Here is a 72,089-nt window from a genome sequence, read left to right on the forward strand (position 1 = left end):
CCAGATGCAGCTCCTCAATCTTGGACTTCCCACCTCCAGAACTGTGAGCTAAATGAACATATATCCTTTTTATTTTTTATTTTTTTTTGGGATAGAATCTTGCTCTGTCATCCAGGCTGGAGTGCAGTGGCACAATCTCAGCTCACTGCAACCTCCACCTTTCGAGTTCAAGCAATTCTCCTGCCTCAGCCTCCTGAGTAGCTGGGATTACAGGCATGTGCCACCACACCAAGCTAATGTTTTTGTATTTTTAGTAGAGGAGGGATTTTGCCACTTTGGCCAGGCTAGTCTCGAACTCCTGACCTCAGGTAATCTGCCCCCCTCGGCCTCCCACAGTGCTTTATAAATTACCACTTTGTAGTATTTTTTATAGCCACATGAAAGGGACCAAGACAGAAAATTGGTACCAAAAAATAGGACTGTTGCTGAAATAAACACCTGAAAATGTGGAAGCAGCTTTGGAACTGGGCAATGGGCAAAGGTTGAAATAATTTAGAGGAGCATGCTAGAAAAGGCCTATCTTGCTATGAATAAAGAATGAAGGACAATTCTGATGAGGACTCAGAGGAAGAAGAGAGCAGTAGAGAGAACCTAAATCTTCTTGTAGGTTACTTAAATGGTAGTCATCAGAATATTGCTAGAAATATGGACATTCTCATGAGGTCTCAGATAGAAATGAGAAACAGATATTAGAAACTGGAGTAAAGGCCATCCTTTTTTTTTTTTTTTTTTTTTTTTTCTTGAGACAGAATCTCACTCTGTCACCCAGGCTGGAGTGCAGTGGCGTGATCTCGGCTCACTGCAACCTCCATCTCCTGGGGTGAAGTAATTCTCAGCCTCAGTCTTCTGAGTATCTGGGATCACAGACACCCACTACCACACCCAGCTAATTTTTTTGTATTTTTGGTAGAGATGGGGTTTCACTATCTTGGACAGGCTTGTCTTGAACTCCTGATTTCGTGATCCACCCTCCTTGGCCTCCCAAAGTGCTGGTATTACAGGTGTGAGCCACCACACCCGGCCAAGGCCGTCCTTTTTATACAGTTGCAAAGAACTTTGCACTAGGACTTCGTAAAAGGCAAAACTTAAGATGATGAACTAGGATATCTGGCAGAAGAAATATCTAAGTGGCAAAGAATTCAAGATGATGCATGACTTATTTTAGCCACTTGCAGTAAAATGAGAGAAAATAAAATTGGTTTAAAGGCAAAATTTATAATTAAAAGGGAATCAGACAGAAAAATTTGGAAAACTCTGTCTGGTCATATAATGAATAAAAAAGCATGTTTGGGAGAGAATATTAAGGGTGTAGCCCAGCATTTGTTTGCAAGAGAGATCAATAAGGATATGAGAAAATCAGGTTCTACTCATCAGAACAAAGGGAGAATGACTCCAAAGACATTTTGGAAATCTTTGAAGCTGCTCCTGCCATCAGAGGCCCAGAGCTCTAGGGGGGCAGAATGGTTTCGGTAGATGGAACCAGAGCACAGTCTAGAAGCTCACTACTCAGGGCCCCCTCAAGCCTCTGTTCCCCACATTCCTGTGCAGTGTTCCTTGGTCACCTCAGTTGTGGCTCAAGTGGGCCCAGGTGTGGTTGGGCCATCATTCCAGAAGAAGCAAGCTGTAAGCCTTGGCAATATCCACGTGGTGCTGACTCCACAGATGCACAGAATTTGAGAGCTATAGGGCCATGGTGGCCTCCACCTAAATTTCAAAGAATGTCCCAGATAGACTGGGGGACCAAGTGGAGATTTGTCACAAAGGAAGAGCCATTGCAGAGAGACATCAACAGGGCAATGCCTGGTGGAGCCAGGAGAGCAAGGCAAATCCTAAGAACTCAGAACTGTAGAGCTACCAGCATGCAACTCCAGCCTGGGAGGGCCATAACCACTAGACTCTAATCTGTAAGAGTTGCTGGGTAGACAGCCCAGTAAAGCCATAGGGGCAGGGCTGCCCAAGGCCTTGGGAGCCCAACGCCTTGGGAGCCCAAACCTGCCCCAGTGTATCCAGGATGTGGAATACAGAGTCAAAAAACTTTATCTTCCAGCTTTAAGACCTAATGTTGTTTTCCCTGTTGAGTGTTGGACTTATGTGGCAACTGCTACCCCTTTCTTCTTGCTAATTTCTTCCTTGTGGAATGAAATTTCTATTCTATGTCTGTTCCACCATTGTATTTTGGAAGTAGATAATTTGTTTAATTTCACAGCCTCACAGCTGGAGGATAATATGCCTCAGGAAGAATCCTGCTTTGACTCTCACCCATATCTGATTTAGATGATGTATTTGTCTGTTCTCATGCTGCTATAAAGAACTACCTGAGACTGGATAATTTATAAAGGAAAGAGGTTTAAGTGACTCACAGTTCTGAATGGCTGGGAAGGCCTCAGGAAACTTATAATCATGATGGAAGAGGAAGCAAACACATCCATCTTCACATGGCAGCAGGACAGAGAAGTGCCGAGCAAAGTGGGGAAAGCTCCTTACAAAATCATCAGATCTTGTGAGAACTTACTCACTATCATGATGACAGGATGGGGGCAACCACCCCCATGATTCAATTACCTCCCACGAGGTCCCTCCCAGGACATGTAGAGATTATGGAAACTACAATTCAAGATGAAATTTGGGTGGAGACATAGCCAAACCATATTGATGAGAATCTGGACATTGAACTTTTAGTTGGTGCTGGAATGAGTTAATACTTTGGGGGCTATCAGATTGAATGAATTTATTTTGCATGTGAGAAGGACATGAGTTTTGAGGGCCAGAGATGAAATGCTATGGTTTGACTGTGTCCCCTCAAAAGCATATATTGGAAATTTAATTCCCAATGCAACAGTACTGGAAGGTGGCACTTAATGGGAGGTGTTTCAATCATGAGGATTTCACCTTCATGAATATATTAATGCAGATTATAAAAGGATTTGAGGCTGCAAATTTGATCTTTTGCTCTCTCTCACCCTTTTTTTGCCTTTCTACCATAGGATGGGTGAGATGGCCCTCGCCAGATGTGGCCTCTTGGTTGTGAACTTCCCAGCCTCCAGAAATGTGAGACAGATAAATTTCTGTTCTTCAAAAATTTCTCAACTTGTGGTATTCTGTTGTAGCAACACAAAACAAACTAAGACAGGTACCATCTGCAAACTCCCCTACAAATACTTTTAAATTGCCCATGCATTACTAAACTCTGGTAAGCATTGCCAAGGAGAACTCCTGTTTATAATACCTCCTTTTCCTACTCTTTTTTTCCTCAAAACAGCATTCACATTGCTGCTGGGATGATCTTTTTGTAAACAAAAATATGGCCATATCACTCTGTTAATTAAGATTCCTGATTTATTTCCCGTTATCTACTTGATGGACTCCAACTCCTGAGCATGGTTCTCTGGAAACCACTGCTATCTCCTCCCATATTCTCACTTCCAAGTATTTTGCCATTGCATGTTTCTATGAGCCTAGAATTCACAACAATTAGTAGTTCCTGAAGCAACTCATATTTTTATTCTCCCTACTACCAAGACTTGGCCCATCTGTATTAGTTTGGTAGGGCTGCTGTAATAAAATATCACAAAATGGGTGGCTTAGGCAAAAGGAATATATTGTCTCACAGCTCTGGAAGCAAGAATTCTGAAATCAAGGTGTCAACAGGGTTGGTTCCTTCTAAAGGCTGTGAGGAAGAATTTATTTCAGGTTCTCTCCTAGTTCTGGTGGTTTGCCAGCTATCTTTGGTATTCATTGGTTTGTAAATGCATCACTCTGATCTCTGTGTTGATGTTCACATGACATTCTCCCTGTATGCCACTCTGTCTCCAAATGTGCCTTTTTTTATAAGGACACAAGTCATATTGGATTATGGCCTACCCTAATGATTTCATTTTAACATGGTAAAGCACCTATCCCCAAATAAGTTTATAAAGTACTGGGGGTCAGGTTTTAACCCAATAATTTGGTAAGGAACTATTGAACCTATAACACCAGCCCTCTTCTTGGATTTTTCAGATCCCACTCCCACCCCTTTACCTCCTCCTTATTTGGTGAGTTATTATTTACTGTCAAAACCTGTTGAGTAAGGTCCTCCTTTGGAAGCCTGCCCCAACTCTGTCACCCTTCACCTATCTCTTGTGATATGTACTTGCATTTATTCCATGGATTGATAATTTCCAATTTTATACCTATGCATATGATTATTATGCATACATATTATTATTATATTACACAAATATTATTATAAAATCCATCTTTTGCATTAGAAAGGTCTGTGGGTCCAGAGTTTTCTTATTATTCATATTCTTAGCACCTCACATTGTGCCTAGCACATCGTAAGAGTTCAATATATGTTTGGAATGTTTTAAAGTTTGTTAAATAAAATGGAAAGAAGGCAAGAATCAAACACTGCTTTGAATTTCTTGAATAAATATTATAAAGAGAAATATTTTGCCTATGTTAGGTTGAAAGTGCGTTGAAAGGAGTTAATGTAATGAAGATCTTATCAGAAAACAATACCTTTTGACTTATTCTTAGATACTTTAAAAGTGAACTTTAAATATTTTGAACATAATATAGTTTCTTTAAAAAGAACAGTATATGTTCTAACCTATGTATGTGTTGCTCCTACCAAGAATTATACATGATCAGCTTATTTTCTTATAAAATAATCTATAGTCCCTAAAGGACATTCTCAGGTTTTGAAAAAATAATTGATTGCAGGTTTCTAAACAATTTGGTAACATTTTGCGACAATCGAACATGCATTTAACTACGTGAAGGGAAAGCAAAATCCAGCAGTTAGAGGGAGCTTCCTCATTTAGGTAAGCAGGCTCTCTGACACATGGCTTACCTCCACCCCATTCCACCATCAGAATCAGGTGTACAATCAGGAAGGGAAAAACAGCATCCTTGCCCTTCCTCTGAAGCACACACAAGGCAGGGGAGACCTTCAGAATATTTCTGTCTAAAGGAAACAATAACTACTTGAGACCTTGAGGAAACTTGAGGAAGCAGGAATTGAGCAAGGAACTTCCCACCACCATTCTAAATAACAAATAAAACCACAAACAATTCCTAATCTGCAAAACCATCCTTCTCTATGGAGAGGGATCATATCTTTGACTATCTTTTAAAAATAAATAAATAATGATAGCAAAACCAACAAACCAACAAGCAACAACAACAAAAAAAACCGTTGGAAGGCAAAAGTCTGGTTATTTTAAAGTTTAGTATACATGATGGATACTTGGTGATTGTGGGTGTTCTGAATCACTGTGGGTGATTGTGGGTACAATTCATTGATTATCACATTGTACTTAGTCTACTAATTTATAGACATGTTTAAAATACTTTCTATATCATTTAAAGAAAATGATTGATTTGAAGCCCATGACACTTTTGTTAGTATTATCTATGCACCACTTCTAGCATTTTTACAATTTAACATTCTCAAAAGAAAAAATGCTTTGAAAAGAAGTTGTTGCTATGATAATAGATATGAGGATAAAGATGCACAATATCACTTAAATATATATTTACTATATATTTATTTAAATTGGAAAAAATATTATGGTATTTCAGACAATATGACATATTCTCAGGTAAGAGTAAAAAGAGTGCTAAGTAGAATGAGTTATTTAAGTAGACGTCTCCTGAGGGAAGAAAAAATAATCAAGAATGAACTTTTTAAAATTTTATTATTGTTATACTTTAAGATTTCTATAATTCATACATCTGTAATATTCTTTATCTTGCTGTAAATAAATTATTCATTTACATAACAAAAAAATGAACATTTTTATATTTTCAAAGCAGTGATTCCTATAGTTCACATAAATGACATTTTTCATTCTTTGTTCAAAACTACCTTATGAGTTATTTCAATTGTTTGTTTGCAGAATAAAACACATAATTCAAATATTTTCATCAAAGGTGACATTGGGCCATCTCTTTTATGTAAATATTGTATTTTGTTTATTTTCAGCACAATTTCCTTGGTATATACTTTCCCTGCCTTGCAGCTTGTTCAAATTTATTGTTGACAGAACATGAACTCATTATGACCTTCATGGCTTAAAATAACTTTCATTTGTCAGGTATGATCCTGCATTTGTACCTTAAATATCCTGGTCAAATTCTATACTTTTCCCGATTTAACCACTTGCTTTGATCTTGCACCAACGGGTGTACTTTTAGAGACACAGAGAATCACAAAGTATATTTACATGTATCCGGGACATAAATGTGCCTTCACATAGTGAAGACAGCATAATGTTCAGGGTTCTGGACTGGGAGTCAGAAAGCCTAGGTTGATTCTTGGGACTTGCCACATGTTTAAGAGTCCTTGAGCAAGTCACCGAACACAGGTCTCTGGCCTCCTCTGCTTTCCTAATTTTGAAATAAACACTTTGAGCTAGATGAGCTCTAGGATCTCTTACATTATAAAATACAGAGACCTAGAGTGACCTGTTTCTACTTGGACAAAATGTAATTTGTTTAGAGAACATGCTATGGCACTCTAAGGACTAATTTTAAGATGTTAGTAAATATTAGAAACAAAGCCTGTTGACTCTGACTGTGGCTCTTGATAAAATAAAGCAAAGAACAGATACAATTACAGCATCACAATCATTTAAATTACTATAACTCTTCTGTTAGAGATAGCCTCAGACTGACGGAGAAACAACTCGTTTATTATAACAACAACAAAAAACACTCACGAGTAATATCATTTTTAAGCTGTTTGCTTTGTTTTGGCTTTATTTCATGAGGAGATTGAGAAGAAAATAAAATTGGAGATGGATTGGGAATACAATGAAGTAAAGATATTTAAGAATAACACCCATGGCAATGTGAATTCCAGAGCAAAGATGAACTGAATAAATTTGGAAGAAATTATATAAAGTCCTCATGTGAGCTACATTACACAATGAGTTATCACGTGAGACTACAATAGCAATAAAATGCTTGAGATGATTATATCTTGTCTCTCCAGTTTAGTTAGAAGAGATATAAGCTTTATAATAAACTCACTTATTCACAAATATTCTAATAACACTGACATAGTAAAAAGATCATGCATGAATGTCATCAGTTTTTGCTATAAGCAACAATAAAAAAAGCCAAGAACATTACTTTTCATCTCTCACTGCCACAAAAACACAGCGATTGCAAAAAACAATCCTGTGGGGTGCTTGTTAATAGACAATTTGTTTCATGCTTCAGAAGGGAATTCCTTTCCTTTATCAGAAACTCAGTTAAAATTATGCAATCATGCCACTTAAAAACAAAATCCTGTACTAATTTCAAAATCCTTTTTGACCATATTCTGCTAGTAGTTAAACTTGCCACCACAATTTTAGCAATTTACTGTTAATTGTAAAATGGATTCCTGAAAGCAGTAAGGAAACATTTTTCTGGGTTGGAATATGATTTTTTCCCATCAGCCTTACCTAACTGGGGACCAGTTATTCCCCTGAACACACACAAAAAAACAGCTTACATCTGTTTAGAAAGGAGTTAGGATAGCAGCCTTGGCTACATAAGTGAAACTCTTTTGTCTAAAAATCCCAGGAAATAGTAGGCATTTGAACATGAAATTAACACAAGAAAAGAAGGTTACGTTTCTAAGGTTTGTGTAGTATTTAAAAATAAAGCTATGTTTGCATTAAGAGCACCCTTGCACTTAAAAACAACCAGTTTTAATTATTTGTATCACCTGCACATTTGTCCTGTAACTATGTTTAAAATTTGCCTCAGCAGTTAAATCTGGATGTTGAGGTAAAGGTATAGTTCCAAGAGTAGAAATCATTATTGTTCATTCCTATGGGATCGTTGCTTCTTTGGGTGTCAACAAAATTAACCAGAAAATGTTTAAAGTTAGCACACTTTTTATATGGGAAGGAATTTGGAGACCAAGAAAAGCTTGTTGCCATTTGTTCCCAGTGTTGTCTCCTAGAATCAATAGACTTTGGAATCTCCTATTCCAAATTCAAGACCATCTCAAACATCAGAAACCTCTAAGTGGCAATCAAAGAGCTATAATTATCTTTCACATGAAATATATCACAGTTCATCAGGTCATTTGTCTAAGTAATAGAGATTGATAATATTTATTAATTATTGTGTATTTTTAAAATAGTACATTAAAAGTGAGCATTTTAATCAGATTTATTGGATTCAAATCTCAGTACTACTCAATTGACCTTGGGTCAATGCTTAACCTCTGTAGTTCTTCGCTTACTTATCCACTAAAGGAGTCCAAATAATTATTTATAGGTTATTTGTTAACATTAAATGAAACTCTGCATGTAAGCAGCTTGGTACACTATGTAGCACATATCAAATACCTGATCACTACTAAATTATAAACACTGTCCTAGATTACAAGTCTGGATGACCAGTTATTTTCTTAAGGATGCTTTACCAATACTATACAAAGCTATATCCTCATTGTTGCTCACAAACTATGACTGCCCAACCATTACTACTGCTTTAGAGAGAATATTCACTTACTACAAATATTAATAACACTGCTTTTTTTAAACATACTTCCTATGCTCTAAAAGAGCGGTATTTTAAATTAGGCATAGACTATTGCACATGTTCAAAAAATGAGGTTAAAAGAAAGATTATCAAAGCAGAAGTGTAGGGGAAAAAATTGTTTTATAAATATATGAAAATTTTTAAATCCTTTGAAATTTTAATTTTGTAATCCAATCTATGCTCTATTTGACAATGGTAAATTTTGAATTCAGAGTAAGTGATTTACATTTACAAAAGTTATTTCATATTTTTATGAGGTTGATTCTTAATATATAAATTCCTTAAATTACATATGGAAGATTATAGTAGTCTCTTCTTTTTTGCATTTTCTGAAAGTAAAACTAATAATATGTGAGATCTTTTCCACTTTATTTTGAAATTTGAAATACATCAATAATTGTAACTTATTTGAAATTTACGTTTCACATTTTGATTTTGGTTATAATTAATATATTTCCATTTTGTACATCATCTTATTAAGAATTTAAAAATCCCTATTTCGCTTAACATAATGGTCACTTGAATGATAATGTAAGTTGACGGCCATTATGTTAAGTGAAATAAGCCAAGCACAGAAACACAAATATCACATGTTCTCACTCATATATGAGAGGTAAAAAGTGGATCTTCTGAAGATAAAGAGTAGAATGGTGGGAAGGCTGGGAAAGGTAGAGAGGATGGGGAGATGAAAGGGAAAAAAATAATATAACTGTATTTATTACTACTGATCTGTACACTTAAAAATGGTAAAGATGGTAATTTTTATATGCATATTTTACCCAATAAAAATGAATTCACAGAACTGTAAAAAAAATACATATATATGCAATTGAAAGAAAAAAATGCCTATATTTTGTTCTTCCTTATATTAATAATTTAACAAATTTTGCAACATTTAGTAGCTTTTTTCTATGACATCTATTAATTTAATTTCCATCTTTTAATTCTTTATAGATCTTTTGAACCACATAATCTTATCAGATTTTAAAATTCTCACAAAACTGCTTGCAATTTTCTCCCAGAAAGTATTAATTTAATACAATTTTAAAATTAGGACTTCTCAATAAATTATGAAATTATTCATGCCATATGCCCCGTTGATTGACTTAGGAAAGGTACATGTTTTTAAAATTGTCCAGTATCAATGATTTTCATTCATCCAAGGGCAGAGGGAGGCAACCTTAGACCTTGAGTCTTATTTGCTCCTAGGAGGAGAAATAAAGAGTTCTTTAAACATAAAAGAATAAAACTAAGACTATTTCAAGGGAAGAATGCTACAGATTTTCCATCCTAGTGCTAAAGCTAGAAATAGAGCACAATAATAGTCCGTGTCCTGCTTTGTATTTTATAAGATATTTTCATTTTTATTGGTAAATCTCTTGAACTGTGACTTAGTTCCTCTAAATTAACATAATGATTTTACCTATATATTTTAAAAATTAGTAAAAGAATTATAGGTCTAAATGGCATATAGATGCTTTCAGTAACTTTTATTTATTACAATAAATCTTATACCTGGTGCTTGACATCACTCTAACACAGCCTGAAAAATAAAACACGGTCATTGCAATATATATTTTTAAGGTAGTAATAAAAATATAATAAAATGTTGAATCTGCAAAAGTTTTATTTAAATAATAATGTCAGTTCATGAAACATTTTCTTAAAATTATTTTTCCTTGATCCCTGGCATCACTCTTTTATTAATTTAGTCTCAGAGGAATTCGGGCTGCAGTTCTTAGCCTTAGTATGTATCTAGCTTGAGGTTTGTTTCTAAGGGGACACCTTCTGACTTCAGAGCATTTCACTAGCTAGCTGAAAATGGAGAGCAGGAAAATTAGGCTAAAAATAAAAAACAAAAAGGATGAATAAAAATGCCCACAAATGCTTGGAAATGAAAATATATACGCCTAAATAACTGAGGGATTGAAGAAATTACAATGGAAGTTAGAATTTATTTTGACCTAAATGCTTATGAAATTATGACATCAAATTTATAGAAGGCAGCTTAAGCCCTGCTTAAAGAAAATCTTATAGAATTAAGTATAAACATACATTAAAATATTAAAATATATGTTTATACTTAATATATGCTTATACTTAAACATATTAAGTATAAGAATATATTAAAAGAATTAATACTAAAGATCAAAGTCTCTACCTCAAGAAATTATATAAGTAGGCCAGGAGCTGTGGCTCATGCCTGTAATTCCAGCACTTTGGGAAGCCAAAGCAGTGGATCACTTGAGTTCAGGAGTTCGAGACCAGCCTGGGAAACATGGCAAAACCCCGTCTCTATGAAAAATACAAAAATTAGCAGGGTGTTGTGGCATGCTCCTGTAGTCCCAACTACTTGGAAGGCTCAGCCTGGGAGGCAGAGGTTGCAGTGAGCCAAGGTCACGCCACTGCACTCCAGCCTCGGTGACATAGTGAGACTAAATTCAAAGAAACTATATGGAAGGAAATAATAATGCCAGCAGAAATTAATAAAACAAAATAAAACACAGAATATATTTGAAATAACTAAAAGAAATTGATAAACACTAGATTAGGATGGGAATAGTAAAGACAAAAAAGAAAAAGAGAGGAAAATACAGATCATCAATACCAGGAATACAAAGGGGGATATCACTGCGGATTATAGCATTGTTTAATAGTAAATAAGAGTACATTATAAACAACTTTAGCCCAATACATTAAAAAAAAGATGAAATGGACAAATTTCTAGAAAAACACAAATAACCAACATTAGTATAAGAAATAATAAAAAGCATGAATAATGCTATGTCAGTTCTTAAAATCTGTAATTAATAACTTCCCCCCAAAAATTCACGGATCCAGATGGTATTACAATTCATTTCTACCAAACATTTAAGAAAAATATAAAATAAATCTCACACAAATTTTTCGAGAGATCAGAAAAAGGAAATACTTACTGACATATTTTTTAAAACCAGAAAAACTTGATACCAAAAACTGACAAAGACAATATAAGAAAGGAAAATATCAGAGCAATCACCCTCATGAACATATATGTGAACATCATAAAGAAAATATTAGAAAAGTATAGCAATATATAGGAATGATAATCTATCATGACCTAATGGATTTACTTCAAGAATGCAGCTTCAAGTTGATTTGAAATTTGAAAATCAATCCTTTTAATTTGCTACATAAAAGGATAAAGTATAAAAGTCACATGATATTTTGAGATGCAGAAAAGCCATTGATAAAATGAGATATCCAATAATTATTAAAAAGCACACAGTAGGCTGGGTGCGGTGGCTCACGCCTGTAATTCCAGCACTTTGGGAGGCTGAGGCAGGTGGATCACCTGAGGTCAGGAGTTCTAGACCAGCCTGACCAACATGGTGAAACCCCGTCTCTACTAAAAATACAAAAATCAGCCACATGTGGTGGCATGCGCCTGTAATCCCACCTACTCGGGAGGCTGAGAGAGGAGAGTCATTTGAACCTAGGAGGCAGAGGTTGCGGTGAGCTGAGATCACACCACTGCACTCCAGCCTGGGCGACAGAGCGAGACTTCATCTCAAAAAAATAGTAATAATAATAATAAAAGAAAAATTATATATTAGAAAGAAGAGAAGGCATTTCCACCATGAAACATGATGCCATAAATAAAGGAATATGTATGAAAAAGAGGGTAGAAAGGAGGGTAGGTGCTCTTGGATATTAAAAGTGTGGTATATATATATATATATATATATATATATATATACAAATGAAGGTTTAGGTGATAATGATGAAAAAATCTTTCAGAATGTAGACCAAAAGGCAACAAGATGAAAAATTAGATGGTTAGTCTACTAAGGGTACACCCAAATAAAAGAAGTTCCAGAAAGAGAGAACAAAAGAAACAGAGGGGGAAAAATTACCAAGCTACTTCTTTGGTAATTAAAAAAAAAAAATCCCAGAATTGGATGACATATTTCAAGACAGTAACAGGCCAGCAGAGTGCCCAGCACCAATTAACTACAGAACTCAAGTGACAAATACTCAGATGTCCCCTATATTTATTTGTGTATTCAAATCAATAAATCCTAATCACTTCACTATCTTTTGATCCAAAACTACCAACAAGGAAATTTGAATGAATGTTAAAATTTTTTGTCCACTTCCATGAAGGAAAAGCATGCTTCAGTGTGTAGACAGTCTAGCCCTGTTTTGAACTAGCACTAAATCAATTGGATATTTAATTAGAACAGTGTTTGGCAAGGTAACCCACAATAGAAAAGCATTGTACAACATAACCAATAAGCAAATAAATATATATTTATCTAAATGAAACCAAATTTCACAATATAATATTTACCCTTACTCCATGCAAAGCACTCTGGTCTACCCTATCCAATTTAAATGAAATAAACACTGCTCTTGAGGCTCTTAAATGGATTTCACAATGTTCTTAGATCATTAGTTTAAGAAATACTGCCTTTTTAGACTAAATATATAATGAAACTTACTTGTAAGTTCCTTTATACTGAGTTTTTTTTATTGTAGTGAAATTATGGCAATATTATAATTTATTACAGCTCAAGGAGTTTTGAGAATGTTGAAAAAGTTTGAAAAGTATTCTTAGAAATAAGATAATTTTTTCCCATTTTTAACTATGTGCTATAAGTAGCTGAGGTTGTGTGCAAGATTTCCAATTTACTACCTTCTTGACCTTAGAAGTGATCTTCAGGAACATTATCAGTTTTTACAGTAATGTTGTGATTCTGATTTACTGTTAAAGTGGTCATTAGGCCTACCACCTGCTTTTGCAGATGTAGCTGAATCAATAGTGTTCACAGTCTGAAGATTACTAAAGAGCAAATTCTATTTACTTTTTTATGGAACTTAATGACCTTTACTAAACACATTGTATTTCCCAGTTACCAACATCTTAAACTTTACAGCTTCATAGATCGCTTACCAAAAGGATGAGATCAAGTAAGATTAGAAGATTCTCTAATATACATCAAAATTTATCCATAAAACTTAAAACAGTATTTTTTTCTCTTTCTCAACTAATAAGAATACTATTGTTCTGATACTTTCTTTGTTCATGTTTCTGATACATCTGTACTTGTTGTTGGCTTTCTTTCATGCACCCCTAGGAATAATATTTTTTTAGGACATTATTGCAGCAACACAGTGAATAATTTTATCTTAGTGAAATTCTAGTAGTAGTTTAAGAAGCACTGGTCCTCTTTAAATCTGATTAAATAAAAACTATAATAACTACAAGCAGTAAATAGCCAGAATAGAAAAGAGCAATATTAGAAATGCTAATAATCTGAAGACACAATCTAAATGAAACACAGGATAAGATAAACGTTTATCCAATTAACTCCTCAGAACCCCAAGAGTTTTGTTTCCTGTCTACCTTTTCCTTTCCTTCAGTTCTTAGTTTTATGTGGTCATTGTGTATATCTGCTTTTGTGTTTCCATTTTCCCTATTGTTTATCTTTCACCATAAATTTGTCCTTGTTCCTTTAGTTTAAAAATAAAAGAAATTTTATCTTTTATGTTTCTTAAAGGAAAAAGAGCAATTTTAGTTACCTTTAGATTATGGCCCTCAATTCACCATTTCATGAGTCACTTGTCCCAAATAGGCAAAATCTTCTTGACTCACACTCTATACCTGCACTGTCAAATACAGTGGCCACTAGCCACGTGTGGTTATTTAAATTTAAGCTTAAATTAATTAAGCTAAAAAATTAAGTTCCTCAGTTGCACTAGCCACATTAAATGTGCTCAAACACCACTTTTGTCTACTGGCTATTGTACTGGACAGAACAGAATGTTGCTTAGCATGGAATGTTGCTAAGACTGCTGAAGAATCCTGCTAGTCAGCCTGGTTCCACATTTGCAGCTTATCAAAAGGGACAAGGAATTAATGTGGGTATTCTATTAGTCTGTTTTCATGCTGCTGATGAGACATACCCAAGACTGGGCAATTTACAAATGAAAGAAGTTTATTGGACTCACAGTTCCACATGGCTGGGGAGGCCTCAAAATCATAGCAGAAGGCAAGGAGGAGCAAGTCACGTCTTACATGGATGGCAGCAGGCAAAGAGAGCTTGTGCAGTAAAACTTGCCCTTATAACAACCATTAGATCTCATGAGACTTATTATCATGAGAACAGCCTGGGAAAGACCTGCCCCCATGACTCAATTACCTTTCATTAGGTCTCTCCCACAATATGTGGGAATTCAAGATGAGATTTTGTTGGGGACACAGCCAAACCATATTAGCTATCTCCTCTAGCTGACAGCTTTAAGCACAAGTTAAAGGTAAGGGATCCCTCTCAAAAAATAATTTCATAATTTCTGCAGACAGGAGCAAATTCCTGAAAAGTGAAAAACAGAAAGCAAAAGCAAAATAAGCCTTCTTAAATGGACTGCAAACAGTTTAAATAATTTTTTAATTAAATATATTGAATCAACTCATGGCATTGCCCATGGAAACACAGGTTTGGAACAAAGCTCTGCACGACATTTGTATCACCAGTGACAGGGAGTTATGAGGGAGATAAGAGAAAAGGGCAATAATGACCTATTGCAACAGGAACATCACAGATGTATGGTTATCTTTTGACGTTCCCCCTATAATACATGTTAAAAGAATTGGTTTTTGCCTTCTAAAGAATTTGAGCCTCATATGCCACCTTGTCCCATATTTAAAAAAGTAATCTCACCACATAAAAAAGATCTGGGGGCTGGGGATGGTAGCTCATGCTTGTAATCCCAGCACTTTGGGAGGCCGAGGAAGGCAGATTGCCTGAGATCAGGAGTTCGAGACTAGTCTGGCCAACACGGTGAAACTCCTTCTCTACTAAAATACAAAAACTTAGCCAGGCGTGGCAGTGTGTGCCTGTATTCCCAGCTACTCGGGAGGCTGAGGCAGGAGAATTGCTTGAACGGGAGGCAGAGGTTGCAGTGAGCCGAGATCATGCCACTGCACTCCAGCCTGGATGACAGAGCAAGACTCTGTCTCGAAAATAAATTAATTAATTAAATAAATAAAAAAGATTTGGGGATATTCATTAGTTATATTCTATTCAATGCAAACATATTAAATACCTCCTACGAGTAATACTGTCTGCAAAGAATACAAAGGTGCATACAAAATCCCTTTGCTGAGGAAGCTTATGGTCCAAGAGGAGTGGCCTGAGCTTAAATAAGTATAAAGGCAAGTGTACCAGTAGAAACACATGTAAACACGCAAAATTAGTATGCAGAGTCAGAAAACAGAAAATCATTTCCAAATTTGGGAGCAGAAGGGAGTGGCTGGAATTGCTTTATGAGGGTCTGAAGTAAGCCTTGAAGATGGTGTAGCATCTTCAAGTGTGACATCATGCAGCACTTTACAGTTTATAAAGGGCTTTCATATGCATGGTCTCATTAAATAAATCTTTACAAAAACCATGTGCAGTAGACTTTACTATCTCTATCTTATAAGTGGTATAACTATGACTCAGAGTTATGTCACTTGCCCCAAATCACAGGATAACTAGCAAAAGTTACATTAAAAAGCCAAAGGTTTCCAGTTGCCAAATGCTCTCATCTTCCCTCTATAGCGGTGGTTCTCCTATCCTTTACACTGTTAAAAACTATTGAGGATCCAAAACAACTTGTGTTTATGTGGGCTATCTCTCTCAAGGTTTATTATAAAACAAAAATTTTAAATGATATTATTTATTAATTCATTTAAAATAATAAACACATGCTAACAGATACTTTTTTTTTACAATTACATTTGTCTGAAAAACTAATTACTGGAAAGAGTGACATTGGTTTACATATTTGCCAACTTTAATGTCTGGCTTAACAGAAGACAGCTGGATTCTCAGATCAGCTTCTCCTAAATCTGTTGAAATACATTATTTAGGGTAAAGTATATAAAGAAAATCCAGCCTCACATAAACATGTAGATGGATAGGAGAGAAGAAATTCAATAGCCTTTTCGGGTAACTGTAGATATTAATATTTGATATCTACAAAAGCTCAACCAAGGGTAGTTAGCTCCAATGGAAGGTAAATAACTGTATCAGTGCATTTTTTTGTACCGCGTTGGTTTCAAATCTATTGGTCTATATTGCACATTGAAGGACTCCTTTACTCATGAATGATTTTGTACCATCAACTATTGTTTACGTGGAAAATATTGTTTCACTGAGTGATACAGTTCGGATATTCCTCCTTCCAAATCTCATCTTGAAATGTAGGTGGGGCCTGGTGGGAGATATTGGATCATGGGGGAAGTTCCCCCATGAATCACTTAGTGCCACACCCTTGATGGTGAGTGAGTTCTCCCTCAGTTAGTTCGGGTGAGATCTGATTGTTTGAAAGAACTTGGGACCTCCCCTTTCTCTCTCTTGCTCCTGCTGTTATCATGTGACCACCTGCTCTTCCTTTGCCTTCTGCCATGATTGTAAGCTTCCTGAGGCCTCACCAAAAGCTGAGCAGATGCCCATGCCATGCTTCTTGTACAGCCACAGAACTGTGAACCAATTAAACTTCATTCCTTTATAAATTACCCAGCCTCAGGTATTTCTTTATAGCAATGTAAGAATAGACAAATAAACTGTTATGCCACTTCTAAATGTGGATACATTACATTATATAAGATTTTAAAATTCACATCTATTAAGATCACTGAAGTCTTTTATGTATCTTCAAGCTACAATGATAGATACAAGTTTTCCAAAATTCAAGTTTTCACTTGAAAGCTGAAATTTTATCATTGGAAAAAATTTTGTCAGTTGTTTTTCTTGAAGTGGCATGCTCACTTTATTCACTTTCAAGAAAATGTCTGCCAAATAAGTATGAACACTATAATTTGTCTGTTAGTTGTTCTTTAAAGTAAAAATAGTTTTCCAACAAAAAAAGTGGTCAGTTAAGCTTGCAACTCAAACAATCACACAAATTCTTTTCCTCCAGATTACCATTGACCATCCTACTTCAGTATGCAGCAAGTGTTTTATGCATATTTCTCATTTTAGGACACACAATATTAAAGAGATGGGTGATCAACAGTAAAAATCTAGCAAAAGTAATACATTTTACTTTTTCATCAAGAGTAATTTTCGATGAAATTGGCATACACACAGACATGTATATGTATGTGTGTATATGTATGTGTGTAGATATGTGTGTCTATATGCATATATCTATATATTTATATAAACTGCAAATACATGACAGTAAGTAATACAATGACTACTAGTGTAATTTGGTGTCACTGCCTCAATTCATGTTGAGGTGCCAACAATTTTATCACTATTTTTTTTTGTACCATCAGTGCAAATGTCAGCATAGTCAAAAAGGCAAATAACAACTCTAGTGTTATTCTAAAAACAGAATTGACCTTGCAGAATAGCTCTCAGGGACCTACAAGTGTTCAGGTACCTCGCTTTGAAGACTGTTTCACTGTAAACACTTCTTGCTTCTCCTGCTCAATTCCTCATGTTGGTTGCTAAATGAGAAAAAAATAGTCACTAAATGATATATTACTGAAAACACCATTTAGTGTATTAGAAATCACCAATCAGAAGGTAAATAAGTTCATCAAGTAATTTATTTATAATAAAAATCAAGTTTGCCCAAGTCACTGTTATAGGCTGAATGTTGTGTGTCACCCAAAATTCACATATGGAAATTCCAACTCCTCCCTGCCCTCAGTGTAGCTGCATTTTTAGATGGGGCCTTTAAGGATGTTTAAGGTTAAACGAGGTCACAAGGGTAGGGTATTGATCCAATAGTACTAATGTCTTCATAAGAAGAGATTCCAGAGTGCTCACTCTTGCTGTCTCTGCCATCTGAGCACACAGCAAGAAGGCAGCCGTCTACATGCCAGGAAGAGAGCCCTTAACAGGAACTGACCCTGCCAGACCTTTACCTGCAGCTTCCAGCCAAAAGAACTGTGAGAAAATAGATTTCTGCTCTTTAAGTCACCCTGTCTATGGTATTTTATTATGGCAGCCTGAACAGATTAATACACCCACTTACATTATAACTCACGAAAATGCAGTCCAAGCTCTAGAGTTTTACATTAAAATAATAGAACTGAGGACTTGCATGTGAAATGGTTGTTTTTCAAAAAGCTAAATTTCAAATGTCTAATGTAGGGAGATGTTATACTAAATTTACATGTTGGTTCAGCTCTAATGTGAGGAAGTTAGATTAGATTATTTCTTTCCTTAATGCCCCATACATTGCAAGAGCAAGAGCATATTAGCTTGAAGAGTCTGGATATATTTTCCAAAATCAATACTTGTTCTTTAGCAGTGACAGAGTAGCAGACAATTGCATAATGAAGCTGTCTGTCTTTATTTACACAATGTATTTTTGTATTCACTAGGCCAGAAAGAATAGTTCTGTGTAGCAGCTGTCATTGTATTTTTTGCTTATCTCAGTCCTGTCTGCCAGTGTTATAATTCACCAGCTGACACCCGCCTTGGCAGAAACCAAGGGCCATGATTTCATGCCAAAGCAACAACAGGGCTCTGAACTCTGACACAATTCATCTTAGTTCTAGTTAGTAAAGGGGGATTCTTTGAGTTTTCTCTGCCTTCTGTTGAAGCATTTCTGTGTTGGGAGGGGAGAGGGCGAGGAGGAGATAGAGGGGGTGGTGGTGCAATGGAAAAGAACACTGGGAAACAGTTATGGCTCTGTCTGGTGCTGTGGAAGAGGGTCACAGGAAGACAGGGTCAGTTGTGAGGGATAAAGACTGGACACCCAGATAATGAAATTCCTGCTTGTTTGATTTTTCAGAGTTGGAAGGATATGAGAGCACATTTGGTATCCAAAAATACACTTCTGTTCAACTCACACTATTTGGAGGTTCAAAGTGTAATTTCTGGCGCTTTCTGATTTAGGAAGCTTAGACTCAAGCATGAAGGCAGTTGATTGTAGTCATCAAAAAGCCCTGTTTTGGTTGTGAATGCTAAATAAAATAGAAAACACACTTGCTCAAGTTAATTTCTACCTATTAATGTTCATGGTTCATACAGGTCTTATTCTGCAGATAGAGTAATGGCAGGCTTTACAATGTAGGCAATGTTAAACCTGAAAGAAGTTGTGGCCAGATAATCATAATTTTCTTTTCTTTTTTTTTTATGAACTTAAAAGATCAGATTTATTTGGAGAAAACAGAAATCCCACAACCCAAAGGATGGGATTTTACATCAAGACATCTCCCAGGTAATAAGTCTACAGATTACAAATCATTTTCATAGAAGATATTTTTGTACAAGTTTTACATGTATTCAGGAGCGGGACGTTAATCAATCCCTGTTTCTATTTTAATAGGGGGGATAAGGTAGGGGAGAGGGAGAAACAGTTTTGGATATAACTATTTGGAAGGAGAGTAGACATGAAGAGGGCAAACCCTAGCTTTTCATTTTCTACAATCAATGGTTTTTTTTTCTTTAAAAAAAACAAAAACAAAAACCTTTCAGTCTTCAATACTCTTTGAAAGCCCACTTCTTAGCTACTGGCCAATCCACACCAATTATTTAAATTCACTTGGTACACACCTTTGTCCACTGAGTAAATTACATTCATTATGCCCACTGCTGCAGCACGCATAAACCAACACCCCTGCATGGCTGAACAGGGCCTAATCTAGGACTGATGGGAGAAGGGCTTGCAAACCAAGATCAAGGTGTCGTTTCTCTGCTCATACTGTCTACCAAGTTGATCCCTACAAAAATGCACATAAAAGCAGGCAAGTTTAGCTACTGTGTTGCAAGAGAAACCAGGACCTTGTTAAGTAGTTCTCTCCATTACCATTTATTCTCTCAAGGGAAGCTTTAAGAAATAATAATAAAGAAAAACAACACATTGGTCTGGCCACCTCATGAATCCAACTAGCATTGGTGTGGCATTTCAGTGGAGAAGGAAACTTGGGGGGAAAAAACCCATCAAGGTTGTCAGAAAGGCTCCCAATTTAACTGTCCCTGTCCCTATTTATCCACCTTCCAAGACCATCCATTATTCTAGAGCACTCTGTTCTATAAAAAAAGGGGTCAAAACACCAGGAGCAGGCAAGGAGTGAGAATCAAAAGACATCAAGAAACCGATTTGCTTGAGAAAAGCAGCGATTCTTCCTTTCATAGCTCTCCATGGCTGAGAGAGAAAATGCCGAAGACATCAAGTATGTGACTTAGAGACTGCTTTTTGGGAGGTTAAGAGTAGCATGAAGAACTTAAGATGATGATAAGAGTCTAAATTTTTAGTTTCAAGGTTTCAACAGACTGTGGATATATTCAAACTTTCAAAAAGGACAGTGTTTAGAAAGGGTAAAACTAATTTTCTAACAGTCTTTCCTTTTTATTGTAAAAAAAAAAAAAAGATGCTCATGTACCGACTGTAAGAATCCCCTAGGTTTCCCACCATATACCTAGAATAAGAACCGTACTTTCCATTCCATTTCCTGATACTAGGCATGTCATGATGCACAAAGTAAAATGTCAAAAAAAAAAAAGATAAAACAAACTAGATAACTGAGGTCTTTCAATATCACTTTGGCTGACATTATCTTAATATATCAACAACAAAAAATTGTAAAGCTAGATCTATTAAGGTCACCGCCTTTGTTTTTCTCTTTGCTTTCTGAATATACACATAATCTGATTAAGAAAGCTTTCAATAAGGGATTGCCTTAAAAGTAAATTGACTTTCTATTGTATAATAGGCTGACATTTCTTGGCAACCTACGGAAGCTGTTCTGATGAGCCTCTGTGTTAGTAAAGAATACATGTAAGTTGTTTCTGATTGTGATCTTGGTATTGTGTTAACGGCACAGCCCTAAATATGGAGACAAGCCTCATGTATTAATGTTGCAAACTTACTAGGAAGAACAAAAACAAAAGGAATAATAATTTATCAAAATCTCAACTAAAACTACATTATACAACATTCAACACAATAATCACTGAATACCAAAAAGAATATTGGTTTCATGTGTTTTGTTGAATGAATAATACCAGATTTTCCCGTTGAAGGACAATTTGCAAAGAATATTTGGACTATGTATTCTATTGAAAAGATCATCCTTATTTGCAGGAAGAAGCTTGAAGGACATTAGTTTTTTACCTTTAAGCTAATAAAGTAATTCTGATGTATCAGTGATGAACCACACATACTCCAAAGGAGAACAACCTCACTCCCATCAGCCTTTAAAAAAAATCAAGGCAGAAGAAAAGACTCTATAGATCTTTGTGATCATCTTTAAGTTTATATTTAAAAGCTGACACACACATTTGAGTAGAAATGGCTAAATGTGAAGAAAAGGGATGGGGGCACACAAGATAACCAAATGGTTTAGGGCAAGGTGGTGAGCAGGCAAAGCACAAATGCTGAACCAACAGCAGCATCCTGGCCCCCAGTCAGAAACTGAGCTCTGGCCATAGAAGGAGGCTCTGGTCATCTGAACAATGTGAGGTCAGAGAGGATGGGCAAATCTACTTTCTCCCCAACCATCCTGCAGGCTTTCAAGATGGTGTTGAAAAACTAGTCGCCCACACTATATCTGGCCCTCAAAACACAAGCAGGCTATGAACATGTGAGGTTGGCTCACAAAAAGTTAGGAGACAAAAATCAGGTATGTCATCAACTTTTTAAAATTAGCAGGCTATGCATAGAAATACAGGTTTTCAAATTCTCCCTTTAAGAAAATAGCCAGTCTGACAAAACTGAGTGTATGTCTTCACAAGCTCAAATAACATGTTTAGGTGAGCCCTCCAATTTGCCATAGCTCCTACACTGCCTTTTTAATCCCCACCCAACCTGCTTCAGTCATTTATGTTAGATATTATTTCTTCAACTTAGTATGTCAATCCTGATGAGAAATCAATTGTTCATTTAATTATAGTTTCTTTGTAAATTTACCTGGTTTCTGTTCCAGTAATGTTACATAACAAACAACCCCAAATCTCCGTGACTTAGAACAGCAATTGCTTATTTCATATTCACAGCTCTATAAATGGACTGCAGTACAGCTGACCTTGGACAGGCTTATTTGGGCCTAACTGGGTTCTAAGCTTTCTGCTGGGTTCAGGTATGTTCTTCATGTCTTTATCTTGGGAACTATGTTGAAGGAATCAGCCTAGCTGGGACATACTCTTCATGAAAGAGTGCAAACTCAAAAGGGTTTCAGATTTGGAGCTCGCACATTGTCATTTTGCCCTTGACCAAAACTAATCACACAGCCAACCCCCAAATCAAGGATCCAGGGAAGTATATACCACTCACCCTGGCAATGGTAAGCAAGAAGATTTGTAAGTAAATAATACAACCTGCCACCATAGGCAAACTCTGTCTCCTCTCTTGTACCTTTGAACATTTCCTTTTTATTCTTGATCTATCAAATCACTATTTTTTATTCAAACCACTTGACAGCTGGTGTGAACCTTTTCATTTGAATATCTTCCTTCAATTCTAGAAAACTTTCCTGTTTTCTTTACATGTTGTTGTTGTTTATAAGCCACTTCCTTTATTATCTTCTGGAATTTCTTTTAGACAGCTGTGGACCTGTTCATCACTCTACCGTATGTGTATTGTAGTTTCTCTTTTCTTACATTTTTTCTTTCTGTTTGTTTGTTTGTTTTTTGTTTTTGTTTAACATGGAGTCTCACTCTGTTGCCCAGGCTGGAGTGCAGTGGCGCGATCTCGGCTTACTGTAACCTCTGCCTCCTGGGTTCAAGAAATTCTCCTGCCTCAGCCTCCCGAGTAGCTGGGACTACAGGAACGTGCCACCACGCCCGGCTAATTTTTTGTATTTTTAGTAGAGACGGAGTTTCACCGTGTTAGCCAGGATGGTCTCGATCTCCTGTCCTTGTGATCCTCCCTCCTCAGCCTCCCAAAGTGCTGGGATTACAGGCGTGAGCCACCGCGCCCAGCCTCTCTTCTCTTTTTTAAAACTTTGTCTCTTCGTGTCTCTGTTTTACTGCCTTCTGGACAAACTGCTGGATTTACCTTTCTTATCTCACTTTGTATCCAATTTGGAGTAGCCTATCTACTGTTTTTAATTAGCAAATTTATCTTTTTAGTACTTATAATTAATTTATTTTTGCTACCATTTGTTTTATTTATTTATTTATTCAATTTCAATAGCTTTAGGGGTACAAGTGGTTTTTGGTTACATGGATGAATTGTGCAGGGATAAAATTTGGACTTTTAGTGTATCTGTCACCCAAATAGTGTACTTTGTACCCAAGGGGTAATTTCTCATCCCTCATCACTTTCTCATTCTTTCCTCTTCTGAGTCTCCAATGTCCATTATACTATTCTGTAGGCCTTTGTATATCCATAGCTTAGCTCCCACTTGTAAGTTAGAACATGAGGTATTTAGTTTTCTCTTCCTGAGTTACTTCACTTAGGATAATGGCCTCCAGCTCCATCCAAGTTGTTGCAAAAGACATTACTTCATTATTTTTTTATGGCTGAGTGGTATTCCATGGTGTGTGTATGCATGTGTATGTGTGTGTACACTACATTTCCCTTATCCACGCATCGATCAACAGGCATTTAGGTTGGTTCCATACCTTTGCAATTCTGAATTGTGCTGCAATAAATATACAAGTGCAGGTGCCTTTTTGATATATTGACTGCTTTTCCTTTGGGTAGATACCCAGTGGTGAGATTGCTGGATCGAATGGTGGATTTACTTTTAGTTCTTTGAGAAATTTCCTTATTGTTTGTCATAGATGTTGTACCAATTTACATTCCCATAAATAGTGTACAAGCATTCCCTTTTCACCACATCCATGCTGCCTATCATTTTTTGACTTTTTAATAATGTCCATTATCCTGACTGGGGTAAGGTGGTATCTTGTAATTTTAATTTGCATTTCCCTGATGATTGGTGATGTTGGGCATTTTTTCATATGTTTGTTGGCCATTTGTACATCCTTTTCTTGTTTTATTTCTGCCTATTTTTAGTTCATTTTTATCTCCCTTCACCCATAAGCTTATTTGCATCTTTTCCCATGCTTATCTTCTCCTCTCCAAGTCAGTAAAAGAGAAATTTCTACTGTCTAATTTTTGTAACTTTCAAGATCCCATTCTCCTCTGTGTCCTCATGGCTCTCTGTTGATTATTTTATTTTCACTTGTCTCTTTAAACTCTCCATATACTATGTCTTAGCCTGTAGCCTTTAAATATATTCAAGTTTAGCTGACCTTTTAAAAATTAAACCTTATACCTCTCTGATATTACCCTCCTTCTCTTCACAGTTCATATTATGGAAAACAGTACCTGCCATCAGGTTTCTGTTAACTCATCAACAGCTTTGTAAAACCTAAGAAAAATTGCCCATTTCTCTGGATGTGACTCTGTGCCAGGGCATGACTCACTGAATGGAGCAAGTAGCTGTGTTTAGCTCACATTCACCTATTTGGCTGAGGGTTCTCACACAAGAAACCACCTGCATAACCAGATTAAGCCATTGGGCCCCTTACAATCCAATTAATTCTCAAAATCCTAAAGTCTGTCTACTAACCCTACTACATATTGAAAGAACTGCCACAAGGTCACCAATATCAACCAGGATGCTAAATCTCAATCATTCTTTTTAATTCTTCTGTTTTTCAATCCCTGCACTAAATTTGACACCAGCGATTACACTCCTTCTCTCCTACCTGAAATTATTTTGCCTCTTGGTTTCTAGGGACCTCCTCTTCTGAATTTTATATCCAGTTTTTACCTATAGCCTCCATCTACTCTTGAAGGCTGAGTATAAAGATCATCTCTTTTTGGGAGCTGTATATAATCCCTTCTTATGATCTGTCAAAGCAACCTACTTACATCTATTTCAGTACATATGACAACATATCATAACCATATTTGCACATTCTGTTCCCCTACCTCTACTGTCAGCTCTCTTATATCAAAAAACCTAGCATATAATATCTGCCATAGTAAACAGATGCTCACTAATTTGAGTAAATGAGTAGGTAATTATGATAATGCCATGCAACATAGCATGTGAAAATTCTTGGTATCTGTGAAATATACAAATAATGTCATTTGAAGCAAGTGATATTTTAAGATGAGAAATATGGAAGGTAAAGGGATCATGATGGTTTCAGATATTAACAAGGGGTCTAAAAGAGGTAAGAATAACCAAAGATATGAGCATTGAAAACAAAGTTCTTTGTTTCCCCGTAGTCCTGCCAAAATGTTCCTGAAGGCATCAGCAGACACTTTCTTTAAGTCTCCTTTATTCATTTTTTAAAGCTCTTTGTACTTCAGGCAACAACACCTGAGAGGATTTTTCTGGCAGGCGAAAAAATGTTTGCAATGACTTTGATGATACGGTGACTGAGGTGAGAATTTTATTGAATTTCTTTTCTGTTTTTTTTTTTTTACACTGACAAGAATTTACAAACAGTAGAGGTAAATAGACCCACATTTCTCTATATTCTTTGTCATTTAAGGAGATATATTTCTAGTCATTTGCCAGACAAGTAATTGGTCTAAATGTGTCCTCTTATGGAAAAAAAAATGTAGCGTCTTTTATGTATGACGGTCAGTCCTGGTACAGTATTCAAATCACGCTGACTTTATTAATCATTGGCTGAAGAGCCCTTGATACTTTATGATACTCTTAATAGTAGATGATGCTTAAAGTTAGAAAATAATCTGCATCCCATGTATTCTCAGGTGTATTTATCCTTAGGTGCATAAGCAATGGCACACAACCAAAGACTGGCTGCTACCTTCACATTCCTTCTAAAGGGGCTAAAAGGAAGAAGTATGGAAAAATGTATCCACTCAAGTAGAAATTTTATATTGAGTGTGCAGTTTTGATTTTGAATGTCTGATTTTGTTTGTAGGCCAAAAAAGACTGTGATTCCAAATTTGTAAATTAATACAAATAAAAATTAAAATTGCATTAAACATCTTTGTGCAGTAGGATAACAGTTTTTGAGATGTTAACAACTTTTTTATTTTGATGTTTAGATTTTTTTTCTCTTCTCCATTCAAGCTCATTCAATGTGTTTGTTGCCTCAGAGATGAATGTGACAGAGTGTAAATTTGAGAAGAGGGGACTCTTATGTAGATGATTTCCAAAATCCTTTGGACTTAGGAACATGGAGAGGATGACTTAGGGCAGGGACAAATTCAGAGAAGGAACATCCAAAGTGAGAGAATGAAGGCTCTTTCCACCAGAAAGGAATATAGTGAGAGCAGAGATGTTGAGAAGTGGTGTGAAGACGTCTGAAGGGAGATAACATAGATATGAGGAATATTTCTGCAAAGGGTCTTACTCTCAACCTTTCATTATGGGAGCTGAGTCTGCAGCAATAGACTGCTCCCGGTGAAGATCACTCAGCCTCATGCTCATTGATGCTCTGGCACTGCCTAAAATCTGAGGGCCATGTGTAAACTTTCCAGCTCTCATTTTTTCCTTGTACATTAAGGCCAAAGAGACAGAGAACCATTCTTTCCAAGGTCCTGCTCTTGTTGGGCAGATAGGTCCCTTCTTTGTCATCACTTTCCTCAGTATGTGCCCAGCATGATTGATGCTGTCTATTATCTAAAAATGTCCTTCAATAACTTCCTTGACTCTTACAGCACCCCAGGACATCCATAAACCAAAATGTGTATTTCCCTGAACAGCAAGCAAGGAGGTGGGCATTGAGGAAATGTTAAGTCCCTATACTTGTATTAATGGGAGCTGGGATGGGGAAGTAGGTGGTATTGAATGGAATCAGTTTTCTGAACCAGAGACTCATCAATGGCATGGGTAGATGGAAAGAAAATTTCTTCCCTTACCCAAGATATTTCTAACAAACATGTTATCTAAGTATGCATATTACATTTATGTTTCTTTTCTAAACATTTTACATAGCTATTAAGTAAAGTTGGTAAGTAAACTATGGTATGGCATTTTCTTTTTTAGCTATAACTTCTGTTTTACAGAACTGGCACACTGAGCACCCATAAACTTATTTTGTTTAGCTCACACAGTGTTTAATTAAAATTAATTACTAGCATTTAAATATTTTGAAATTTCAAATGAAAATCCAAGTTTCTGACTACTCTTGTAAACCTGGATAGTTGAACAACACTGGGACTGTTCTTGCGTGGCTGCAGTTGACTGCAGCTGAATAGATACTGGTGCCCTAAGCCAAGGCAAGTGCTCTCTAGCCACTTGCCCACAACCACTTTATTCATTCCCTTTTCTTTCTGGGCCTTGAAGCATTAGCGTGCAAAAATGCTTGCATAAGGAAGCTTAATATCCCTTCCAAGAATGATCTAGTCTTTCAATTTCAAGATGAAATACGGCACACTGATAAATATTTGCTGCACACACACACTTAAAAACACAAAGTATATACATCCTCATGAATCAAATCATCCTCAAGTCTAAATAACTAAAAGGGAGACATATCTCCTGTATTGAAAGAAAGCCCTGTAGGATTTAAAATACAAGGAATGCATGGAGAAGGTGGGCAGCATGTACACAGCTGAAATATAATGGATCAATCTAACAAGAAATCTTGCACAGAGATTCTAAACGAATAGTCAGCTTTTTCCTCTTAGAAAAACCAGCATTGACAATGGAGAGAATAGGGAAGGTTCTGGGACACAAAATAAGAAGGACAAAAGTTTATCTTTGGAAAACTAAACCTGTAACCACTTGTTAACACTTTATTTTACAAATCTGCTCTTGATTTATGAAATTTTCAAAGATAGTTAAAATCATCCTTTCCTAAGAAGAACCACTCCTTTTTACATTTAAAAGAATCCTAGACATTTGAGCAATAATAGTTTATAGATACCATTGCCTTAAATAAATGTAAAAAAGAACTCAGGACATCTCTTTTGCCAAGATTACTCAAAATTTAGGAAATTACATAAATACACTCAGAAGTTCAAGGGTCAGCTTTTCTTTATCTTCAGTCTTCATCACGCATTTGCAATACATTATAAAGACTGATAGCTTCCATAAGCAGATAAAAAAATTGTTGGGATAGGAAAGTTTAATCGATATAACTTAAAAGTACCACAGATACCTGATGAATGTCAAAATGTCATATTCCCCTTTTTGCTGTGTTACTAGAGCCATTTGATTTTAAAGAAAACGTAAAATGTCAAAGCATCAGAAAATTTCTGTATGGTCTTTCTGTTCAAGGTTCCCCATCTTTCTTGGCTATTAACCAATATACTCAAGAAAAAGCTTTCATCACTCCAAAAAAAAAAAAAAAAATTTCAAGGGGGTTAGCACTTGAGGCATTGTCTTCCTTAAAACACTTCCTATTTGATTCCCTCTGACAGCTGTTTATGTTGAAGATTACTAACATTCCCAAAGTACTTCATAGTAAAGATTAAACCTGAAGATTACAAAGGTTTATGCATTTTCACATACTGTGATGTGACCTTAATCTACTTAAATCTAAAGAAAAAAAGTCATTTTACAAAGACCCATTTAGCTATTTCGACATGATTCTTTATTTTTTTGGATGCTTATTTGGCATATGAGCCAGAAATTTAAAATGTAACAAAAAATATGTCTTGAAAAAAATTAAAAACAGGCATTTGCAGCACGATGGAAAAGTTCTATAGAGCTTTGAGGGAAGTCCATTCAATTTCACTGGCATTCATAAATGATGACTAATGCATTCAAATAGAATGAGTAATTTACCAAATTACAGACATTTGGATGGGCTCAGAATGAAGATGTTGTTTGTTTGGATATGTCCTGAAGTGAATCTCAATGAGGTTTACTTTGTTATGCCTGACTCTACAAATAGACTTCAGTCACAATTTGAACAAAAGCCCTGACATGTAAATAAATGTGCAAATGATGCCCAGCTACATTATTCTTTTTGTCCTCGGACCACTCAGGAACAGTCAACTCCATTAAAAAATATCAGTCACAAATAGATGGCACCATTGTACTTATCACAAAAGCACCATAAAATAGGCTTCTCTTGGCAAGTTATCAGTGTTATACCCATTCTCTTCACGCCACAAAAACCAAGTCCACACATGCTACAAAATACCTCTCCTAGCAGCCATGGGCTACCCTACAAAAAGTGGACCCTCCACACTTGCATGCTAGTGCCTCATAATATTGGCATCTCCTATCGGACAGCACAAGAAAAGAGCTTTAAAATTCAGAATGCTTCTTTTAAAGGGCTTCCACCCACTGTTATGAAGCAGAGATGAAGGGCAACAGCAAACCCAATTTCCAGTCACAACAACATATGCATTGCTAAATGTCTTGTGATGGGGCTCAAACTCCAACACACTTTGGCAGTTTCTGTAAAGGTCAGAAATTCCAGGTGATAATATAAAATCAATCCTTCATATAATTGTTTCATATGTATCCCAAAATGAATTAGACCTACTATACATCTGGTCCAAAAATTCTGAACATTTGCTAAAGTTGACTGAAAAAATAAAAATATAACCTTTGCCTCATAAACTGAATTGAATTACTAACAAATTATTCTAGAGGTAATCACTTCATTACTTCAGCTACAAAATCTACCTAATTGGATTTTGATAATCAGGGGAAATCTTACTACTACCGTGTCCAAAGCAGTTCTGTCCATTTTCCTGCCAGAATGGTCATGATCCTGGCAACTGTTAGCCTGTTCATTCTGAGGCTTCATTCAAATACATATATACCACACCAAATATACCACAGATACAGCAGAAATGGTTCCTGAGACCTGGAGGATACAATCTTGCATAGAAGAGATATGTTGACCAAGTGACTGGAGGATCATAAGGGCTGTAAATTACCAGTACAAAATTCTGTGGAAGATTACCACAGAATTACCACAGATTCCCTTGTTCCCTAGTCTAAGGGAACAAGGATGGCTTCTCTAAGGAGCGATGTTTAAGCTGAGACTTGAAGGGTGGTGCTACTGACGAGGTGAGTAAGTAGCATGAGCAGGTAGGAGGATTCCAAGCCAAAGAAACAGGACATCCAGAGGCTCCAGACGAAGGAGGATGATGTATGTGGAACTGCACCGAGGCTAGTGTGGCTGGAGTAGAGAGAGGCAGGAAGTGTCTAAGGCTGAGGCACCAGAGGCAAGAGTCAGTCAGATCATCCTAGGCCTTAGAAACTTCTTAGAGCCTGTGGGTTTTATTCCAGAGATGACTAAAAGTCATTAGAAGGTGGAAGAGTTTTGCTAGGGCTGCCTTGACGAAGTACCACAGACTGAGTGGCTGAACCAATTCATTTTCTCACAATTCTGGAATTTAGAAGCCCAAGATCATGATGTCAGCAAGAATGTTTTCTCACAATTCTGGAATTTATTTTATCACAATTCTGGAAGTTAGAAGCCCAAGATTGCGATGCCAGCAAGGTTGGTTTCTTCTGAGGGCTCTCTCCTCGGCCTGTAGATGGCTGTCTTTTTCCCTGTGTCTTCACATGGTCTTCCTTCTGTATGCAGCTGTGTCATAATCTCTTCTTATAAGGATACTAGTAATATTGGATTAGGAGCCACCCATCCCAGTGACCTTATTTTAACTAAGTTAGCTCTTTAAAGAGCCTATCTCTAAACATAGTCATATTCTAAGGTACTGGGGGCTACGGATTCAATATATAAATTTTTCAGGGATGCACAATTCAGCCCATACCAGAAGGTTTAGCAGAGGGCAATTATATAACCCCATTTAGGCTTGACACGTGCACTCTGCTTGTAAGTTGGAAAGTGTAGCAGAGGGCCAAGACAGAAGGTGGGCCAAGAGCCAAGGTGCCATTGACAGGGCCTCTTCTGTAATCCAGGGAAGAGACCACAGTGGGGCAGGGCCCCAGCTTTGCTTCCTGGAGACTGGTGAGTATATCCAGACAAGAAGTAACTTGGGAAAAAGGACACCCATCACTTTGTACCAGCAGAGAAGAAGACAAGGGAAGCAGCAAGCAAATAGATTTGTAGCTATGATGTCAGGAAGTTAAGTTGGTTTGTTTTCATGGTTTCTCTTTTAATTTTCTTTGAGGTAGGACATCTGCTGAGAATGAGAAGAGAGAAAATTGCAGATGTGAATTGAGTAGAAAATATTTTAAATTGCCATTTCAGGGAGTGGGGAAGCAAGCTAACAAAAAATCTCATTAGAATTTCTATGCAGTGTTAAAAGCCCCTTAAGGATGAGTGACCACAGATTCAAAGTGGCATCCATGTCCCCTTTTTGTGGATTTTATTTTGCTGTCATGCTTGACTATGTGGGGACAGATGTGGGGATGGTGAAGAGCTGGATTATTCCAGAGTTCAGATTCTCAGGACAGAGTATTCTTCCTGGAGAACTGCAAGAGGAGTTCTGGGCCACAGCTGTTCCAGCTCAACCCCTGGGAATTTCCCAGGTGCTTGGAATTTGAAGTTATAATTTCACAAAAAAAGCCTGGGATGGTAGATGTTTTCTGGCAGTGCTGCTGAAATGAAAACCTCCTGGAAGCTTTTCACCTTGCTGTGTGGCTCCTGGGGACTCCTTGCACATCTTGAGGCTCCTCCTGTGTGCCACAGCTCCACATCTATGCTAGATTCATTGTGTCACGTTTATATTTTTTTCTTTTTTTTTTTTATCTTTTTTTTGAGATGGAGTTTCGCTCTTGTTGCCCAGGCTAGAGTGCAGTGGTGAATGGTGCGATCTCGGCTCACTGCAACCTTCACTTCCTGAGTTCAAGTGATTCTCCTGCCTCAGGCTAGAGTGCAATGGTGAATGGTGCGATCTCGGCTCACTGCAACCTTCACCTCCTGAGTTCAAGTGATTCTCCTGCCTCAGCCTCCTGAGTAGCTGGGATTATAGGCATGTTCCACTACACCCGGCTAATTTTGTATTTTTAGTAGAGATGGGATTTCTCCATGTTGCTAAGGCTGGTCTCGAACTCCCAACCTCAGGTGATCCACCCGCCTCAGTCTCCCAAAGTGCTGGGATTACAGGAATGAGCCACTGAGCCCAGCCTGTATTTCTTTACTTCAGCTATTTCAAATGTCTTCTTGCCTGCATATTTCCCTATATAGGAAACATGCTTATAATTTAGTACAAAAAAAAAGATTATATTCATGCCACATAGCACACAATAAAGCACAAGACATGATGAAGGGCTGCTGCCTTTATGTCATTCTCCTGGTTCACATGCTAAAGTACCACCAGGATTTTGGAAATTGAAAAAAAATCATTTCTCTTCTGAAAAAAATATGGAAATCTTGCAGAGTCTGAACACAAAGAAGGAAGGTACTTTGGGATGTCTAGGAATTTAATGCTTCCATCAGGCCATGTGTGCATGAGAATTCATTCCAAACTGTCCATTGTCTCCCCACAGCAAATGCGCGCGCACACACACACACACACACACACACACACACACACACACACACACACACACAATCTGTCACAGTATTGAGCTCTTCAGAAACATAGGAGTTCAGAGTTCACATATCTTGAAAGGATGGAATTTAAAGATACAATTTTCATAACATAAATTATTTTTAAATAAGCGCTACTTACTGTGTTTTATAGCAGTATGTGGGCTCTTGCTGTGTAATAATAATAAATTACAAGGGATTTGTCAATAAAAAGAAGTTGAATACTGTAAAATATTGTCCAAGCAAAGTATAGGTCTAAGATAATGCCTGAATGTTTTCAAAATATGCTTATCTGAAACTTATAGTTGAGGCAGGCATCAAATTTTCTGAATAACTTCATGATTTCCATGTTAAACATCATGGTATAAACTACAGTAGTAGAAATGGAACTTGGTGTATTCAGTCTACAATATAAAAAATAATACAGTTGTTCTTAAAAATATGTTATCTTTCCATTGTTTAGGTTGAGATTGCCAACAGGTAAAATTAGATGTACAAGCTGCTGAAAGGGAAGAAACACACTTGAATTTAGTTGCTGTTTGTAACTAGACACCTGAATTGGTAGGGAAGGAAGGGGCAGAAATAACAGAACACAGCTAGGTGGTATTTTTATTAGCTAGTATCCTCAGAGAATCATTTATGTGACATTCCAAAGATAACGAATAGGATCCCCCAAGTGAAAGACCCAAATAAGATATAATTATGACAGCCAGCTCCCCTGCAGTGATGGACTTTTCACTAATTTAGATACTTGTTTCTAAAATGTAGTGCATTTCTAGTTTCAGATCACTGAAATAGATATGTCCACAGAAAGTTATAAATTCTACAATTCTTATCACTTTGTTCAGAATTCTTGAAATTGAAGAGAAATATAATCTCTATAACAACTGGGAATAACTGTCACAGGCTTACATAGTCTTCAAATTAAAAGAAAATCCTTTCTCATATGTCTATCAGGTATCTCACCACCTTCTTAAGACTACAGAAGGAAGCAATGCCTTATGTTTTATATAAAGAGAATAAATTTATCTAAAGAAATAAAAGAGTCGCAATCACCTTAAATTAGGGGAGAAGTTTTGCCTCAGGAAGTTTGGCTTTATTTCTTTTCATTGTAAAAACAATTCAGATGTTTTAAATATGTTCTATGACATACCAGGATCTTATTTTATCTGCGAAAATTAATGGTCTCAAAGAGGCAAGCTAAGAGACAGAAAGGAGACACCTCCATAGTTCCACAAAGCTGTTTCACCAAAATTAAATGACTATTAAAAAAACATGTGGCAAACAGATCTGAGAGTTTGTTTTAAATTGGAAGCATTCCACCTTCCAACTCTCAACTGAGTACCAGAATTACTTCCTTCTGCCAGAGATCTGAGAAAATCATGCTGAAGAGTGCACAGGCTATTTGCTGTAATATTATTTCAATTCCATGGATCTGTAGCAATCTTCAGCTATGGCACTGTAAAATTAGTTTTAGATTTTTCCAATATAATATATTTTCCTTTTTTTCTATTCTCTTCCTCCTACATAGGAGCTTGTGACTGTGCATGTCTAAAAACAATCACCATCTTTGACATCCTATGGCATCGCATCTTTGCCTATTAGGTCAATTTCAGAGAATACTGTTTCTTCTATTTATCAAAAGATCAAGAACTGAGTTTTCTTAGGATATGTCTCACTTCTTACGCTATTGTTCATTTCCTACTAGCCCAGTGTGTTTTTTTCATGGAATTTTCTCCATCCCCACAGCCATTTGTACTCTAGAGCTGGGATTAAGCCCAAGGTGGGCGTGGAGGTGATGTGAACTATCAACACACACTACCTCAAAATGTGGCTCCTTGGATTTGAGAAAACAGCAGAAGCAGGAAGGTCTCTGCGATCTTCTTCTACCCTTTTCCCCTGAAGCAGGCCATAGTAGAATTTTCTGACTTTCCACTGAAGCAGGTCATAAGATTCTCATTTGAGAGTGCACTCCCTCTACCTTTATCTCAGAAGACACAGGGCACAGATAAGAATTTAAACAAACAAGCCTTGCTAAGTTCTCCCCAGTTTATTACCATTAGATAATACTCCTTATTTCCAATCACACTTCTCCACAACCATCCACTTCTTCAGCAAATTTAGTATAAAAAAACACAACTTCCTCGTTTCTTCTGGACTTCATTTTCTTATGAAGCCTCCTATGTCACATAAAACTTATGTTAAATATATTTATATGCTTTCCTCTTGCTATTCTGTCTTTTGTTATAGGGATCTCAGCCATAATCCTAGAGTTGGATGAGAAAATAAATCTTTTCTCTCATACAGAGAGAATAACAATTTACCCAGGACCTAGGCTTCTCTGTATTGCTGTAGTGTACTCTGGTTGAAACCATCAGTATAGTGGCCTACACAGCAACTCTCAGAATGGACAATCTTTTTCTACAATTTGTTATGTCTCTTTCATGCTATCCTCCCCTCAGCGCTCACATTTCCACGTCTTTCTCAATCTTCGTCTCTCAAAACTTACTTTCAGGAAAGGTTGCAAAAAACCTTTGCACGGATCTGCAAACACCTTAGCATACTTGACTAATTTCAATCTCAGGTGCAATTGAACTTTAAGAGCAAACACAGTTTCTTAAAGCAAAGAACTGTATCTGCTTTTGCAGAATTTCAGGCTGAGCAAGTTTGCAGAAACACTAATTGTGGAGCTACCAAAGAGATTACTCCATGGAGTCAACCAACCATTCTACTTTGGTTTATTCAAGATATCAGAAAGCATTTGTAATCTAGTAGATGAAAAGAGACCTCAAAACAAAGAAGCTTATTTAAATGTTATAGGGTACACACACAAAAAAGAATTTTACTTTAGGGTGTCAGTAAAAGCTTCAGGGAAAAGATGATGCTCCAGCTAATGTCTAAAAGAGATGCAGATTATTTTTAGGTAAACCAAGGAGTGAAATGTTTTCTGTCACCTAGGAATTGCTGTGAACTAGGTGTCTAAAATAGAGTGGATTTGAGGGAAATATGAATTATTATTATTATGCAAGCAAGCTAAACAATGGGGTGTAAAACATGGCTCAGAAAGAGATGAAGCTGAAGAGAAACCGGGGCCAGATCATGAAGGCTTTGTGTACTTTGACAATGAAGACCTTACCTGTATGTCCATAGTTCCCAAAGTGTGTCATGTGTGTTTTTAATGGAACATAAGCTGATTCTGGGTGTTTTTGAATACTTTGGTTATTTTTACTCAAAAATTCGGGGGAAAAACCTTTTAAAATGAGTTTCTTCTATGAAGGCCATACAATATAGGTTTTTACATCTGTAGAAGTAACATAAAATGCCCCTCACTACTGCTACTACTACTAATAAATGTATTCAATGTTTTATGACATAAATAAAAGGATACATTAAGTAATTATATGAGTGGTACATAGATGTGGCAAATGTCATAAAAGTGGTATATAAACGACTTCAGTTTGAAAAACGTAAGAGACATAATAAGGGACGGTTGCAATAGTGTCCCCGAGTGGAAAACCATCTGCAGGAGTTACCATGCAGGTCATTACATGCTTGCCCCAGATATTCAATCAGTGCCATTATGGGTTTTAACAAAGGGTACCCATTCTGAGTTTCACCCATCTTCCTCAGCCTTCTTCCTGCCTCAGGGAAACACCAGGTGTTAGCTCATTAGGCTTGTGATGTGAAGAAACAGAATTGAGTGGTGTTTGGTGAAAGATACCCTTCTCCATTTTAATGCAATAGGTAGTCAAGCATTTGATTTGAACATGAAGCAATGGATCTTACTGCCCCCTTGTGCATGCAGGTGTGTCGCGCTTGCACACACACACACACAAACACACACAGGCACAGGCACAGAACAAGGCAGGGAGGCATTCCTTTCTGGAATTCAGTCAAAAATTATTATTTTCCACTCCAGTGGAGATCACATTCCAGGCCTCATCCAAGGAGACAAAATCAAAGGAATTGATATGTCTTTGCATTAAAAATAATTTGCAGGGTCAGTGACCTGAGCTATTTCTGTGTTTATTAATTACATGGGTATTTTAGTTTCCACTCGTTTTCTGTCCCTTCCAATAAAAGCAACTAATGAGATGCTCTTGACTAGTCTATTAAACAGACTCTATTTCTAAACTCCCCTTAAGTAAAAGAGACATTGTGAACAGTTTCACATGAAATTTTGATGGTATTTACAGTCATCACTTACCTACTCAGGGCTTAATTACATATTGACTTATATTGCTCACTAGTTATTTTGTTGGTGATAGTCTTGTTCACCCAACAAGACTGTAGTTTCTAACGAAGGTGTCGTTATTTCATGTATGCGTCTCTCAGACGCATTAGGATTAGGTATATGGTAAGTGCTAGATAAATACATGGTATTTATCTTGCACAGGATTAGGTATATGTTAAGTGCTAGATAAATATATGTCCTTTTGTGATGCAATGCGTAGTTTATAAATTCTTACTAGGGCATGGAGGAAGTACAAAAGATGAATAAGTAAAACTTCTCGGATGATTAGGGGACTTAGCAAATCTGATTCTATCATGATTTCTCATGGAGTGTATTTCCTTTTGAAGCTGTTTGGCACAAAGTGGTTAATTTCACCTCTTTGACCATTTTAACCAAAGGTTTCCTTTAGAAGGAGAAATTTTTCTGCCATTAAGCATTGGAACACAGTTTAAATTCTCTGGTCTTACTGAAATCACAGTGGTATGTCCTTCTGAACATATTTGTCCAACTTTCAACTTGTCAGCAAAACAGATTGTAGTAGGTAGCATGAGAAAGTATCATTACTGGTTACTCTAGGACAGCCCAAAATGGAGACTGTAAACCCTTGGGTACTCACAGAAATCCAAAAGTATCTCTATACAAAATGTTTGTTTCTGCATTGCAATTTTAATGTTTTGAAGAGTGTCTATTCTAACCTTTAAATATTTTAAATTAAATGAAAAATGAAAATACAACTTATCAGAAATTTGTGTGTACAGTAAAGCAGTGTTTAGTGAGAAATTTACAACACTAAATCTATACACTAAAAAGGGAAAGATATAAAATCAATAACCTAGATTCTATTATAGGCAACTAAAGAAAAAATAAAAAAACCAAACAAGCAGAAGAAAGTAAACAATAAAAATTAGAGAAGAAATTAATGAAATTGAAAACAGGAAAACTAGATAAAACAACAAAAACAGAAGCAGATTCTTTGAAATATTCAAGAAAAGTGATGAACTCTAACAAGACTAACAAAGAAAAAATTAGATGACACATATTACTGATATCAGGAATAAAACAGGAGAATATTCACTCAGACCCTGAAGACATAAATAATAATGATGATAATAATAATAAGCAAATACTGCAAACAGCTCCACAAATGTAAATTTGACAACTCAGAGGCAAGGAAACAATTCCTTAAAAAATTAAGCCTACCACAATTTATACAAAGGGAAACATATAGCTGAAATAGCCATATAACTATTAAGAAAATTGAATTTTTAATTTAACAACTGTCAAAATAGAAATTAGCTGGGCTAACCAAGTCAAAAAGACAGAAGACACAAATTATCAATATTAGAATTAAAAGAGGTTTCATCACTACAGATCTCATGGACATTACAAGCATAAGAGACAAATACTGTGAACAAGCCTATGCCCATAAATTCACTAATTTAGAGGAAATGGACCAATTCATTGAAAGATACAAAGTACCAAAAACTCACACAAGGAGAAATGGATAATACAGCCTATATATATGAAAAAATTATATCAATAATTACTAATATTCCCCCAAAAAAGCACCAAGTCTAGATGGTCTCTGCACCATAAATCTTTCAAACTTCACACTTTTCTAAAGCCTCAACATCCCCACAAACAGGCTATAAACATTCCACTCAGGTGACTAGGTATATCAGTGCCACAAAGTTGGTCACTACCACAGGTTAAAACTTCCTGCCCACCTCTGACTATGACCTAATGACATTCAACACACCAATAAAATTCCCTCATGTCCTTTGCTTGTGAAATCCCCCTGTAAGTAAGGACACTTACCCACAGGTTGATCTTCATTCATTCTCCCTCCCACCCCACTCTACCCCCATTTCTCCCTACCTGCTGGTTAAGTCCACTTTGGGAGCTCCTCTCATATGGCTCCCTGTATGGTATGCCATGACTCTGGTCTCTAAAACCTAGGAGTACTCTGGTCTCTAAGACCTATGAGTATAATAAATATTTCACTTTCATATACATCTGAGTGTAATATTCATGACCATGTTGGAATGATTCTTAAAGACCCTATAAGAGTAACTTAATCTCCCATTTACAACACAATGTTCTTGTTGAATTCTACCAAACATTTAAAAAAGAAGAAATGCCATTTCTCCACAATCTCCTCCAAACATTAGAGAGAGACTGCTAGAGTATCCTAACTTACAACTCATTAGAGAAAGTAATTCTGGTCTGAGTAAGTAACTCTGTAAGTTAGAGCATCCTAACTTACAATTCATTCTATCAGATCAGCATTACTCCAATAGCAAATCCAGATGAAGACATTACAATAAAGAAAAGCTATAGACCAATATATCTTATGAACAAAGATGTAAATATTTCCCACAAGATACTACAAATTAAATCCAATAGCATATAAAAAGAATTATACACCATGACCAAGTGGAATTTATTCTAAGTATGCAAGGTTGGTTCAATATTCAAAAATCAATGTAACTTACATATCAACTAGCTAAAAAAGAAAAATCATATGCTCATATCAATTGATGCATAAAATGCAGTTGACAAAACCTAATACCAATTCATGACCAAAAAAAAAAAAATGCCAGCAAACTAAAAACAGAGGGAACCTTGCTCAATTGATCTAAAAAATTTGCAAAAAAAATCACACAATTAACAACATACTTAGTGGTGAGGAACTGGACACTTTACCCCTGGGATCAGCAACAAGGAACCACTCCTATTCAAAATCATACTGGAAGTCCTAGTTCATGCAATATTAACAGGAAATGAAATAAAAACCATGCAAATTGGAAAGAAATAAAACTGTCCTTACTGGAGAATAGTATTAAAAACCATGATCTGAGGATGTTCGAGGACTAGTTGAGAAGATCAGAGGAGCCTGACTAAAGTTTGGTCAGGGAGGGAGTCCATCAATATGCAAAAAGATGAACCTAGACACAAACCTTTCACAGAAGTTAACTCAATATGAGTCGCAGACCTAAATGTAAAATACTAAACTCTAAACTTTCTAGAAGAAAACATAGGGTAAAATCTACATGATTTTGAATTTGTTTATGAGTTTTAGATACAAGGTCAAAAACATAATTCATGAAAGATAAATTGATAAGTTAGACTTTATTAAAATTACTCTCCAAAAGACAATATTAAGAGAATAAATAGATGTTACAGACCATAAGAAACTATTTAAAAATAAATAGTTCATAAAGGTTTTGTATTAAAACAAATACAAATAACTCTTAAAACTCAGCAACAAGAAACCAAGCAACCCAATTTAATAATGTCCCAAAGATGCAGACCTCTCACCAAGGAAGGTGTAACAGTGATGAATAAGTGTACAAAAACATGTTCAGTCTCATTTGTCTTTATCTGTATTCATTTCCTATTGCTGTTGTGATCAATTATCACAAACTTAGTGGCATAACTCAACACAAATTTATTATTTTACAATTCTGTAGATCAGAAGTTTGAAATGACTTATGGACAAAAATGAAGGAGTCAGCAGAACTGTCTTCTTTCTGGATAATCTAGGGGAAAATTCATTTCGTGCCTTTTCTATCCTCTAGATATTGAGATGCTTCTAAATATGTATATGTATGAATTCATATACACATATATGTGTCCTTGCTCTGTGAACTGAGGGGGTCTAGATGCCACGTCACCCAAGTAGCAGTAAGCACATCTAAATTCCAAATAATTTATGTTCAAGGAGGTGGCACATAACTCCTCACTTTTTAAGTGTGAACTGCACACAGTGACTTCCTTCCAAAAAGTAACGTATAAAAATGGGAGGAAAAGTAACTTCACAACGGAGAAATACACCAAACATTTCCGCAACAATATAGCCAATGTTAACATTAACAGTGATAAGTCATTCTGATAGCATGCACCCTTGCTATGAGGTGATGAGAATGGCACTTTACCTTATCTTCCTCTGCAAAATTTATAATCCCAGTTTAATCATGAGAAAAACATCAGATAAATTCCAACAGAGGGGCATGCGACATGACTCCTCAAAAATGTCCAGGTCATCAAAGACAGTGTTTGAAAACTGCCACAGCCAAAAGAAACCTAGGGAGACAAGACAATGAAATGCAATGTGGTATCTTGGATGGGATCCTAGAACAGAAAAACAACATTAGATAAAACTAAGACAATCTAAATAAGTTTGGACTTTAGTTAATAATGATATCAGTATTGGTTCATTAATTGTGACAAATGTACCACACTTATGTAAATGTTAATAAGGGGAAACTGGATGTGGGTTGTATGAGAACCCTCTGAATTGTCTTCACAATTTTTCTGTAAGTCTAATACTTTTCTGAAAGTAAAAGGGTTTTTTTAAACGTTTATTCTAATTTATCTAGATCATCATCTTAGAACAAAGTTTTACCACAAGACTTGGTATACACACTTCTGTATTTCTTACAGTCATGTTTATGCCAAGTGATTATAAGCATATTTAATTTGGGGTCAATATATCTGGGAACCAGTAGCAAGTCTGAGCTAAATTATTGTTTTTATATTGAATTATTTTACTAGAAATAAATATGAAACGTATCTACTACATGAATAATTCACATGTGACAGTTCCATGATATAAAAATTTAATTTCTGAATTTTTTAAATAAAGTAAAGCTTAAATTCTACATGGTGAAATAACAATGTGTGCAAACACAATACATTGCCTTCATCCTTTTAAACTACAGAGAATAGAACAGTAGCGTAATCCAAAACTGAAATATTCAAGTCAAGTAAAGGCTTAATGGTAAATAATAGCTTCATGAGGATTTGAAATTTTAAATGCAAAATAAGAGGATTCATTTCTAATAAATTGCAATTTCCTTCAACAGTCCAGTGATGTACTTTGTTGAAAATATAATTTTTTTCCTACTTCGCAAGAGTTGAAGTCAACTTCAGATACAATTTTCCAGTTTCTGATTCCAGAAATAATTGGATTACATACCAATTTAATATAAATTTCAATGTCATATATGCTAATTTTATCTTGAAATGAAGATATTTAAACAACATTAGGATTTTGTTTGTGGAGGAATGACAGATTATGCTGAATTTGAATTTATTGCTATTTGGATACTATTGTAATGCCAACAGTCATATTCTGAATTTGCTTGATTAAAGCCAATGGATAGTAATAAAGACAAAAATGGATCCAAAGCACTACCTCATTATAATTAGAAGTTGTTTATGTTTACTTATTATTTTGTATTTAATTTATAGATTAGTTTTTGATTGCACTGTTGTATAGAAACTATAATCATAGTAAATTTATACCAAATTTTATTTGTTATTATTTATTTATTTATTTATTTATTTATTTATTATTATCACTTTTTTTTTTTTTTTTTTAGATAGAGTCTCACTTATTGCCCCAGCTGGAGTGCTGTGGTGAGATATCGGCTGACTGTAACCTCTGCCTCCCGATTCAAGTGATTCTCATGACTTGGCTTCCCCAGTAGCTGGGATTACTAGTGTGTGCCTCCACACCCAGCTAATTTTTGTACTTTTAGTAAAGCTGGGGTTTCACCATGTTGGCCAAGTTGGTCTCGAACTCCTGACCTCAAGTGATCCTCCTGCCTAGGCTTCCCAAAGTGCTGGGATTACAGGCATGAGCCGCCGCGCCTGGCCCCAAATTTTATATGTCATATATGCATGTCACATTCTAATAAAACAACACTATAGGTCTAGAAGATTGTTTCTTTGAGATAAGCCAACGCATTACTCAAGTTTCAGAAATACTGCATACAGGGCTCATAAAATTCTCCCAATAGCAAGCCACCATTGAAGAACATCGTTGTTATTTTGAAGCAAATCGATATTAGATTCCACCTGTTGGCCTTTTGTTTCCACAATTAATGCTAATATGAAATGATCTTCTAAAACATGCATTATTCAGGTAGAAAAGTCACCAGGTATAAATAAATCTATTATCAATAGTGACATCTAGTAAACTGCCACATTTAAAGAATATGGTGGCACAATGAAGAGATAAAATGAACAGTTTACAAGAAAGAAAGAATGAGAGCATTGAAGCCAAATTTTCAAAGAAAACAGCAAAAAGAAAGATTTTTTTTAACTAAAAGGGAGCGGAAATAGAAGTAGCGCTCAATATAGCTTCATTAATGCGTACTTTACCAGCTCTTTATCCTGGGATATCTCTTCTTATAAAATCAGACAAAAGTGCTCTCTTTTCACAGGGATTGAAAAGTAAAGGAAACTGAGTCTGCATATCAGGGAGATAGGTTAAAAGTTAATACAATGGTTGATCTATTTTTATTATACAAAGCAACATATGTGACTACTTTGTTTAATATACAATTAATATTTTTTCCACTAAACCAAACTATGCTTTTTAAGTCTTAGATGCAGATTTGGCACTAAGAAAATCCTGGGAGGTGTGGTGTTAGTGCTTATGTTGTGCCAGAAGCCAGTTTATTCAGAAAAATAAACTCTCGTTTTCTATTTCTTTGGCTTCTCTTCCAGGTTTTGGCAGAAATGTGAATATAAGCAAGCATACTATGAGATACATGATCCAGTCACTGTAACCTTCTTTGGAACTAGTATTGATCCAGCAGCAGCTTTCAGTACTGATCCTAAAAACAAATAATATGATCGGATCAGATCATCACAAAGGGAGCAGGAATTTGAAGGATGTATCTGGGTTATTCAAACCGAAAACACCTAACTCCAGTTCATTAAAAATCATTTCATATTTGTATAAAAATAATTTTTAAAAGAGTCTAGATGTAGTTATAATTTTAAAAGTAGTCATATTTCTAGAACCTTCTTTAAATTCTTGTTATTTGAATATGAAATTATTGTAAATCCATTGAATAAATAACTATATTCATATAAAATTTCAAACTAATACATACATTAGAAGTAAGTATATTTATTTCTCATTGAGATGAAATATTTTTGTCCCACAATATTAGATTTGTATATGTGTTTGTGTGTTTGTGTATTTTAAGTAATTAAACTTTGAGTTTCATTTTAAAACTGTGAGAGTATTTTATTACATAAAAAATTTTCAGACCGAATGGAATCTAGATATGGAAAGCCTATCTCTCTCATATCTAAAAATTCTGATCTATTTTAGCAGTTTTATGTGGTTACATATAGAATGAACCCACAGCATCTAGATATTTTTCCAAATCTGACAAAAATTTTAGTTACATCTAGACAAATATTTAGACCTCTCGAGTCTATAATATTGCGTGAAAGAAACCCAGTATAGAATTTTATTTTCTTTATTTTGGGTAATATTGTATTTAAGATGACACACATGACTAGATGAAAATGTTCATCTCTATAAAAAAGAGAAATTATGCATTTTGTTCATCAATTTGTGCTCTCTGCAGTCCAATTAAAAGTGTCATTTTGACTCTATAGCTTGAATAGATCAATCCCCAGTTTCTTCCCAAGTTCAGGCCTTTCCTGCAGCCACTCATCTTTTGCACTGCATTCATATTTTTTCTTCCTAAAACAACAAAATAATTTCAAAAGGTAAACAAAGACTTCCTTGTCAATAAACACGAGACATATTTACCTGCCTTTCCTTTCTTGACATCACAGAAGATTTAAAATACCTCTTTCCTTCCTGAACCGCAGGTTTCTTCTGCCTCTCCAAGCCTGATGCTCTCCTGTCTTTCTCCTGAGATTCTGGCTTCATTTTCTTTGCTCCTCTTGCAGAGTTCTTTCTTTACAGAGAAGCCATTGCTTGAAATTCCTCAAGGCAATCTACTCAGCCTAGACTCTCTTCTTAGGAGTTCTCACTTATACTTTAATTACCACACTGATACAGACAATTTATAAATGTATGTCTCCATCCTAACTTCATCTCTGATCTTCAGACCAGAGTATCCAACTACCCCTCTTAGATGACTCAGAGGTACCTTCAAGTGAGAATGTCCCAGATTATACTGAGATGGCTTTACAACATAGTTGTAAATTCTTTGAAATTCTTTCCATTGAGAGGTGGGGTTTCTGTACCCTCTCTTCGAATCTGTGTGAGCTTGTGATTGTTTCAACCAATAGTACAGTGGAAGTGAAGGTTTGTGATTTCTGAGACTAGATATAGAATAATGTCAACCTTATTTGTTGGAATGCTTACGGAAAGCTGCCATGAGAGAACTTCAACAATGCTAAGGCTGCCATGAGGAAGCCCAACCTACATGTAGAGGCTGTGTATAGTCATCCCAGTAGACAACCCCAGCTAGGCCTAAGCTTTTTAGTCATTCCATGCCAGCCTTTAAACATGAGAATGAAGAAGCCTTCAGATACTCACATCTGAAGCCATCCAAGCCATTTCCAGCCATTTGATTTTCTTCAGGTGATATTCCAGATACCATGAAACAGTGACAAGCCATCCCCATGAAGTCCTGTCTAAATTCTTGACCCATTGATAAATTGATAATGCAACAACCAATTGCAATCTGGTCTTCTTTCAATATCTCCCTCTATTTCAACTCCATCATCAACTCCTCCTGCAGATTTCATTCCTTAAGTATTTATTGAATCCGTGAACTTCTATCTCCATCAACACTTTTATCCAAATTATCATGATCTGTGGCCTAAATTGTAGCATTGGCATTCCTATTTATCAACATTCTCCACACTGCTGGTGAGTAATCTTTTCACATTTTAAATCTCTTCATGTTACCCCATGCTTAATACTCTTCTGTGGTGCCCACTGATCTTGGAATAAAGACAAAATCCTTTATGAGGTTTATATGACCTGAATGATCTGGCAGTAGTCTCATTCCCCCACTCTGCACTGCTCAGTGGGGTAACTGCCAGTCTTACCTGTGACTGTTGATCAACTGAAATGTGATTGGTGTGACTGAGGAACTGAATTTTTTATTTTATTCAATTTTAATTAATTATAACTTAAATTTTAAAAATGAATACTCAATTCAGTTTATTGAAAAACTTTTAAGTGTGTTTGGAACAACTTGGCTGTATGAATTTACTTTTTTAATCATGAATGTTATGAAATTTAAATACAGATCAAGTATTCCCAATGAAAATGTAATATCTGAATGGACATGTGTTGAAAGCTTAACATGCACACTGGATTTCAAACAGTATAAGAAAAAGAAGGTAAAGTATGAAATTAATAATATTTATATTGAGTATATGTTGCAATGACAATATTTTGGATATATGGGGTTAAATAAAATACTTAATAAAAATTAATTCACCTGTTTCTGTTTACTTTTTAAAATGTGGCTACTAGAAAAAAAAATTGATGTGTGGTTCTCATAGTATTTTTATTGAGCAGCATTGCTTTAGATCTGCTTTCTCCAGATACTCTAGTTCCCTTTGCCCCTTGGACTCACCATGCTTTCTCTCCTCACAGGGTTTTTGCCTGTGCCATTCCTCTCCCTTTCTATTCTTTGATCAGTTAGGCCATACTTATCTTTCAGTTCTCTGTTCAAGCCTCATTTGCTCAAGGAAAACATTTTTGACCTATTTGTCTTGGTTGAATTTCCCTCTAATCTGAGCTCACACCATGTTGGATCTCACTTTTGTAGCATTTGTCACAGTGGCGATTTTACCATTGTGTACTTATTAGATACATTATCCTCCACTCTCCCTACATACACATTAAACCGTCCATTTTCTGAGGACAGGAACCACGCCTGCTTTTGCTCACAATTTTACTCCAGTGGTTAGCTCAATGTGTGGCATATAGTAGCTTGGACTTCATAGATTAAGAAAATACAAGTCAGGCCCAAGAATGTCAGACAATAGTAGGAAGCAGAGCTTTACATTCGAAGATAAAATAAAATAATCACAAGCATGTTTTACTGAGTACAATATCTAACTGCTAAATTAATGAAGTAATGAATGAATGGTAGTATAATTTCCCTAAGAAAAATATTTTATGCTTTTCTACTGTTGAGGAGAAAAAAAAATCCAGATTCTTTGCCTTAGTATTCCAGAGCTTCACCATTTGAACACCAATTTCCATTCTAGGCTTATTTCCTACCAATGATCTCCCCGAGAGGAGACATAATGGCCAGCCTCCAGAGTCAGGCAAAACCAGGTGTGGCCCTACTCTTCTCTGTGACCTCCCTAAGATGTTCTCATCTCTAAGTGGGGATAATAATAGTAATCATGTCAAATAGCTATTGTAAAAATTAAATGGCATGATGTATATATCTGTGATGTAGGAAGCTTAATAACTTCTAGCTATCAATATTATCTCCAGGACAAGCACAAGATAGTAGTTAAATACTCCTTATTAAATGCTTACTATATACCAGTCATTGTATCAAGTTTATCATTTCAATGAATCCTCACTGTAGTTACTATCACAAAAAGAAACCAAGGCTCAGAGAGGTTATTTGCACAAAATCACACAGCTAGTAAATGGAAGAGATGAGAGTCACGTGTGGACAATTCAGTGACAAAGCCCACCTTTCCACCACCATGTTTCCCTATATTGCAGTAGGCACTCAGGCAATCTTAATTTCCTTTCTCTTTTCATGTTCCCTATGCTCCTAACATTTAAATAACCATTGCTCCAACACAGCATGCGCTGTCACAACTCCATTTGTCTGTTCACTCTGCTCTCTTTGTTCTAATTTACCTTCTCCTGGTTTCTCTAAAGGGCAAAATACTATTTAAGCTTCAATACTCTCTCAAATATCATCATGATCTTCCTCTATTGATTGTCTATCCTTTCTCTGAATGTGTAAGCCCATCCTATCTGCTAAGTTCTTCATACAATAAATTAGTAAAACAGGCATTTTATTACTTTGCTGCATTGCTCTTTGTATCCAAAGTTATCGCTCCTGTTCTGCTCTGATATTTTTAAGGTCTAAAACAGGATCATACTCATTTTTGGATCATGTGTGTCTCACTAAATGCTAGGGACATACATACATGCTCAGTGAATTTATGCTGAGTTGAAAATTAACCTAATATGAGGTCTGCACAAACTGCCCCTGTTTATATACATATACATAGTCACAAACATGCACACACACAAAGGCCCACATGAATGCCTACGCACACAAACATACACAAGTATGCATGTAAAAATATGCAGGGACACACAGATACATAAAATTCATGCTCATACACATGCGTGTGTGCACATATGCAAATGTATACACTCAGAGCTTCAGTTTTTGTTTGCTTATGTCAAGACAAATGAAATATTAAGGAAAGAATTAGCTAAATTACTGTGGAAATAAATTTAGCATCTCTTCTCTTAAAACAATGAAAGTAATTTATATATTTAATTTTAATAAGAAACAATAGCTGAAGGGGTATTTTGTTACTTAATTTTTCCACTTTATATTACAAAAATGTATTTTGAAATAAAGAAGATCTCAGTACCTGGTACTGGGAAATCTCTCTCTCTTTGATACACACACATGTACACACACACACACCCTTAATTAATGTTCACTCATACATTTTTGGTAAAATAACAGAAATATTGAGAAAATTCAGGCCAAATGTAGTGGCTCATACCTGTAATCTCAGCACTTTGGTAGGCCGAAGCAGGCAGCTCGCATGAGCCCAGGAGTTCAAGATCAGCTTGGACAACATGGTGAAACCCTATCTATACAAAAATTACAAAAATACAAAAATATAGCCAGGGCAGTGGTGCCTCAGCTATTCAAGAAGCTGAGGTGGGAGGATCACTTGAGCCTGGGGGGTGGTGGAGGCTGCTGCAGTGAGCTGTTATCACATCACTATACTCCAGCCTGGGCAACTGAGTGAGACCCAGTTTCTGGGAAAAAAAAAAAAAAGAGAAAGAAAATTCAGACCAAGATCATCTCAAATAGATTACACCAGAGGCTATATACCTCAATATTTTTATACAAGTTATTTGGCTTTCAGATTTTGTGTTCTATTAAGAAACCATAAACTTCCAGAATAGTTTATTTTACAATCTGAACTTTTAAGGCAGTAAAGCTACCAGTAAAAGTTGTCTTAAAGAATTAAACAGACACTTTCACCTTTTAAAAACAAATGAAAAGTACCATCAAAGCAGGAGAATGATCTTCCATTATCATTAAAATTTTAACAAAGTAGATTATAAACAACCAAATGTACAACTGCCCATGTAAAGATAATTCAGCCCCAGATCACTGATGGTGTTACTAAATCACCATGGCATCACTTGCAGGTTAGGATGCGCTGGGAGCTCATGGGAGAATTATAGCCCTATTACACATAGCCAAGCCCACATTAGTGTTGAGAGGAGGTGTGGAGGTTATAAACATCTCATACGGTCTGCACTCCATTAGATAAGGATATTAATCACTCAGATCAATGGGACACCAAGAAGCTATTATGATCACTGGCAGTTAAAATAGCCCAAGACACTTGCTTGTGTCCACCAAGAGAGGAAGAGTATTTTATATCTTTGGGTATCAAATGTAGCTCATTCTAAATCTTTCTGTTTGAGGCTTCACCCTCTCTGTCACTAAAAAGCACCATTTACATTTGCATACTCTGCCTGGTGCCTGCAACATGAGTGCTTGAAATGGTGATGTCAAACGGGCTTGATTTATGTCACTTTAAGAGAATCTAGGAATTTTAGATCTTGTAATGGGGTTTTCATTATTCTAGCTACATAATGCATGCAAACATTATCCTGATGTCTTTTAAAAAGTTGTCAAAATGCATGGGGAGAACCAAATGTATTATATGTTTGCTTCCTATAGGCTGCAGCAGGGAGAGAGTGGCTCAGAGAGATTTCAACTGTGTATAATTATAAGTAGCTGTACAGCTGAATAGCTATTGTAATGCCTGCAGTGTGTGGTATCTGGAAAAGAATACAAATAAATGTGCACCACAGTATTGTTGCCTAATACATTAAACATATATTCACACATACTACAAGATATGATCACTACGCCCCCATCTTCCCACATGTGGCAATAGCAGTGTACCCAAGTTCCCACCTACCTGTTGACTCCCTCCATGGCTACTTGTCCTCTAAAATAAGGGAAAAGGAAAGGTGGAAGCCCATATTTCTTTTTGCCAGTCTGGTCCACAGCTTTCCATCTGGTCTAAATGGTGGCATTGATTTAGTGGAATTATAAATCTGTCAGAAAACAATTAGCCCTCACTGTGTTTTCACAGTGGACCGTACTGAGAGGGGCAGCTCTGGGGAAATCAGCTCCACTCCTATAAGAGACCACTTAGCAATTATTTTAGCAACATTCGGGTCAGGACACTGCCATAGAAACTTGCACACATGGGCATTTCCCCATGTCCCGGAAGCCTGTTGAAGATGTGAGGGAGAAAGTCCAGCCTCGCAGTGCCTATACTCCCTTCGCCTCATTCCCAGAGTACTGAGTATTTTGTAAAATCCCAGCCTCCAAGAAATACACATCCATTTGGGGGATACAGAATTCTCACACCTCAAATAATTAGACATAAAACAAGTTAAACAAACTGCTAAATTAAACACCATCAGGGACTAAGGATACAGATTAAACAGTGTGAGATAGGATGGGAAGTTATCAAATTGCCAGTTTTACCAGAAAATTTTATAGAGAAAATGGATTTTGAGATAAGCTACTAAGAATAGGGAAAAATGGGATAAGTCAGCTGAGCACGGTGGCTCACACCTGTAATCCCAGCACTTTGGGAGTCCCAGGGGGGAGGATCACCTGAGGTCAGGAGTTCAAGACCAGCCTGGTCTACATGGTGAGACCCTGTCTCTACTAATAATACAAAAAATTAGCTGGGTGTGGTGGTGGGCGCCTGTAATCCCAGCTACTCGGGAGGCTGAGGCAGGAGAATTGCTTGAACCGAGGAGGCAGAGATTGCAGTGAGCTGAGATTGCATCACTGCACTCCAGCCTGGGCAATAAGACCAAAACTCCATCTCAGAAAGAAAGAAAGGAAATAAAGAAGGAAGAAAAAAAGGAAGGAAGGAAGAAAGGAGAGAGAAGAAGAAGAAGAGAAAGAAAAGGAAAGAAAGGGAAAGAAAAAGAAAAGAAAGAAAGAAAGGAAGGAAGGAAGGAAAGAAGGAAGGAAGGAAGGGGAAGGGAATGGAAGGGAAAGGGAGGGGAGGGGTAAGTCAGCCAGAAAGGCTGGATGAAGCAGCAAGGATGGAGGCCTCAGGCCAGATCTCATGGCATTGCCTCTCTGTGTAGTAGGGAAGAGGATTAAGACAATGGTTGATAAAGGTAGAAATACAGATTGTTGAGTATATTCCCACCTAGATGAGGAAAGAACTGGTGGAGCCATTCTCAGTTCTTGAGAGCAGTTGCCATCTATCAAAATCACCTGCATCCAGGGTCAGCTCATGGGTGTGAAGTTACACAGGGCCTCATGCTCAGAAAGACTGTACTTGGTTTAAAGCTCTGCTATCACTGTTTCAAAATTCTTAATAATTTTTAGACAAGCATCCCTGCAAATTATGTAGCCAGCCTACCTGAAGTCAATATTCTTCATACACTTTCTTATTAGATATACAGTCTCTGTTCTTAAACACCTTGAAACTGACATGCATGTTGATACCTGGTTGTGTGCGTGTGTGTGTGTGTGTGTGTGTGTGTGTGTGGTGAAGGGTGCAGGGGGGCTTGTTTGTGGGGCCTGCTGGAGCAGGAGTCACTTGTTTTACCCTTGCATCCTGATTACCTGTTAGAGCCTTACAAGTCTCTCACCTATAACTTCTCCCAGGCCTTGTGATTACTGGGGAATCCCTCGATTTCATTCAGCTTCTTCTAATAGCTTTCCACAATAGTCTTTCAATAATCATGTCACCCTCTAAAATTATTGGAAAAGGTCAATTTTGGACATTGCAGTCAGACAAACTACCACTTCATGATTCTCTTCTTCTCCCTCTTTCCTTTGATTTTACTGTCTGTGACCCTGGGAAATTTTTAAAATTTTTCCAAGTCTTTGTTCCCTTGTCTGTAAAACTGGGATAATCACATCTAGCTTAGGAATCTTATGAAGATTCCAAGAGGATGAGGTATTTAAACATACTTAGCAGCCAGTACAATGGATCTGCTCTTCTATGCCTGTTCTCCATTTTCCTTCCTCCCTCCTCTCCTCTCCTTTCTTCCTTCTTCCCTTCCTTCCTTCCATCCTTTCTCTATCCCTTCTTTTTGTTTCTTCTCGATGGAAATATGTTAACATTAGGGCATTCTGATGATTAATTTTCCTCCAAAACCTTAGTTCTGGAGGAGTAAATATAGTTAATAATGAGGAAAGTAAGAGACCTCACAATCAAAACTGGAAATAAGAATTTCATTTGAATTACTTCCATGCAGGAAGAAGGAAAGTGAGAGCTCTTCTGCAACTACTACACCCAAGTTCTTTAAGACACAAAAATTACAGAATTTTAAAATGATGTCCAATCTAAGGCCTTTGACACACACTGCCTTATTGTTAGCAGGAAATCAGAGTTCTCAAGACAGTCAGGAAGGGGAGAGGAGACTGGGTCCCTGGTGAGGGCAGAGAAGTTCACCAGCAGATCTCAGAAGGGCTTTTTCTAAGTGGACAGTGATGATGCACATTTGAAAGGCATTATGGTGTTGGTCCCGGAAAACATTACTAATTTGTCATTTTCTTGATTATCTTCTTATTGTATGTTGTATCATTGAGACAGGGATTTCTTCATCAATACAAAAGATGATGCGGAGACAACTAGATCCATCATTGGCTTTAGTTCTTTCCCTACCTCCCCTCCTGGATTAGAAATTCCTCCTGGCCTTCTCAGACTAGTTATCTTTACCCAAGTCATATTTTCTCTTCCCAGGCAATCTTGTCTCTGCCCTGATCTCCTTAAGCCTTCACCTGCACCCAGAAGGGCTCCCAAGTTTCTTCTTTAATCTTCAGTCCTGAAATTATTTGTTCACTTCTGATCCTAAAGCGAAGGTGGAGGGAAGATGGTGCTGAATCTGCAATTTTCTCTCGGGCACTGGAGGTGCCAAAGACTGAAACAAAAGAGTTCTGAAGGGTCCCTTCTTCATCTGTTTTAGGTGAAAGCAAGGTGGGAGATTAACAGGAGAAGCTGAGGAGACTGAAGATGCTGCATTCCTATAGAAGAGCTGGGAACAATTCTTACCTTTCAAATGGACCTTTACTTTTCCCAGTAATAAATGGAAGGTCAAAAAAGGAACCCAAGTAGGAATAAGCAGCTCCACGTATACCTTGGATAGGGGACAGTGGGGTGAAGAGGGCACAGGAGACACTGATAAAGAAGTCTGAGAATTACTACCTTGATGGACTGAAGGAGTTTCTGAATAAACTGAATTTATTTTCTACAGCTTATGGAAACTGAAGCAGTACTTACACATCTAGCCTCTATTCTCATTCCTCATTTCCTCATTCGTAATAATACACAGTTCCTTTCAGCCTAAATCTTTCATCACTCACTATAACATAGCAAAACAGATTTACTTTGCTGCAGCTCATCTTCTTGATGAATATATATCACTTCACAATATCCCATATTCCTTGTTCAATATTAATTGCTAAGAAACACAACAGCAAACTGTGAAAACAACATGATCTGCGTGGTATTGCCTATTATCCCCCATCCTGGACATTTTGCCTGCACTATGAGTTCATAAAGTATCCATCTAAAGTGCCATTCTTCTTGCAGAGGAAATTCAAGGCTATTCATGAATAGACAACAATGGAATATGTGATGGAAAATCAAACCAAAGCCTTCCATTGCGTTAGAGATATAAAAAGCTCTGCTGTTGGAAGGTTTCTTTTTCCCAAAAACCATCACCAATAAATTTCATTGCAATATTTTTCCAAAGCTTTCAGAAATAATATTGCTTCACTCACAGGGTAAAAAAGAGAGATACTGCAAACAAACTGTGCATCCTCTCAAGCTCTTAATGTTTGTTTACCAGGATTGTAGAAAGGAGAATTAAAAGCCTACTTACTATTTACGGAGTAATAGGAGAAAAGACAATGTTCCCATGATTTTAAAGTAAATTATAATACCAGATGGATTATTTCCCTGCTTGAATCAAGTTGACTTTGACAGCAAGGGCCATTTTTTGTTTTTTGAGACAAGAGTCTCGCTCTGTTGCCCTGGCTGGAGTGCAGTGGTGCGATCTCGGCTCACTGCAAGCTCTGCCTCCCGGGTTCACGCCATTCTCCTGCCTCAGCCTCCCGAGTAGCTGGGACTACAGGCGCCCGCCACCACGCCCGGCTAATTTTTTGTATTTTCAGTAGAGACGGGGTTTCACCGTATTAGCCAGGATGGTCTCGATCTCCTGACGTCGTGATCCGCCCACCTCGGCCTCCCAAAGTGCTGGGATTACAGGCGTGAGCTACCGCACCCGGCCAGCAAGGGAGCAAGGGCCATTTTTTGACTTCGAGAAACTTCTGAATTCTTACCTGCTTCTTTCTCTGCTTTCCCTAGGGACTAGATTCTGATTGACTTAGATATTTAGTCCACCAATTAGTGCTGATGGTGTTGAGTGACAGCCTCGGTCTTGCTTTGAAAAGGCACCTTCCCTTCTAAACTCTCCTTGCCTAGGAGTTTGAACTTCATTAATTTTTGTCAGTGTGTCCATTATCCAAGGTATTACACCACAGCCTGTAAGTAAAAATCTCCATTGCTCAGTTTTATATGCACTGCTTAATGGAAAGCAAATGATCTGAATTAAATGCCATTGCCACCAAATAAAATACCTGTCCTATCTGATATAGGAGTTTTACTGGCAAAGGTTAGATTACATCCTGATCAAATATGGGGAGATTCTGTCATATGTTTTTCTTCTTTTCAAAAATGCTGCATTAACTTCCACAAACTCATGATGACCAATAACAGGGAATAATACAACCCCAGACAGGAAAGACAGAGAGTTTCTTGGTGACAGAGGGTATTATGAATGATGAAAGTCAAGGCCTCACTGTCTCACAAGCAAGGGAGTATGACTTAGGGGGCCTAAATGAAATGACTGCCTATATTAGTGATATTAACCAGCTTGAGTGAAAAATGTATTTAATTATCTGCACTAGATATCAAACTGAAAGTAAATAATGAATCTCATGAATCTCATTTGGTCACCAAATTGGTTACCAATTCAATCAAACTGATTGTATGTGTACATCTTTCTTCCCTTTGGGTGTGTATGTGCGCATTCCTTAGTGTTCATGTGAGTGTTAATTTTTATTTCATATGTGAAATTCTTGGAATTCTTGGGCAGAAACTGCAAAGGAAAAGATTACATTTGCCAAACACCACAATTTTCATAAAGAAGGCTACAAATCACTTTTAAATAGGACCTTGAGATTGTCTAACTAAATCAATTATATTAATATTATACCGTACTGCCTAGGGGGGCACCTATTTGGGCCTATTATTTCCCCTGCTGCCCCCCCTTCATTAACATTAGATATTAAATATTTAAAATTAATTTGCTAAAATTGTAATGTTCAATGTTTTAAATCAAATGAGTAGTCAATATTTAAATATTTTGTCTTGAAATGAGAAATCAAATATGTGTTTATACACAGTTACTTACTTTATTGATGCAATGACCACATTGTCAGCTGGAACAATACATTAAGGTATCACGGAGACAGTTGACCATCTTTCCCGTTCAGTTAAGACCAACACCAAGCTAAACAGGCTCATGTTACTCCTTGATTTGTCCCAGAGCAGACCTATGTTTATGTACTCCCCTGCCCTTCCGTTTTAGGAAATACCTGCTGGTACCTCCCGTGAAGGAATTCCAGGTTCCTGCTTCCCAAAGCATCTGGATTGTCTCCTCTGTGGCTCTGGTGCCTGAGGAGGCCAGCACACCTTGACCTCTGTTGGGCTGCAGCCTCTGAAGGGTGACCCAGCATCTGGGCTGTCTCAGGGGCCCCGCTGGGCTAAGAACTGAAGTCACTTTTCACTAATAAACATAAATCCAGCTTTAAAATCATTTCAGTTTTATTTGTTTTAATACACATATTTTCAGAATAATGCAACTTGAAGAATAATCTTGTAATTGTGCATTCTGTAAGTGTTAGGTATTTTGAAAATAAAACATGGTTTTATTAGTTCATCAATATTCTTGCTTGACCTACTTTCATAGAGAATGTCAGTGTAAACAGGAATGTATATGCATGTATATAATGTGGAAAAGTGTATAAGGTACAGAAACACATATACCACCCTAAATTTTGTATGCGAAGAGATATTCAGCTATCTACCCATCTTTTGACAATCTAAACATACAGCTATGCAGGAAGGTATTTATTCTTCTGCAGCCATAAACAATGTTGTGTATATCCCCAGAATCAGGAAGCTAGAATACTGTCTTCTGGAACAGAGTAAGTGCCTGATAAATATTTTCAAATCAAATTCTTATTTTATGTAATTTTAAAAAGAGAGAGAGAAACTGAGGACTGACGCCAGCCCTCTTGGGTGGTTTGTCCCAAAAGTTGTTGGTCTAAGGACCTGAGGTAGACCATTTGCATGTAGCATGGGAGTCCAGGAAGCAGAGAAAGACAGTCACAGTAAGAAGAAAGAGAAACAGACCTGATGGGCAACAGATAGTCTGATTCCTTTTCAATCTCTGTTCCTGAAATCTACATTACAGTCCTGACTCCTATAATCTTAAAAGGATATTCAGTATATTTTGCTTAAGATATATTTTTATTAATTTTAAGGAAAGGAGTTATAAATTAGTTAATTCACATGTGCACACACACACACAAGAAATTTTAAAAAAGAATTAGAAGTGTTTGTATCACAAATAAAATGAAACAAAATTATTTCAAAAATTAAAAATAGAAGCGCCAAATAATATGAAGGCCTGAGAATAAGCGAAATTATTACAGAAAAAAAAACTAAGAAAATCCCCAGCAATCACCCCTGAGCTTCCTAAAAGTTAAAGAGGAAAATAGTCTACAGAATACCCATTGTTAATTGAAACCAAGCACTGAAATTCAACCTAAAAAGACAAAAATGTAAACTTTGAAGGGAACTATGAGGTCATTATTATAAATAACACCAGCTAATTTAATATATTATACATTCATAGTATATAGCATAGAGTATGTATTTATGTATATATGTGTGTGTATATATATATATATACATAATATGTACACATATTTTGACCCTTGAATAAATACTTAACTAAATGGCATACAGTTAAAATGTATTTCTAAAAGAAAAAAAAAATAAAGAAATGTTAGCATCAAGTAACTCAAAAGTGTAGTTTATTATTTATACATGGGATCAGCCTAAAGGATTTTTAAGCATGATGATTTAACCTGTTTAAAAGCTAGAACCAGATTTATAATTTTCTTCTAGTAAACAATAATGTTTCTTGTCTTTATGTTATCTTTCCAGATTTCATTTTTCCTTATTACCTACTTTTCCCATCTACTTACTTCAAAATATATTTTACCTTGTTATGCTTTCTATGTTTGTAAACCTGAGGTAAATTCTTTCTGGAGTTAAATGGACTATGCATACCTATGTCCTTACATATGTGCATACAGAGACTGGCAGAGAAAGGGAAACCCTCTGAATTGATCCCCACTTGGCTTCCTTGCTAGACTAACCAATGTTCTCCATTTCTCCTGTAAAACTTTTGGCTTTTGCCCAGGGCACATTAAAATTCCATTGGAAAGCAACTTTGCATTATGCTAGTATATATTTGTCTCCAGTAATAATACAAACTTAAATCAGTTGTGTTTGTTCTACAGCTGGTTTCATCCTGTACTGCTTGTTAGTTTAGTAACCTATTTAATTAAATTGTATTTATCCTTGTGAAATTATATTTACCCTAGTTAAGTTGCATTTATCCTTATGAATGTATCCTTGTAAAAACAGATTATATCATTAAAAAAATTAATTTGTGTCTTCATAGAGATCGATACAAGAATCTTGCTTTAAAAAAAATGTAGAATTTTCAAAATATATCCAAAATCCAGCTCTTTCTCAGCAGCTTCACTGATACCATCCTGGTCTAAGCCATTATTTTTCATTTTTCCTCTGGATTATTGAAATAGCCTACTTATTGGCAGTCCTGTTCATCTTTTCTTTTCTTTCTTTCTTTTTTTTTTTTTTTCCTTTTGAGCCTATTCTCAAGATAACTGCCAGGGTCTTTGTACTGGCTGATGCTCTTGCTGTAAGACTCTTCCCTCAGATGCTTATGTAGCTAATTCACTCAGTTTTTGTTGTTGTTGCTGTTTGTTTTTTGTTTTTTGTTTTTGAGACAGGGTCTCACTCTGTCGCCCAGGCTACAGTGCAGTGGCGCTATCTCAGCTCACTGCAACCTCCATCTCCTGGGTTCAAGCAATTCCCCTGCCTCAGCCTCCTGAGTAGCTGGGACTACAGGCACCTGCCACCACTCCCGGCTAATTTTTTATTTTTTTATTTTTAGTAGAGACGGGGTTTCACCATGTTGGTCAGGCTGGTATCGAACTCCTGACCTCAAATGATCCATCTGCCTCGGCCTCCCAAAGTGCTAGGACTAAAGGCATGAGCCACCGTGCCCGGCCTCATTTAAGTCTTTATTCAAATGCTGTCTTCTCCTAATATAGAGGCCAAATGTGACCTCTTAAGTGGGACCGCAAACTCCCACATTTCTTTTATTATTATTATTATTATTATTACACTTTAAGTTCTAGGGTACATGTGCACAAAGTGCAGGTTACATATGTATATATGTGCCATGTTGGTGTGCTGCACCCATTAACTCATCATTTACATTAGGTATTTCTCCTAATGCTATCCCTCCCTGCTCCTCCCACCCCACGACAGGCCCTGGTGTGTGATGTTCCCCATTCTGTGTCCAAGTGTTCTCATTGTTCAGTTCCCACCTATGAGTGAGAACATGCGGTATTTGGTTTTCTGTCTTTGCAATAGTTTGCTCAGAATGATGGTTTCTAGCTTCATCCATGTCTCTACAAAGGACATGAACTCATCCTTTTTTATGGCGGCATAGTATTCCATGGTGTATATGTGCCACATTTTCCTAATCCAGTCTATCATTGATGGACATTTAGGTTGGTTCCAAGTCTTTGCTATTGGGAATAGTGCTGCAATAAACATACATGTGCATGTGTCTTTATAGCAGCATGATTTATAATCCTTTGTGTATATGTCCAGTAATGGGATGGCTGGGTCAAATGGTATTTCCAGTTCTAGATCCTTGAGGAATCGCCACACTGTCTTCCACAATGGTTGAATTAGTTTATACTCCCACCAACAGTGTAAAAGTGTTCCTATTTCTCCACATCCTCTCCAGCACCTGTTGTTTCCTGACTTTTTAATGATCACCATTCTAACTGGTGTGAGATGGTATCTCATTGTGGTTTTGATTTGCATTTCTCTGATGGCCAGTGATGATGAGCATTTTTTCATCTGTCTGTTGGCTGTATAAATGTCTTCTTTTGAGAAGTGTCTGTTTATATCCTTTGCCCACTTTTTGATGGGGTTGTTTGACTTTTTCTTGTAAATTTGTTTAAGTTCTTTGTAGATTCTGGATATTAGCCCTGTGTCAGATGGGTAGATTGTAAAAATTTTCTCCCATTCTGTAGGTTGCCTGTTCACTCTGATGATAGTTTCTTTTGCTGTGCAGAAGCTCTTTAATTAGATCCCATTTGTCAATTTTGGCTTTTGTTGCCATTGCTTTTGGTGTTTTAGTCATGAAGTCCTTGCCCATGCCTATGACCTGAATGGTATTGCCTAGGTTTTCTTCTAGGGTTTTTATGGTTTTAGGTCTAACATTTAAGTCTTTAATCCACCTTGAATTAATTTTTGTATAAGGTTTAAAGAAGGGATCCAGTTTCAGCATTCTACATTTGGCTAGCCAGTTTTCCCAGCACCATTTATTAAATAGGGAATCCTTTCCCCATTTCTTGTTTTTGTCAGGTTTTTCAAAGATCAGATGGTTGTAGATGTGTGGTATTATTTCTGAGGGCTCTGTTCTGTTCCATTGGTCTATATCTCTGTTTTGGTACCAGTACCATGCTGTTTTGGTTACTGTAGCCTTGTAGTACAGTTTGAAGTCAGGTAGCGTAATGCCTCCAGCTTTGTTCTTTTGGCTTAGGATTGTCTTGGCAATGCGGGCTCTTTTTTGGTTCCATGTGAACTTTAAAGTGGTTTTTTCCAATTCTGTGAAGAAAGTCATTGGTAGTTTGATGGGGATGGCACTGAATCTATAAATTACCTTGGGCAGTATGGCCATTTTCAAGATATTGATTCTTCCTATGCATGAGCATGGAATGTTCTTCCATTTGTTTGTGTCCTCTTTTATTTCATTGAGCAGTGGTTTGTAGTTCTCCTTGAGGAGGTCCTTCACATCCCTTGTAAGTTGGATTCCTAGGTATTTTATTCTCTTTGAAGCAATTGTGAATGGGAGTTCCCTCATGATTTGGCTCTCTGTTTGTCTGTTATTGGTGTATAGGAATGCTTGTGATTTTTGCACATTGATTTTGTATCCTGAGACTTTGCTGAAGTTGCTTATCAGCTTAAGGAGATTTTTGGCTGAGATGATGGGGTTTTCTAGATATACAATTATGTCATCTGCAAACAGGGACAATTTGAATTCCTCTTTTCCTAATTGAATACCCTTTATTTCTTTCTCTTTCCTGATTGCCCTGCCCAGAACTTCCAACACTACGTTGAATATGAGTGCTGAGAGAAGACATCCCTGTCTTGTGCCAGTTTTCAAAGGGAATGCTTCCAGTTTTTGCCCATTCAGTATGATATTGACTGTGGGTTTGTCATAAATAGCTCTTATTATTTTGAGATATGTCCCATTAATACCTAGTTTATTGAGAGTTTTTAGCATGAAGGGCTGTTGAATTTTGTCGAATGCCTTTTCTGCATCTATTGAGATAATCATGTGGTTTTTGTCTTTGGTTATGCTTATATGGTGGATTACATTTATTGATATGTTGAACCAGTCTTGCATCCCAGGGATGAAGCCAACTTGATCGTGGTAGATAAGCTTTTTGATGTGCTGCTGGATTCGGTTTGCCAATATTTTATTGAGGATTTTTGCATCAATGTTCATCAGGGATACTGGTCTAAAATTCTCTTATTTTGTTGTGTCTCTGCCAGGCTTTGGTATCAGGATGATGTTGGCCTCATAAATGAATTAGGGAGGATTCTCTCTTTTTCTATTGGTTGGAATAGTTTCAGAAGGAATGGTACCAGCTCCTCTTTGAACCTCTGGTAGAATTTGGCTGTGAATCCGTCTGGTCCTGGACTTTTTTTGGTTGGTAGGCTATTAATTATTGCCTCAATTTCAGAGCCTGTTATTGGTCTATTCAGGGATTCAACTTCTTCCCTGTTTAGTCTTGGGAGGGTGTATGTGTGCAGGAATTTATCCTTGTTTTCTAGATTTTCTAGTTTATTTGCGTAGAGATGTTTATAATATTCTCTGATGGTAGTTTGTATTTCTGTAGGATTGGTGGTAATATCCCCCTTATCTTTTTTTATTGCATCTATCTTATTCTTCTCTCTTTTCTTCTTTATTAGTCTTGCTAGCGATCTATCAATTTTGTTGATCTTTTCAAAAAACCAGCTCCTGCATTCATTGATTTTTTGAAGGGTTTTTTGTGTCTCTATCTCTTTCAGTTCTGCTCGGATTTTAGTTATTTCTTGCCTTCTGCTAGCTTTTGAATGTGTTTGCTCTTGCTTCTCTAGTTCTTTTAATTGTGATGCTAGGGTGTCAATTGTAGATCTTTCCTGCTTTCTCGTGTGGGCATTTAGTGCCATAAATTTCCCCTACACACTGCTTTAAATGTGTCCTAGAGGTTCTGGTATGTTGTGTCTTCTTTCTCACTGGTTTCAAAGAACATCTTTATTTCTGCCTTCATTTCACAAACTCCCACATTTCTAATTCTTTTTACACTGGTTTTCCTTTTCCTAGAGTACTTTCCACTTCTATAGACTACATTATTTATTTATTTATTATGTTTATTATTTGTTTGTTTGTACCCATGAGGCAGACAGAATATAATCCCCATGACAGCATTCTGTTTTCCAATCTGCCCCCAAGTGCCTGGTGCAAAATAGACTCTAAATGTTAGCTGAATTAATGAATAAAATCAAATGTGAACAAGATAGCTAAAAAATGTAGCTAGTAAATGAGTTGGTGAGTACTAAATCGACTTATGAAAACCAAGTGTCTCTCTTTACCAGCAATAACTAATTAGAAAAACAGTTTTTAAAATAATTGTTTACAATAGCCACAATATTATAAGGAATTAGCTTAACCAAGAGTCTAAAACACTTCCATGAATAAAATTTCAGCATTTTTTAAAAAAAGGACAAAAAGGATAATCTGAAAAGAGATGTTTATATCAATTCTTCATGTCTATTAATCTGTAAACTGAATGCAATTCAATACAAATTATATTTGAATATTTGAGAAAATTAGTATTCTACAATACATAAGGGAATAATAAGGGAACATGAATAGATACCAGGCTTCAAAAGAAGATTAAATACTGAGATTTGTCCTACCAAATATTAAGCCACACTTTGCAACAGACATTGGATCAATGGTACAGAATAGAGAATTTAGAGAAGACTCTCAATTTATTATACAATTGGCACTTCAAATTAATAGGGAGAAACAGACTGTTTAGAAAATGAAATTTGAAAAATGGGTTGATTATAAAGAGAAAAAGAAAACTTTATTTCTACCTACCACAACATGTAATGTGGATTCCAGGTAGATTTAACACTTAAGGTTGAAGATAAAACTAAATATTTAACAGAACAAAAAATAGAGAATATCTGTGTAATCTAAGGGAATGCAAATGTTCTTAAAACTTCAAAAGCCTGTACCATGAAACAAAAAGAATAAAATAATGCGATTACATAAAAAATAAGGAATTCTGGTTAATGAAGATTTCCATGAATAAGCAGGTGGATACGTAAATATGGAAAATATTTTTTGATGTCTAAAACCAACAGGACTAATCTGTAGAATAAAACAAAAATGTCTTTGCATTAACCAGAAAAATACAGGATCTTCAAAGGAAAATGGGCAAAGATGTAAACAGACCATTTAGAGAAGAGTAAACACAAAAGATTATCGAATACATGAAGCCATACCCTGTCTGACTAGTAAAAGGATAAATGCAGTTGAAAACAACAATCAGATCCATTTGACTTAATCACCAATGATAAGTTGAGTTATGTTGATATTATGTATCCCCTAATATGACAAAATAAGAAGAGAATCTTGTCTCTATTATATACTTGTCAAATCTGAAACCAAGGTCTAATCAGGAAAACACAACAGAGAAACCTAAATTAAGGCCATTCTACAAAATAAAGACCTGTTCAGCAGTCTTCAAAAGTCTCAAGGTCATGAAAAACAAGGAATGACTGAGAAACTATCACAGATAGGAGGAAGCTAAAGAGATAGAATAACTAACTGCAATGTAATATTCCGAAGTGAATCTTGCAGTAGAAAATGGACCTACAAGGAGAAATGTGAGATCTAAATAAAATCTGTAGTTTACTTAATAGTATTGGGCTGATGTTGAATCCCTTAGTTTTGGCAAATGTATCATGGCTATGTTAACGTTAAGGACGCTGGATAAAGGGTACATAGAAACTTTCTGTACCGCCTTCTCAACTTTCACGTAAATCTAAAATAATTTCAAAATATAAAAGATTTTTAAAAATAAAAAATGCAATATCCCTTTACATTTCTAAGGCTGACAAAATTAGATCACTGGAAAATGTGAAGTATTGGAGAAGATGTGCAAATACAGAAACTCCTATGCATTGGTAATGGCATTATAGACTAGTGCAGATATTCTGGAGATAATTATGTCATACGCCATGAGCCAGCGATTTCTCTCCTGAATATCTATATCAAAGAAATTCTTGCACCAAAATGAGACATATGTGATATGCATGTATATCACAATATATCAGTATTTTTTGTAGTGGTGAGTGCCCATCACTGGAAAACTGAATCTACAAAATACATTGGATTCACATCAAGGAATATCATGCAGCATTAGAAGTAGTAGATAAATTCCACAGAAAGCAACATAGAGGGCTGTTGAAAATATAGTGCTCAATGAAAGTAGACATGAAATGAGATATACTGTACTTTATACTACATTTATAGTACATCACACAAAATACTACACATTGTACAAGAACATATACAATTCAAATTTTACACAATTAAACACATTGGAATTCTTGCCATCCTGCTAAACACATTAGAATGGAAAATAACTCAAGATTAAGGAATAGGTATTCACACCAATCAATCAAGCAATAAATTGGCCTTGGGAAAACCAATGATAATGGGTCACAAAATAGGTATATGACCTACTCTTCTTGCTACACCAAAAACTTTTTTAAGTAGGCAAAATCTAGGATAGTATGCTCAGATTACTTAGCAAATATCCTTGGTTTTATTTTGTTTTGTTTTGTTTTCATTTTAAAGAATCTGAAACTGGATACCAGAGAATCTACCACAGATTCAGTTTTCCAAGGAAAGATGACCTCAAACTCCGTTCAAAGGGCTCATACTTGATGATATCACCTTGACCTTACACCTAAAGTTTGATGGATAAGTTAGGTTTCAGATTAAAATATGTATTTTAAGTTAAAATTATAAATTATATATGTATTTTTTAAAGAACGCCAATTTTACCTGTGTATTTCAATGGACTAAATAGGTTAAATTATAAAATAGGTTTAGTGCTACCCATCTGCATGCTAGGAGAAATCTGCTTCAGATTAGAAGTTTATTTTTGTCCTAATCAGTATTTAGTTTCCCCCACACCCCACACCCATAGCAATTGATTAACAGTTTAATTTTTTTTTCTTTTTTTTTGAGAGAGAGTCTCACTCTATTGTCCAGGCTGGAGGGTCGTGGTGCAGTCTTGGCTCACTGCAACTTTTACCTCCCAGGTTCAAGCAATTCTCATGCCTCAGCCTCCCAAGTAGCTGGGACAACAGGTGGGAGACACCATGCCCAGCCTAAAATTTCTTCTAAGGAGGGTCTTATAATATAAATAATAAGGTCATCTCCTCAGAATAGGGAAAGATACCATTCTTTCTGTTGGCTCTGAAAACAGGACTAGTATACATTTTCATCACAAACAGAATCAGGTCAAATAATTGCTTCATGAATTTATATATTCCTATATAAATGCAAACATTTTTCACTTAGCAATGGCAAAGACATTTTTAAATTAGCAAATGATTCCAGATTCACTTATGCAAAGAAAATACAACTTGTGAACAATTTAGTTTATCTTCATTGTGTTTTCCATTAGGAAATAGTCACTATTCAGCTATAGCATATCTGCTAGTTCATCCCTTCCCAAGGCATTTATTACTGTTTTGTGGATAGATGTAAATTATAAATCAAAAATTCATCTGAACATAATTCTATCATTATCTTGAAGTCAACATGAAAGAGATGCTAATTGAATTGGTTTAAATACTGACAAGTTAACTGCATTTTAAAAAATACTTACGCCATATAGGATTCTAATCAGTGTAATATTAGACTTTTTTTGTTTTTATTATTTGGCATAATTTTTAAACCTGAGCTGCTTCTTTATAATCATTTCATTTGCACAGGTTACCATTTTGGTAGTTCAACAGTAATTAATGATTAACATAATTAATCTAAATGCATACGATTATAGGATTTTCACCCTATAATTACATTACCTGATTAAGAAATTATGATGCAGAATAAAATGATTATGAAAGGTGATGACTTTAAATAAAATCTATCCTAAAGTATTCTTTGTTTACTTAGTAAAGCATGTGATTAGCAAAATTACATAGTACTCTGCTCTTCCTAGTTACGTATTTTTGAAGGAAAGCAAATAACATGCATTCAGCACTGATTTTTCCCTTCCAAGGTTGGGAAGAACCCACTCCCCCCTAGAAAATGGGAGGGAATCAATCTTATTCTCAACTGTTTCACAAGAAAGTATAAATGGGAAAGAGCACGACTACTTGCCAGAAAGTAACATTGAAGTTTTGGTAAAGTCGTACTTACTTTTTCTCTTTTGATTCAACATGTAACTAAGACTCCTAGAATTAAATTCTAAATCACATTATTGAGTGTGAGGAACAGAGAATAATTTGCTATTAATAATTTATCTTTGCTCCTGTATGAGGAGTCTCTCAACTCCTGACTGCTTCCCTACCTCAGGCAACATCAGCACAGTGTGGTCACAAGTGAGGTCATGACCACATCTCCTAACCAGCCTGCACTTCTGCACAGAGGCCTACACAGAGGCCTATTCCTCTTGCACAAAAGCTTACCGGCTTACATTTATTTGACAGTAATGTTCAATGTCACCAGTTTGTTTGAGAATCCAGTAAGAAGGTATCTATAAAGTACTTTGGAGCTGTAAAAGGTTATAAAACCTAAGGGTTTTTGTTGTTTTCATTACGGTCCACAGCTGTCATACGATGAGATTAACTGCATTTTCAATCTACCCTCTTTTCCAAACTATGGACATTTTCACAAATGTTTGCTATGTTGAAAAGTCCCTCCTCCCTCATATACCCCATCTAGAGAATTTACATATTCCCTCCTTTGTGCTATCATAACACATTGTACATTTCTCATTTTGCATTAGCCTGTTGTGGAGATGTGGGTCTTCTTCACTAGGTTGAGGGCAGAGGTCACATATTTCATTTCTCTTCCCTGTAACCTATTAAAGTGCCTCTTATATAGTGAGTATCCAATTTATGTTTGTTTAATACACAAACAAATTAATAAATAATAAATTAAGATATTCTTGGATGGCAGAGTAACATTCTATATCCAACCTATTAACAAATTTATGACCAGGTTATCCAAAAGTCATAAAAACAATGAGAAAGTAAGATTTAAACTCTACACCTAAATAAAATATATTCCTGCTACACAAAAGAAACTTGTTGACCTTAGGAAAAACAATTTTATGAAATTTCAAGTAAACTAAATTTCCATGACCATAGTACAAAATCTAGCCACAACTTCTAAATAAAATTACAAATAAAAGTCTTCATAGGAAATAGACACACACACACACACACACACACACACACACACACACCCCACATCAGTTTTATTTTACCTTTTAATGAAATTAATAAAAGATGTTGTTACTGTATTTATTCTTTCCAGCACCTCTAATCTTGAGTAATCTACAGTGGCACAGAAAGTATTTTGGGACAGATATGAATGTAATCATGGTGTACAATGGTTATGTATCACAGTTGTTACTGTCTGTAAGATGCAAAGCAGATCGAAAGCATCTGAGGTTTGTGGAAATTGTTAAGTAGGAATCAGATGATTATCTGACAGGAGGCAAGTCCAGCTTGAGGAGCCATGGAAACCATCCATAGTCACTTTAAAAAAATTTTTTAAAACTCATTCCTTGAGACTTAATTTTCATAATGCCAACATAATTTAGTTCAATTCACCGGAGAGAATTCTTCTTCTAATCTCTTAAATTCTGCTATATTCCTTTCAAAATTTCTATAACAGAAATAGCTCATCTTGTATTAACTGAAGGAAATCATCTTCAAAACAGAACTTCCTTTGGTAAGTTCATTTTCCAATTTTTCCAAAATTTGGATGCCATTTGCAGTTAATCAAAACCTTTGCATCTTGTTCCTTTATTAGCATGTTCAGAAAAATAAATGCTATAGGCAGACGTTATGACTCAGTGATGGTGTCTAAACGCTAAGTTCTCAAAGGCATTCTGCATTGCAACCACTGTTGCTCTCCCTCAGCAAAGCCCCAGAATCAGGGAAAACAGCCCATGAAACCTGTGAATAGCTATCTTTGACTTTTGGCAAAATCAGCGTTAAAAGACTAATAAATAAATAGAAACAGTCTAAACATATCCTTGTTTGAATAGTTACACATGTAAATGTTGTTAGTCTTTGGTGAAATTGCCAAATCAAACTTTGCTTTATCAACTAATTTAGGGGTTTTTATCCAAAATGACTCCTCTGGGGAGTATAAAAGATAATTTTCCATTCAGCAGATAGCCTGTAATCTGGTACAAGTCGGGAGGAGAGGAGACGTGATCTGATAAACTGTCCTTCCAGTCAGTTTGCAGAAATTACTGTTAGCAGGGGAGGGGAGAGGGGAAGCCAGTGAAGAGCAGGAAGAGGTGGGGGAAGTGGGTGGGGCCTGGCGGGGGCATCCTGCGGAGCTGGAGTCCCCGGGCTCCGGCCAGAGGAAGTGAGGCTGGTGAGGCTGGTGAGGCTGGTGAAGCTGCGCTCGCTGGGCAGTCAGAGGGGACGGGAAGCACCAGAGGGGAAGCGGACTCGACCTGCTGGTGACTGCGCCATCCGGGACCGTCTTGCCTGGCCGCAGGTGCCCTGGATGAGGCCGCCTGCGCGCCCCCGAACGATTTTATAATCGATGGATAAAGTGGGAAAAATGTGGAATAACTTCAAATACAGGTTTCAGAATCTCTTTGGTCATGAGGCAGGAAGCCGTAGTGAAAATGTGGACATGAACTCCAATAGATGTTTGTCTGTCAAAGAGACGAACATCAGCGTAGGAGACTCAACTCCTCAGCAACAAAGCAGTCCCTTAAGAGAAAATGTTGCCTTACAACCGGGATTAAGCCCTTCAGAGAATTCTTCAAGGAGAAATCAAAATCGTGCCACCGAAATCCCTCAAACTGTTGAAATAAGCATTGAAAAGGATAATGAGTCCGGTGTTACCCCGGGAAAAAGGCTTGCACGAAGAGATTCCTACTCTCGACATGCTCCATGGGGTGGGAAGAAAAAACATTCCTGTTCTACAAAGACCCAGAGTTCATTGGATACTGATAAAAAGTTTGGTGGAACTCGAAGTGGACTTCAAAGGAGAGAGTGGCGCTACGGCGTAAGTTCTGTACACGACATGGACAGTGCTTCCAGCAGAACTGTAGGAAGTCGCTCTCTGAGACAGAGGTTGTGGGCTTGTGTTTTCCCATGAGAGCTTACTGCAAGCACTCAAAGCCTCTCCTTTCCAATGAAACAAAAATTCAGGCCGGGCACGGTGGTTCACGCCTGTAATCCCAGGCTTGATCACTTGAAGCGGGTGGATCACTTGAGGTCAGTAGTTCGAGACCAGCCTGGCCAACATGGTGAAACCCCGTCTCTGTGGTGAAACCCCTGTCTCTATTAAAAATAGAAAAATTAGCTGGGCGTGGTGGCGCATGCCTGTAATCCCAGCTACTCGGGAGGCTGAGGCAGGAAAATGGCTTAAACCCAGGAGGCGGAGGTTGCAGTGGGCCGAGATCACGCCATTGCACTCCAGCCTGGGCAACAAGAGTGAAATTCGTCTCAAAAAAGAAAAAAAAATTTCATCTTTTTGAATTAATGCTTGAGAAATGCCCCTTTCCTGCTGGCTCAGATTTAGCCCCAAAATGGCATTTGATTAAACAGCATACAGTTCCTATATTCAACATTTTTTGATACATTTGATCCATCTTTAGTTTCTAGAAGATGAAGATAGGCTTAGAGAGAGAAGGCGGCTTAGTACTGAAGAAGGGGTTGATCCCCTCGCAATGCGCAAATACATACGTTTGAAGCTACTGCACAGGTTAATCCATTATGTAAACTGAGACCACAGTTAGCTCCTGGAATGACTGAAATAACTGGGGACAGTTCTGCAATTCCACAAGCTAAATATGACTCGGAAGAGGATACAACCACCCTGTGTTTGCAGTCACGGAAGCAGAAGAATCGTTAGGTATCTCGAGACAGCCATGCTCGTGTTAGCAGACAGAGAGCTTGGAAAGTCCACACACAGACTGATTACATACACTGTCTAGCGCCTGATTTGCTTCAAATTACAGAGAATCCCTATTATTGGGGAGTGATGGACCGTTATGAAGCAGAAGGCCTTCTTGAAGTGAAACCTGAGGCCTGAAAGCGCGTTTTTGCTCAGGGACGCTGCGCAAGAGGACTACCTCTTCTCTGTGAGCTTAGCGAGGCAACAGATCCCTGCATGCCCGAATTGAGCAGTGAAATCACAACTTTAGTTTTGATGCCCATGATTCGTGTGTATTTCACTCCTCCACTGTAACAGGACTTTTAGAACATTATAAAGATCTCAGTTAGTGCATGTTTTTTGAACCATTGCTTACCATATCACTCAATGGGACTTTTAGCCTGAAGTATATCGGTGGCGCGGAAATCTACAGGTGCACTAAGTATGATGTGATTGATGGGCTCCCTTTACCCTCCATGTTACAGGATTTTTTAAAAGAGTATCATTATATACAAAAAGTTAGAGTTCGCTGGTTAGAATGAGAACCATTCAAGGCAAAGTAAACATAAACTCTCCTGTCCCAAAGGGTGTTAACTAGGTCCGCTTTCATGTGCATCAGACGATACACCTATAGCAAGCACACACAGCAGTGCTAGGCTTTTTCATACAGTATGTTAGCATAGTGTTAGCATCTGTCAGATGCGACCTGCTGTTACTTATTCAGATAAACATGGTGCCTATTGGAACAACAGAGGATAGAGCTACAGGTGTTCAGCAAGATTGCAAGAACATTTTGCTGATTTAGCTAACAGTTTGGTTTTTAATGGCTGCAGTATTTGAGTGAGGCAATTCTGAGGCATTTGCTATGAAGAACAAATTATTAATACTGGATGAGTATTTCAACAGTGTGACTAATGTTTGAAATTATTTTTTCTAAGAGTTTTTCTATAAACTTCCAAAAGTAATGATGTTTGTAGTTACTATAAATCAAGCTTTGAAAGAGTCTAAAAAAAAAAAAAGAGTGTCTTCTTTTTATAAAAAAATGCAATTTTCTGGCCACAGGGGCATAGCACAGTTCACTTAGGTGTTAATGTAGCTTATAATCAGGCTCCTCTTCTCTTCTGCAAAAGGTACTGTTAGGTAATACAGATTTTCTAAGTCATTCATAAATTTCAGACTTACCAACTTAGTAGTAGAATTTTATTGAAAGGCCCTAGGTATTAATTTTTTTAATGAGTGCTTTAACTTAAAACAGGTATTTGGAATAACTGCTGCAATGTAGTCTTGCATGTGATTATTTTTAAAAGTTGATATGCAGTCTAATTGTTGTTACATGAAAGTTGGATCTTTTCCTATGCCCAGAAAGATTTTGTGAACCATAAAGTATATGAGATTAGAAGATGCCCAAACAAGTCAGATAATAGTAACTACAGTGGTTGCTGATGTTGAGATTATTGTTGAACTGTAATTAATAATTCAGATGGCAATATTTATCTCTTTTTTGTAAATGCTTATAGCTGAATTGCTTAAGTAAAATATATAGAATTTCAGTGCAGTTAATTCTTAATGGAAAATCTGAAACCTAAATTGCAGATTTAAAAGGTACTGTACAACCATTATATCTGTAAATAACTTTACTTAGCACCTTTTTATCACTTAAAATAATATGTACTATTACTTGAGTGAGCTCTTCTGGAAGTCATATCAAGTTCTAGTGTTCACTTCTTAGTAACTGAACTGAATTTACAGTTCTGTTCTAGACATTTTGCACTAAAGTAGCTGAATTCATTCTTGTGTCTTTTTGTTAAGGTGCTCCGTACCACTGGTGAGTGCTCCACAGTTTCCTTACCTGCTACTACAGAATGTTATTTTACATCCTATGGCTATTGCCAAGGCTACAAAAAAGAAAACATATATTTTTATGGAACACTAATCCTTTGACTGCTTATGTATGTTTCTACTTGTTGCATCTTGTTATGGCTGCTTTTTTGTTTTAATAAAGTATGTTTTGTGCTCTCCTTGTACATCTGCTGTTTTATACATTTGCAACACTTTGTCTTGTAAATGAAATGGTTTGGGGTTTTTAAATAAGCATTAACTTAAACCTTTCTATAGTTAATGCAGCTGTACAGTCTAATATTGACTTATCAGAATAAGCTAACTCTAAATTTAATGCGCTACATCTTATCAATCATAATCACATACACTGTGGAACAATGTCTACAGTTACTGCAAATTACTATACAGTTTAGGT

The 72,089-nt window shown here is 36.5% G+C and overlaps 2 long non-coding RNA genes and 1 pseudogene across 6 annotated transcripts; 2 read left to right on the forward strand and 1 right to left on the reverse strand.

Annotated features, from left to right (window-relative positions):
• The first annotated feature begins 14,380 nt into the window (after window positions 1–14,380).
• LOC105377953 (uncharacterized) lies at window positions 14,381–43,866 on the forward strand. 5 transcript variants are annotated; one of them, XR_001744310.1, is made up of 6 exons: window positions 14,381–14,436; window positions 19,672–19,743; window positions 21,239–21,303; window positions 22,521–22,603; window positions 25,783–25,871; window positions 26,209–26,403. It is a non-coding gene; the product is annotated as an uncharacterized LOC105377953 (long non-coding RNA). The 5 variants fall into 5 exon arrangements; XR_942891.2 differs by lacking the exons at window positions 14,381–14,436; window positions 26,209–26,403 and adding exons at window positions 18,367–18,463; window positions 43,627–43,866; XR_942890.2 differs by lacking the exon at window positions 14,381–14,436 and adding an exon at window positions 18,367–18,463.
• LOC105377955 (uncharacterized) lies at window positions 14,821–41,095 on the reverse strand. The gene is made up of 4 exons (XR_942893.3): window positions 41,046–41,095; window positions 19,373–19,486; window positions 17,950–18,016; window positions 14,821–14,888 (listed from the first exon to the last, which is right to left on the reverse strand). It is a non-coding gene; the product is annotated as an uncharacterized LOC105377955 (long non-coding RNA).
• Window positions 68,477–70,595, forward strand: SOCS5P5 (suppressor of cytokine signaling 5 pseudogene 5; annotated as a pseudogene).
• The last annotated feature ends 1,494 nt before the right edge of the window (window positions 70,596–72,089 follow it).

The sequence above is a fragment of the Homo sapiens genome, chromosome 6, assembly GCF_000001405.40.
Source record: "Homo sapiens chromosome 6, GRCh38.p14 Primary Assembly".
Taxonomy (NCBI): Eukaryota; Metazoa; Chordata; class Mammalia; order Primates; family Hominidae; genus Homo; species Homo sapiens.